The 52,143-nt window shown below is 35.0% G+C and overlaps 2 protein-coding genes and 2 long non-coding RNA genes across 5 annotated transcripts; 2 read left to right on the top strand and 2 right to left on the bottom strand.

Annotated features, from left to right (window-relative positions):
- Positions 1-17,711: 17,711 nt before the first annotated feature.
- On the top strand, positions 17,712-18,961 carry LOC110874981. The gene is made up of 2 exons (XR_002556405.2): positions 17,712-18,062; positions 18,678-18,961. It is a non-coding gene; the product is annotated as an uncharacterized LOC110874981 (long non-coding RNA).
- A 1,344-nt stretch (positions 18,962-20,305) lies between these two features.
- Positions 20,306-21,175, bottom strand: LOC110876802 (protein PHYTOCHROME KINASE SUBSTRATE 3-like). Its single transcript, XM_022124964.1, has one exon. It carries the CDS (start codon positions 21,173-21,175, stop codon positions 20,306-20,308), a length of 870 nt encoding a protein of 289 aa, XP_021980656.1.
- A 13,328-nt stretch (positions 21,176-34,503) lies between these two features.
- On the top strand, positions 34,504-36,227 carry LOC110879693. The gene is made up of 2 exons (XR_002558887.2): positions 34,504-34,776; positions 35,206-36,227. It is a non-coding gene; the product is annotated as an uncharacterized LOC110879693 (long non-coding RNA).
- A 2,353-nt stretch (positions 36,228-38,580) lies between these two features.
- Positions 38,581-42,622, bottom strand: LOC110879692 (probable methyltransferase PMT2). Of its 2 annotated transcripts, none has more exons than XM_022128203.2 (7): positions 42,413-42,584; positions 41,349-42,006; positions 40,496-40,706; positions 40,126-40,414; positions 39,660-40,049; positions 39,137-39,214; positions 38,581-39,059 (listed from the first exon to the last, which is right to left on the bottom strand). In XM_022128203.2, the coding sequence occupies exons 2-7, from the start codon at positions 41,988-41,990 to the stop codon at positions 38,825-38,827; spliced, it is 1,845 nt and encodes a 614-aa protein (XP_021983895.1). In that variant the 5' UTR covers positions 41,991-42,006; positions 42,413-42,584; the 3' UTR covers positions 38,581-38,824. The 2 variants fall into 2 exon arrangements, with proteins under 2 accessions (XP_021983895.1, XP_021983896.1); XM_022128204.2 differs by having other exon boundaries at positions 38,609-39,059; positions 41,349-41,997; positions 42,413-42,622.
- Positions 42,623-52,143: the final 9,521 nt, after the last annotated feature.

The following is a 52,143-nucleotide window of genomic DNA, read 5'->3' as shown; positions in this document are numbered from 1 at the left end:
TTATATATATAATTGAAGGGGGTTATGAGGGTTTATCAACTACACATATATGTTATGGGATGTTATGGGGAGTTATGAGTACGCAAGGGGCTTGGTGGAAATTGAACTTAAGACCTTCTTAGAATAAAACCCTTATGAGAATCAAGGGTGGAGGTTAGTGGAGGCTTGGGGGTTCCCCGACCCCCACCGATTTTTTCGCTCGCAATGTTTTATTGTAGCGAAAAATTTTGGGAAAAAATTGAAGTGTAAAATATTAAAATGTTTAAGAATCCAGCCCCCGTCGATTTGGATTTTGATAGAGTGACCCTTACCAATTTTTCGTTCAAGCTCCACCACTACACCCACTAAAATGTTGATGGCTAATAAGTTGGCTATTCGTTTATACTTTATTGTTACATTTAAGTATCAAAAACTCATTTGTAAAATTTTTAATTTATGATCTACACTTAATATATCCATATACCCAAATGTTATTAACTAGTACTAAGCACTTCCGTATTGCGGCGGAGGCGGACACACCAATGCTACACTACTGTCAGTAACCATCAACACTGAAGTTGGTGGTCAAAAATGAATTATTATAAGATGATTAAAAATGCCACTCAAAGTGAAGTTAAGTACAAAAATATCATAAAGAAGAAAATGTTAAGTATATGAGTGTATGGCATTCTTATAATTAAAAGAAAAAAAAAGGGAATATAGATTACTATAGCTAAGAATGTAATTTAATATATAGTATAATACTATGGAGTGTGGGGTGTGAGTTAGAGCGGTGGATGGGGTTTAACGCTGGCTACACCACCCCGGCTAAGCGTTGGGCATGGTGTCGCTCGCTTGGCGTGGAGATTGTGTCTGGCATGGGGCGAGGGGGGTGACATGGCGGGCTTTGGTTGGCTGGTTCAAAGTAGTCGTTGGGGGTAACCGCTATGCCAAACCAATTTAAAAAAAAATACATTGATACCTATGGCATGAGCTCAAACCGAAGCTGGATCGCTTTAAAGCTTGCTTCGACCGTGTCCCTTCCGGCTACTTGACCCACAACGATCGACTCGAAACCGCGAAGATTGAGTACAAGCACGATTAGAATACGGATTTTAAGTAGGTTGCCCACTTTAATATTTATCATACTCTGTAGATTTTTTTTTTATTTTTAAGGATTTAATAAGTAGTTTTTTTTTATTTTTTAGGATTTAATAAGTAGTTTTTTTATTTTTTAGGATTTAATAAGTAGGTTTTTTTAATTTTTTAGGATTTAATAAGTAGGCTTTTATTTTTATTTTTTAGGGTTGTTCTTTATGTAAAAATATTTAAATTAATATAAATTGAGTTTTTTATATAATTGTCAGCTTAAAAAAATGACACATGGCGCTCAACGCCGGCCTGGGTGGCAATAGATTGGATAAGATTTTTCTTGTTTGGTATTAAGAGATTGTTAATAACAAGTCAGCTATTTGTTTTTTAATAGTTAGTGCTTTGAAGACACTCGATAACTCTTTTAAGGTGAGAACAAGCGTTTAAGCCCTTTTTAAGTTCAAATCATTCCCAATGATACTTACTCCCATTATATATAAATTGCACTTAGACCATGTGTACTCGAGCACTATGAGGGGTGAAAGCAGCCTATAGCGCCCCATAATGCCCAAAACACCGCCCTTTGGGGGTTATGTTGGGGGTTATGAGTTGTGCGTGATGGTGATAGCGGAGTTTTGTTTTGATTTCTCTCTCAAACCAATACATACATTCATATTATACATATAATTGAAGGGGGGTTATGAGGGTTTATCCACTACACATATATGTTATGGGAGGTTATGGGGGGTTATGAGTACGCAAGGGGTTTGGTGGATATTGAACTTAAGACCTTCTTAGAATAAAACCCTTATGGGAATCAAGGGTGGATGTTAGTGGAGGCTCGGGGGTTCCCTGACCCCCACCGATTTTTTTCGCTCGCAATGTTTTATTTTAGCGAAAAAATTTGGGAAAAAATTTGAAGTGTAAAATATTGAAATGTTTAAGAATCCAGCCCCCACCGATTTCGATTTTGATAGTTTGACTCTTAATGAGTTTTCGTTCAAGCTCCACCACTACACCCACTAAAATGTTGATGGCTAATAAGTCGGCTATTTGTTTATACTTTATTGTGACATTTATGTATCAAAAACTCATTTGTAAAATTTTTAATTTATGATCTACACTTATTATATCCATATACCCAAATGTTATTAACTAGTACTAAGCACTCCCGCGTTGCGGCGGAGGCGGACACACCAATGCCACACTACTGTCAGCGACCATCAACACTGAAGTTGCGGCGTATTAATGCGAAGAAACTAAACTGAAAAGTAAAACATATTAAAGAATAACTAAGTTGATTTAGGACCCGCGCGTTACGATGAACCTGTCAAACGGGTAAAAAACAGACGACGTAAAAACGTTTAACCACACACGCACATTGCGTCGTGTTAACTCGTAAAATTTAGAACATAACGTAAAACGAAAATTTAATGAAAAGTATAGAGGATCAAAGTTGAAAGTAAAAAAGTTGTGAGGTTAGATTGCAAAAATTTTGGGGTTAAAAGTAAAAAAATCAAATAGTTTTGGGTTAAACGTAAAGAATCAAATAGTTTTGTGTTAACAATAAAAAAATCAATTTTTTTTTAAAAAACCTCAAAGCAAAAGTTACAACACCTTTATGCCTAAACATGTTGAAAATTATAGTATTAAGTAATAAGTAATAAGTAATGAGTAATGACTAATAATTTGAGTTTTTAGGTTCACGTTTCATATAGCTTTTTCTTATTATTTTTTTACTTTAAGTAAATATGTAAATTATTAAGTTTATTAAAAAAATTATTTATCTTAATAACACTATATACAAAATAACAGTTAGAACCCGGAATCTCTTGGTTTGTAAATGAAAAAGACACTACTCACATATGGCTATTTGTTATGGTTTAACATAATACTCCGTCACGTAACTATTACGTAGACAATGAACTTTAACTAATATACCTTTTAACTATCACTTTGTGGTTTAACTAAAAACTAGTGTTATTACCCGCGTTTTCCGGCGTGGACTCAACTTGGTTGTTTATACCGACCTTCGCAATTACTATATAATTGTGAGATTCTCCGCGTTATGTGAAGGGCATTTGGTATATATCGGTTCAGTCCCTTACGGTAGTGGTACGATACCGACATTTGGTATAACAACCAAAATAGAATATAAAAAAAGGTCATGATATACTCAAATAAATATCGATACGTATTTTATGTCATCGAGAACCATTAAAAAGAATATAGTATTGGTTTCGATAACACCTACCAGCACTTGTTATAGCCTATGATAAAAAACACTCGTCCCGAAGACTTTGTTTTTAATATTATACCAGATTGCCGAGAAGCAAAAATCAAACACAACCCCCTATTATTATTATTTTTAGAACTTAACTCTTAGTCAATTAATTATCAGTCAAACAAAAAACAACCAACAACCGTCGAGACATGTTATATTAAGTTGTTTGCTGCATTTTGACATATGGTTGTGGCATGAACATGTAGACCTAAATCCGGATCTTGAATTATATGAGTTTATCGTTCTAGAAAAAAGTTTAAGAGAAAACCAAAATCACAAATTGAAATAAAACTAGGGTTAAGACCCCCCAGCGTTGCGGCGCGAGTATATCGTAAACATTGAATGGATTAATCCAAACGTTATATGATGCATTAACCGTATGAAAACATACATTTCGACGTATCTAGTTGAACTCAATGTAACCTATATAAGCATTGTGATTGGATGAAACGTAAAGTAAATCAAATTCATATCGAACAATCATAATATATTATATGTGACCCAACTCATACATAGAAAACGTAACGGATATGAAGGAAAATATGCACATATAATCGAAAGGGATTAATTAGAGATTTCTTAACATACGGTGAACTAAACAACAAAGTACAAATAATCTAATCCACAAACCAAAGCTACTAGAATGAAAACACATCATTGTCATACTCACTAGTGTTAATACTTTGTTTATTGTTTCTTAGATAAAAAGCAACAACCTTAATAATAACTCTTAACCCAAATGATGATAAAAGTAAAGAATCAATAACAGATGCTCTTGTATTACATGGTATAGTGAAATAATTAGTTATTGTCGACACTTTCGAAAGAATCATATCTGTCATATAACTAAAACAATTATCTTTTTTTTTTCTTTTCTAACTTTCTGTGTGACACACATATCTATATTTACCTAGTTGATATTAGCTAATACGTAAACAATCTGTTGATGAACCATCAGAGGGGTAGGAGCGCTCCATTAGTGATGAAATTCCATCATTCACAACATCTAATCAAGTTCTACCACGTCATCGTCTCATCGAGCTTCATTCCATCACTAGTGATAGATTTTAGTAGAAATGCTCATCACTTTTTTTATAAACTCCTCTTTCTTCATATCAACGGTCATCCTCCTCGATCTTCAACGGTTATATAAAAACGCGTGTTCATGGCCACGCTTAAACTTTTCCACACGTGATAAACGGCACCGGCGGTGGTGTTTAACGGTATTCTACGCGTGATCTTTTGGTCATAACGTGACGTCCCGGGTGGTCTTATATTAGACATATGGATTTACCTTAAACACTAGCCCTATTGGTGTACCTTTTACGTCTCATAGCTTGATAGATCATAACATTGTTCATCTTTAACACGCAGGACATCATTGACACGTAGGACACTATTAGTGAATTAGTAAATAAATTTCATAACGATTATTTAAAAATTATTATTACTTTTTTTTTTATATTTTGTTAAAGTTGTAACAATAAATGGTGTCTCTTTTTTTCCCTTTTGCTTTGTGCATGTGGGGCAGCACCTATCATGGTTTTGTCACCTGCTTTTGGGAAAACATTGATTGTAATTGTATGATGATTTCTTGATCTATAATGTACAGTAGGACATCAACTAAATGCATTAGAAAATGACTTTATTATGTTCACTCATCTTTTATTATTATTATTATTATTATTATTATTATTATTATTATTATTATTATTATTATTATTATTATTATTATTATTATTATTATTATTATTATTATTATTATCATACATTATATTGAGTAAAGAAGTTTTTTCATGATAATGACAAGTATAAATCTTAATAAACAGAAGACAAATCCTCGAATATGATAATACGATATCACTACAATAACATATATTAGGGATCAATGACTCGGTAGCAAGCCCAAAAGGCCCTACTCGAGCACAGAAACAGCCCAAATCCAAATACATGCATAACAGTTGCATACGTGGGCTTTGCAATAAGCCTGATGAAAAAAGGTCTTACAGAAATCACAAAAGATAGCAATGGGGTGTGGTCCATTTGTAAAAGGGAAAACTTTTAAAGACCTTGAGAGAGTGAGGTCTTGGGTTCAAGTCCCATAAATGACATAAAATAAAATAAATTTGTTCAAAAAAAAAAAAAATCTCAAAAGATTTACAAATAAAAAGAATAAACCCAGAATTGGGAAAACATAAAGATTTGCATGTGACATGTTATAAAAAGGTTCTACAAACAAAATTTTATGGGCGGCCCTATACTTTGGGTACCCAAGATCTCCTAGATTTTTTTACTATATCTTTGTTTTGTGATGTTATTACACTAACGATATAGTCCCGTGTATTACACGGATTAAATAGGAAAGCTATTTGTTTGTATATTAAAGTGAGACAAGTAGGTGTACCTATCAATCATCTCACAAGTTTGTAATCTCTTGCTCATAGTAATCAATATTCAACTTGTTTTTAAAATGCTTAACAGCTCTCATCGCCGCCACCAAGTCTGTAGGAAGTTTCTTAATTATTGTTACTTCATTAGCCAATAGCTAATGAAGTAATGAAAATTTCAACAATACAAAAATTATGCCAATGTAGATATACAATCATTATAATTATATCAATGTTAAAGTCCCTGACATGACATTTGCATTCATCAAATGGAACATAATTCAACTAAAAAAAAAGCAAACAAACAAACATCCAGAGATTTTAACTCTAATTATTTAGATATGTTTTTCATACTTTTTTTTTGTTAACGGTAGATCAACTGGATTTCTAGCTTACTCCAAAGGGCCAGCATGTTTTTCATACTTAAGAGTTAAAATAACAATCACCCAATAACATCAATTTAGCACACATCACTTATATTTGTACAAGATGAGAACTTCTAACAATGAAGGCTACAAAAAAATATAACAACTTGATTTTCGTTTTACTATAATAGTAGTGATTCAAAATACATGTGGATTTCAGTTTATGTAGTTAAGATGATTTAACTGAAGGTTTACCTTGAATGGGAATGCACAAAAATAAAGATATATGAGAGGATTGTATGCAAAAACAATCATGTGCAAGTGATATTTGTATAGAAAAAACATGGTTTGAAATTAAATAATTTTCCGTAATTAAAGGCTTAAAATAAGATTATATTTGAAGTAAGGCTATGGGGTATACTTTCACGCCCCTTAACTACACGTAGACGTCACATCACCTACTTGACCCTCCTTCACTTCACCTCACAACAAGGAAATGGTTTAACCCCACATTAATGCCCCTTAAATTAATTAAAATACATATATATATATATATATATATAGCATGTTGTGTGTGTGTAAAGTTTGCAATGCTTGATTCCCTCACTCTCTCTCCTAGTTAACTTCTTAACATGTGAAACTTTTAATACCTCTTAACATCCTTCAGGAGCGGTATAACAAGTGTTAACGGATGCCAACTAGGATTAACACCTATGGATGTTAGAGTATACCAAGTGGCCTAAGGGCCACTTTTTGGCAATGCAATTGTTTCTGGTAAGGTATAATTTAAATATATCATTAACATTATAATTTGAAACTAAAGATGTATTTGAAGTAAGGGTGAATTATGTTGGAAGGTTTAAAATATATAATCTAACAAAAAATATTGATCAACTTAATGATATGTTTAAAGTAAAGGTGAATATTAAAATACATGATATGAAATAAGCAATGTGTTCATTCTATGGTATTGCTCTGATTTAAAAAAAAATAATAAAAAGTCAATTTTTATAAAAAAAAAAAAGTTTTCTTTGAGAGATAATTTGGTGAAACGTGACATTCTTTGTAATAGCTTTATTAGAAATAGGATGATATATGATTGGATGGTTAATCTTGTACTCGTTGAATCAATTGACTGTCTTTAAAACATTAATGACAACAATTTTCTTTTCTTTTCTTCGTTTTTTTCTCGAGCCTTTTTAGGGCGTAGAGAGTACTCCAAAATAAACCAACCAATGAAGGAATGGCAACTGTAAAGACATTCAAAATGAATGGAAGTTTTTGGATGGCTTGTAGAAACGAGTCAAACTCTTCCTTGTAGTAGATAAGCGGACGGACTTCTAGAGGATTTGAAAAACACGACTTTGTATTTTACATACACTTGATGGAGCATATTCTAAACAACATGCACATATTGTCCCAATGTCTTCAAAGAAAAGAGCAAGATTTGATGAATGTGGTTATATTGGTTTCTTCCACAAAAAAAAAACCAACTTGAAAAGTTTCGGTTGGAAGGTTTTAACGAGTTCTTGGAAAAAAATGTTAACTCTTTTTGTGACAGGCATGAACTTGAGGTTAAAAATTTGGATGAATATATTAACCCAATGTGGTCGAGAAGAAAAATAAACATCACAAATCAGAATTATTACGAGTATGATTGCTTCAATGCGGTTCTAGATTTGCAAATTCAAGAATTTGGGAACCGTTTTAACGAGTTAACATTAGAGTTACTTGTTTGTATGAGTTGTTTGAGTCCGTGTGATAATTTTGGTGCGTTTGACATTCCAAATATACTAAAACTAGCCGACATGTATCCATATGATTTCGATGAAGCGGAAAAAAGAAGGCTTCCGGTTCACCTCGGGAACTACATTGATTTTGTGAAAAAAATATATAGTTCACCAACTTGGATGGTTTATCAAGTTTTGTAAGTTTAATGGTCTCAACAAAGATTCACCTATCATTTACATTGGTGTATTATTTATTGAAGCTTGTTCTCGTGTTATCTGTCGCGATCGCAACCGTTGAAAGATATTTTTTTTGGCAATGAAGAACATGAAGAGCGACTTGTGTAATCGAAGTGGCGATGAAAACTTAAGTGATAGTTGTATATATTATATAGAGAAAGACTTGCTTAGGAAAATATCTTTAGATGATGTTTTGGATAGATATAATATAATGAAAACCCGAGGGCATAATTTTAAATATGTTTGTAATGACGTTTATGATTTTATAAATATTAGGTTGATTTACATGACCGTCCCGAACCGACCTGCTAGGAACCGATTTTTTTAGATACCTAAAGGCCTAAAATTTTTAAAAATTATTCCACACCCCTATAAAAAAATTCCTGGTCCCCTAGTGTGTAGTACCTTGAACTAAAATTGGCCTTCACCTTTAACTGAAATCGACTACCATTAGATTGTACTTTGCTCATTAGGTTGTACCTATAACTTTTTAGCTTGTACTTTTGTTTTATTATCTTAGGGTGTCCAGGGCACCCTCGGTGACCCCCTTAGGTGACTCCATTCACCTATTAGGTGAGCATTGCCAACACTTAGGTGAGTTAGAGAGAGAGTAGAGAGAGAGGGTGAAATAGGTGGGGAGTTGCCGAAGAGAGGGGAGGAGAGAGGGAGGAGAGAGGGAGATCTTGACCAATCAATGCTTTTCTTCTTTTTTTTTTTTTTTTTTTTTTAAAAACCAATTCACCTAAGAGGGGAGTGCCGCCATCAAAAAGGGGTATTAGGGGAGTGTTAGAGAGGAGTTGACGTGGCATTTTATGGTTGGTTATGTGTAAGAGGGGGGACTCACCTAAGAGGTGAGCACCCCTTACACCCTTAGTTTACGGTTCAAGATTAATAAATACTCAATATTTTTAAATTCTTAAATCTTATTTTCACATCCTTTTACACGTACTCTATTTCTCTCTCTATATATATCTACAGTAGAAATTGTATAATTAAAATAATACACTTGGGACCATCAAAATTTATTAATTAAAAGCGTTATTAATTAATCGATAAATTAATAATTATTAATTTATAGTAGAATACTTAGTTTACAATGGATGTCGAAGATGTTCTGATTCACCCAGAAGAAAATGTAGTTGCACAGTTGTTGACTGATGAAGAAATTATTGAAAGCGTTATTGGAATTAATAAAGATGATATCGATGAAGAAGATGATGAAAGTTCTACAATGGAGTCCCCTTCGTGAAATGAAGCTATTAAAGCGGCAATCACATTGAACAATTTCTTGTTGAGCTATGAGAAAACAACACCAGAAGTTCTTACCATGCTAAGGAAAATTAGAGACGAGATTCAAGGGGAAATTGATTTCAACAAAAAACAAAAGACAATTGAGTCATTCTTCAAGAAACCTTCATAAATCATTCATGTAATATACTATATATAAGGAATTATTAATTTATATTTTATATAAAGAAATTATCAAAAATGTATTATCTTATAATTTTAGCGAATTATTAATTTAGCACCCTATCCCCGAGTCGGGACTGGCAAAAAATATTATCTTAGAGAGTTTATTAAATAATCGAGTATTAATTTATCGAGTTTCTACTATATGTATGTAGAAAGATGGATAGAAGGAGTGTGTGAATATTAACTTAGTAATTATTTTCAATATTTAGTTTATGAGTACCGTATGAATATCCGGCTCCTCCTCACATACATGAAGCACCTTGTGCCCACCTCAATCTGGAAAAAAATTCGAGTAGTAGGGACTAGGGGTAGTGTATAGAAAAAGGCAAAAGAAAAATGTGGCATCACGTCCAATCTTCCATCTTTTGGTGGCACAAATTCACGAGATTTATGCAAGATGTTCCCTTCATGGCGACCCTCCTTTGTATTTTTTAAACTTGGATATGTGTTAAAGACTTCAGCATCTCAAGTCACCGCACACACCTGCAATATATTATCTTATTAACAACGTACATTGCAATGATTTGGTTTTGTTTTGTTTTGTTTGGTTTCGTTTTTTAGAATATATAAATTAAACTAACGGGATAGTTTTAGTTCCACTTTGCATAATTTTGGTATTTACTCGTTCTTTAAATTTGTAGTGTTTTTTCTTCTTCCAAAAAAGTTTACTATGTTCTGCAAAATTGCCCTTTTTAAAATAATAGTATAGAACGTCTTATATAATTTAAGACTTAAACCAAACTTTGAATAATATGGATGTTCAAAATAGAATAATACAAAATGAAGGGGAGTCTTGTGAATAACTTAATACATATATTTTTAATTACTTGACTAATTTAATGAAGAAAACCAAGAGTATTTATATATATTTGTATGTATTGACTGAGAAAAAGCCCATCAGAATTTGGGTTTCACCGAAAATGACAAAATTTGGACTTGCATACATTGATGGTTCCTTAGTAATCCTAGCTTGTGAAAATGGCTTTTTTCGACTTTAGGCTATTTGTCTACAACTGATCCATTGATAATTATTGAGGAATTACCAACGCATAATTCATAATTATATGGTCATATACTTTCTATTTTTTGTTTGGTTTTTTTTTGTCCGATCCATCACTAATCGCCATAAACTACCAATGGATATCTCTGATCGGTATGATGCGTTGGTGATGCTTAGCTTTAAGAAAACCTAAAACATTAAAACTACAAAAACTTTAAAGTCTCTCTATTTGTAAAGTTTCTTGCAAAATGCAAACCCTCTTGCCATACACCATCTCATCCATTAAGTGTTCCATCCATCAAGCCCCTTTAAGACGTTGCTCGTTCAATTTCCTCAATCAAAGATCAAATTCTCCTATCGTCTGATGTGTCACTCGACTATGCATCTACAATGCTTGCAAGCCCCACGCTGCAATGATCAAAGGAAGAGCCTGCTCCCTAGAAGGAAATAATAGAAATTCCAGCTTAGTTTTTTTATTTATCCTGCGTAATTATCGACCATAACTCGGAGAAGGGGCCACATATTTGTTGTGATTTTTATATTTTAATCGTGTCTAAACCCTGGGGCACGGTTAATCTTGTCCACAAGAGATCCACTCCCAGCAATCCCCATTTTAGGCACACATGCAATCAAGCAAAAGGACAAACTCCTTTCGATAAAGTCTCAACAAAAAGCAAGAACGAGAACCCTTATCAAACTGAAACATCTAAGATAAGAGACAGCCAGACCTAAGATTCGCAAAGTGCCCTTACTTTTTTAAGCATTTGTAGGCCCTTCCTTTTACTTCAAATTATCAACTATTCCAAACCCAAAAAGCTATAAGCACCAAACACCGGATCGCTTTCATTCGGATATTTTTCTAGACAAGATTGTCCTGCCACGAAAATACCCTACTTTTAAGGAATTGGAAAAAGTTTAATATTAATCTAGGTTTAGTATACTAAAAATTAAACTCCTTTAAATAACACACACATACATATGAATTTAACATTAATTAATACACGTAGCCTATTAACACAATTATCACATATGTAAAGGCTATAAACGATTTTTTTGTTGAGTTGTGACCCGATTCGGTCAATTTGGGCTGGTCAAACCAGTAAGCCCGAGTATACCATATTATCTTAGAATGATCTAATATACCGGAATATTGGGAAGATCCACACAATCTTCCAATTATGGGTCTACCCCATGCAAACGGTGACACCTAAAAAAGAGGAAACCCTAAATGGATTATAGATGAAGACGTCAAGGTAATATTCATTCAGTCATATCGTTCTCTTATCACATTTTATACCTCAACCTATACTTATTCTCACGTCAGATGGTGGTTATAGGAATCCCTCCATTTCTATAACGAGTCCTAACAGTGTTCTCTTTTGTAGATTCGAGTTCAGATCCTAGCCATCAGAAGTATTCATTGAAGAGGTGTTCTTCGGGATCACGTTTCTACAACGTACATGTCATGCGGATTACGTCAACTATATAAGGTTTTGTCCGGTTTAAATTAAAATGAACATCAACTTACATGATTACAAAACTAGTTATATAAATGTTTTACACATGCAACGTCACCGCGTCAGATTTGAAGTGAATTAATCATTTATTTGATTTACAGTTTTGTGTATTTTAATCAAGTTCATAACTTCTTGATAATTTTTAAATAACAATATGTATTAACTTCTTTATTACATTAACTAGGTTATAGACACATGTGTTACATGGGTTTGAGGATAGAGAATAAAAAACTTTAAGATAATCATGGAGTTGATTGAGTTCTTTGAAAAAAAATATGTTTTCAATTTATATAAACTTGAATGAGCTTTTTTTTTAAATAAATATGTTATTGTTGAGGTTGGTTACTATTGAAGAACATAACGATTATAAATTTTGAATTATTTTTTATATTTCATATTATTTTTTGCATCAGAGATAAAAAATATAAATTTGATATAAATACATATAGAGAAAGTATAATGTACTTCACGGCTTAACGTACGTTAACGTACGCGACCAAAACACAACATGCGTGATTAACATAGATAACATGCGTGATTACATTTTGATCAACTTAACGTGCGTGATTATTGCTCCCATGCGTGATTATTTGCTCCGATGCGTGATTATCACAAAACAAACCGATCCATGCGTTATTAACTGTTCCATGCGTGATTATAGCCCTGATCTGATGGTTACGATTGTCGCGTACGTGAAGTATGATAAGGGCTTTTGTATGTTAACCGCTCTCAACATATAATCCTAATATGAACTATACATACAAAATTAAAAGAAAAATATAACATTACTCATTTTAAATGATATGTTTATGAAGTAAGAATTTTGTTTTTGAATACAAAAGAATTAGTATATTTTATTTCAAACTAATATATTCTTATTTTAAAAAAGCGTTATCAAAGTAGAAGATGTAATGAAATTAGTTCATGATCTAAGATTATATATATTAAACACTCACACACACACACAGATAATATATAGGAGTAAATTGTCATTTTAGTCCCTGAGTTTTTGTCCAAATTGTCATTTTAGCCCAAATAGTTTTTTTTCTCCTCTGGATCCCTGACTTTTTTTTTTCTTGTCATTTTGATCACATTGCCTAACTTAGTCTAAAAACCAGGTTATAATCAGGGGTATTTTTGGCATTAAATTATTACGAGGTTTATAAATTATGTTGTAAATTAACTACCCCTGATTATCACTATACAACAGTTATGCCAAAAATACCCCTAGTTATAACCAGATTTTTAGACTGAGTTAGGCAATGTGATCAAAATGACAACAAAATGGAAAACTTAGGGACCCAGAGAAGAAAAAAAAAACTATTTTGACTAAAATGGCAATTTAGACCAAACCTCAGGGACTAAAATGGCAATTTACTCTATATATATGATTAGGTTCATTTGTGAACAACATCTTCATAGTGAACTGTTTGAACTAATCAGGACCATTGATTTTCTTTTTAGTTGTTAAGGGTAGGATTGTAATTATACAATAAATTAGTTTTAAATCTTTATTTTAATCATTGAATTTCAATTACACTTTTAATTTTGGTAGTTTTCTTAAATTTAATAATTATCTTCTCCATCTCTCTTAATTCAAAATAATGGATTTTTTTAATTGCATATTCATGCAAGAATGGATTATTTACAGCACGTTTGATTACATTTTTTTTTAATTTTTGGATTAAATATTCATTTTTTGTACAATTGCATATCCATGATTATTCTTTGTGTACTCATCATGAATCTTGTGTGATAATGTAAACTTATTCTGAATATAGGGGTAATAATGTACATATATGTACATACGTGTTAAGAATATGACTTGTTAATGTACGTATATGTATATACGTGATGAGACTGTTACGTAAACATATGTACAATGCCGGACAATCATCTCAGATACTTGTTATACACATATGTACCATGTTGAACAACCATATCATTAACTTCTTTTTTAGAAGTATATTATGAATATACGTATGTGTACATTACAAATCGGACATGTACACTTAAAGAAGATGATCATATAGAACAATATTTGTTAATGTACATATATGTACATACGTTTTTAAATTGTGAATATGTATAATACATATATGTACATTCACTTCTACAATGTTTTTAATCATGTTCTAGATGGAATAATATATTATATAATGGTTATATTTTTTAGAATTAAAAAATTAGTTAATTGTTGATAGAAAAAAAAGGAAAATTGTTTTTTAATAAACCAACCTTTGTCCCGTTGATAAATAATAATCTTACCTACGTAATTGGTATACAATAATCCTACCTATCAACATGTTGGTACTCAATGAACTTTCGTTAATTTTTTTTTAACTGAAGTTAGTTTTTAAGTTTTATTTATTACACAAACAGTCCCTGTAGTTGTAATTTACTAGTTTTAACTATTTTATAAAACAAAAAAAAAACCTCAAGAACAATTACTAGTTTTAAGTTGTCAACACTTTGATTCTCTCTCCCTCCTCAGTTTGGATGGCACAAATCAATGAAAACCCAAGAACTTCTTCTTCTACCCTTATTTATCGCCACACTTTCTCCCTTTTCTAAGACAAATTCCACCAAAGTCACAACAAACAAGAAATTCCATCTCTTTATTTTGTGGTTCACGGAGCTATTGCCAGAGGAAGGAGGCGCGACGTAGATGACATGGAATGGTGGTGGTTAAGAGGTGGTTGATGTTGTTGTTGCAAGTTGGAGGTTTAGCTATTCATGGTGATGATCTTCCCCATATGAACCCTAGATTGGAACCCGCCCCCAAATCGGTCGAAAGAATCAAGAGTGATAGAAATTTGTTTGGGGCTTTTAATCACTGACCAAAACCGAGTAGCTTGATACCTGAAATTCCAATTTTGGTGGTCGTTTACTTGATCCGTCGGAGCCATGGCTGTGGCAGTGGCGGTGGCGATGGTAGTTGTTTACATCGGAAATCAAAATCGAGGAAAAGGAGGATTTTCGAGTGGTGTTTGTGATAAATCTGGAACTAGTACACATATGTATATATACAATTTAATTACATGGCCCTTGATGTTTTTTTGTTTTACAAAATAGTTAAAACTAGTAAATTATAACTACAGGGTTGTTTGTGTAATAAATAAAACTTAAAAACTAACTTCAAAAACAATTAACGGAAGTTTATTAAGAACCAACATGTTGTTGGTAGGATTATTGTATACCAATTACTTAGGTAAAATTATTATTTACCAACGGGACAAAGGTTGGTTTATTAAAAACCTATTATCCAAAAAAAAATGAGAGAGAATGTAATTAATTATTTAATTGGAGAGAGAAGTAGTTAACAATTTACCTTTATACCCTTTTCATTTATTTTTTACATATAAATAATTACAAAACTGTCATTATTAAAATTTTCAAGATCTAAACAATTAATGGCTCAGATTAGTTCACACGATTCACTCTCAACTTAATGTTCACTCTAGAACCCTACCATATATATATATAGGGTTCTAGAGTGAACACTAATGTATTTGCGAACTGAGTGAACAAATCCTGACCATTGATCTACACACGTGTATATAGCCAAGATCTCATCATCAAATCGTAAAATACACTAGTGTATTTCAACATCAAATCCTGGCCATTGATCTACACACGTGTATGGCCAGGATTAGTTCACTCAGTTCGCAAGCTACACTAGTGTTCACTCTTGAACCTAATCCTATATATATATACATATATATATATTTAACAATTGTGAAAACGATAATAACAAATTTTAAACATGATGAGGTTTTAATTTTTTTTTACATCAAATAGTGATAGATAAATAAATTTTTTGTTATCCCATCTTCTTTTGATTAAGGTTGTCCATAAAGCTCGCGGCTCGAAGCTCACTCAGATTTAGCTCAGAAAAAACTCGCTCGTCTTGGCTCGGTTTGAAAGTGGGCCGAGCCGGCTCGAGTCGGTTAGAAAGTGAGTCTAGCTCGGCTCAGCTCGTAACGAGCCAAATTGGCTCGGTTTGGCTCGCATATCAGCTCGACTCGGTTTAGCTAGGATTATTTTACTTTTAATATATTTTATTATTATTATATATATTATAATATATCATAAAAACTTATTATTATTTACATGTGATTAGGAGTGTAATTTGATATCTATACCACATTTAGAGGTTGATTACCATGCTATTGAACTTATATTGTATTTCATTGAACTTAAGAACGTATTTTGTGTTGTTAAACTTGATTTTGGCTTGTAATGTATTAGATTGAGCTTATTTTGAATATGTTCTTTTGAATTATTGAATAATATTTTAGATTACTTAATTCTGATAGCCATGTATTAATTTTTCTTTTCAAAATCGAGCCAAACCAAGCCGAACCTGAGCTTAGATTTCCAGCTCGGTTTCAAATCCGAGCCGAGCCAAGCTAGCTCGGTTTATAATCGAGCCGAGTCCGAGTTTTACCCTAGCTCGGCTCGTGAACAGCCCTACTTTTGATAAGTATGTTTTTATTTATTAAAGTTGACATATTATATTAAAGTATAGGTAAATAGATAACTAATATTAATTATTAAGAATTAAGAATATTGAAGAGATGTAATCATCAATATAAGATTATTTTAACATATATATATATATATATATGTATAGAAAAAGTGTAACGTACAATAGGGCTTATCGTATGCTTGTACGATATTGTGAAATCACATGGTATAAAAAAGCATGTTGGAAATCGCATGTTGGTATTTTTGATGAAATCGCATATTGGTTTTTTTGTAGCAATTTCGCATACTGGTAAATATGATGAAATCGCATATTGGTATATAAAAAGCATGTTGGAAATCGCATGTTGGTATTTTTGATGAAATCGCATATTGGTTTTTTGTAGCAATTTCGCATACTGGTAAATATGATGAAATCGCATATTGGTATATAAAGCAATTTCGCATGTTGGTTTTTCAGCACAAATCGCATGTTCAAGAGTGAATTCGCACCAAATCGTACGGCTGGGATGATCGCGTACATTTTGTACGATAAGAGCCGTATATATATGTATATATATATATATAGGGAGCCGCTAGAATGAGAACCACCTCGAGTTGTAAGAACCGCGGGAACTACACCCCACGGAGCGCCATTCGCCATGATTTTTTTTTACAAGTAGATGTGTATATTATAAACACAGCCGTAAAAAATCATGGCGAACGGCGCTCCGTGGGGTGTAGTTTTTTACACCACAAGTTTGGTGAAAAAAAAAAGAAAAAAGAAAAAAAATTAAAAAACACCAAACTTGTGGTGTAAAAAACTACACCCCACGGAGCGCCGTTCGCCATGATTTTTTACGGCTGTGTTTATAATACACACATCTACTTGTAAAAAAAAAATCATGGCGAACGGCGCTCCGTGGGGTGTAGTTCTCGCGGTTCTTACAACTCGGGGTGGTTCTCATTCTAGCAGCCCCCTATATATATATATATATATATATATATATATATATATATAGGCTAATTATAAGGAGAAAACCCACTCCAGTTGACTAACCCCAAGAAACCCAATTGTGTGGACAGGAAGTAGCCACGTGTTTTTTGTAAGAGATTGGCTTGAGGGCATATTGGGAAATTTGCACTAGACAAGACAATAAATGCACCACTTGACATTTGATAGAAACATTGACACACACTTCTCTCTCTCTTTCGACACACACTTCTATCTCTCTTTCTCTCTCTCTGGATAACCATTTCTAGATCTAAGATCTTCATAATCAACCACCAATATTCTTCTTCTTATCAAAATCATTCATAATCAACCACCAAAACTATAGATCTACAAGTGTAACAACCTGGTGATGGTCGATGATCGATGTTGAAGATGATGTGATGGTGGTTCCAGATCCAGTTGAAGATGATCGATTTTGAAGATGATGTGATGGCGGTTCGATGTTGAAGATGACCCAAAAGATGATCGATGTTTAAACATGATGTTCCAGATCTAGAAGATCCTCCAGGTCCATAAGTATGTTTGTTTTTGGTTTTTTTTTTCAGATTTGCAATTTTTTTGCGTTTTGTAGTTCTTCATTTTTTTTGTATTTTGTAGATCTGCAACTTTTTCCTGGATATGTTGTTGTTTTTTTTTGTTTTTCTTGATCTGAATCCAAAAGATGATCCAGTTCAAAAGATCATCATCCAGATGCTCCAACTTTTTCTGGATATGTTTTTTTTTGTTCAAGAAGATGAATGTTTTTAATTTCTTGATCTATCAATTTTTTGTGTAAATTTTGTTCAAGAAAAAATGCATGTTATATTTTTCCGTGTCACATAAATAATGTACGTTTACATAAAATAAAGTGAATTGTTACACTTTTTCAGATTATTGTAAAAATAAAGTGTGTTGTTACATGCAACTTTTTTCTGGATATTTTTTTTTTGTTCAAGAAGATGAATGTTTTTAATTTCTTGATTGATCAATTTTTTGTGTTAAATTTGTTCAAGAAAAAATGCATGTTACATTTTTCCGTGTCACATAAATAATGTACGTTTACATAAAATAAAGTGCATTGTTACACTTTTTTAGATTATTGTAAAAATAAGTGTGTTGTTACATTTTTTTATGTTACAAAATGATAATCAGTTTCAGAGTTAACTAGGATCATACCAGGTCTTTTGAGGAACATCAACAACCTGCAAGTTGAACTGTTTACCCGTGAGCAAGAAATTCGGAAGAAGAAGAAGAAGGTTATATGGTTACTGATATTAGCGTTAGTGATTGGCAGCTTACTTGTTAGCATTGTTTGTTGTGATTAAGAAATAGATGGTACTTAGTTGGATTATCCTTGTTAGTATGTTAATGACATTTTCGGTAGTATGTACTTGTTGATGTTTGGTTGAATATGAGAATTTTCTATATTATGGATTTTTTGGTTTTGTTTTTAACATGTTACATTTTTTTCCCTGAGATTTATGTAGACTTTTGCTGTGTTGAATCTGAGAATTTTATATGTTATGAATTTTTTGGTTTTGTTTTTACCATGTTACATTTTATTTTTGTCTCAGATTTTTGTACATTTTTGCTGTATCCGTGTTACATTTTTTTTTTCACTGAGATTTTTGTACATTTTTGCTCTGTGTGTTTGATCATGTGCTTTTGTTGATGGTTGCTTGAATATCTTTTTTTTATGACAATGTTGTATATTAATTAAGAAAATTAGTATATAGAAAAATAATTCACCATTTTGACGAGCATTTTCGGAAATTTTCTTTATACCAACAAATTAATAACAATAAATGACTGTTATTAATGACAATAAATGTGGTGATTGTAGTTAGCAAGATTGAGTTAATAAAAAATAATCACAACATAAAAAGAATTTTGAGAGATGAAGGATGATGGGATGAAGAGAGAGAGAGAGAGAGAGAGAGAGAGAGAAATTGTTAAAAAAATGGATGTAATAATGGTCATGCAGACAACTAACAAAAGTTCCATTCTTCCAAGAAGAAAATTGTCACACATTATTCTCATTTTACCCCTTATGTGTACTATTACTGATTAGAATATTAAAAAGTAATATATATTACACTAAGGCCATCCGTAGTCATAAAGCCCCTTGTGGGGCGTTATGCGACACGTGTCGTGCCACGTCACACGGGGGGCTTTATGGGGCGTTATATCACTAGAGCCCGTAGTCATAAAGCCCCTACCCATTATTACCTATTTAATAATTTTCAATTTTATTAATTAATATAAAAAAGCTTGCTTGTTTCTGATTGGTCAAAGGTTTGTAAACCATCCCCATACCGCCGTGATTATTATCGCGCCTTTGAAAAATTTTTGGACATGGCGCCCTTCGTGGCGGTGTGCAGCGGCGCCATACGGCGCTATGGGGCTGCATACCGCCCCACTACGTATGCTCTAAAAGACATCACAACCATCCATCTTTTTTAATCAATGGTAGATCTTGGGTTTTCAGGGTTTAGTTAACTGGAGTGGGTTTTTGATTTATCCTTCCCCTATATATTAAATTCAATTATTTAATAATCTTAATATCAATTTACTTATTATTTATTATAGTTGAGTTAACATGAAATTGACACTTGAAATTTTGATGAAATCTTTTATTATAAGAGAATGCAATGTGATATTTAGAGGATTCTTTTATTAGTATTAGAAAATCCATTAAAAACACAACTTTATTAGATTACACAGATATTACAATTAAAATTTTTGATAGTAAGTACATACAAACGATCAATCAACTGTACCTAATATTTCGATTTAACTGACTCAACTACTTTGACAGATTTGAAATTCTTGCATCCCAACAAACCATTATCCAGTTTTCTCTGTGTTTTTTTGGGTCTCTCGATCTTATTCTTTCCACTAGTGTTATAAACCGAGTTTTTTTCATCATAACCGGAATAAACAGACGAATAATCCGCTGCACTTGCTGTGACAACACTCCATTCGATGCTAGCTTCACTCGGAGCATACTGAGTCGAGGGACTCATACAACTCGACTCAGACGGTTGCCACCCGGACCTCGATATGTTCTCTATCTCAAACAAATCAGAACTCGCCTCACTCGCCATATCATCACATATCACACTCTCTTTGCTCTTTGGAATGGCGTCCCACGTCAAAATCGACATTTTTCGCACTAGGTTTTTCGCTATATCGCCATTGTTTATTGTTCCAGACCCGAAAACCTCAATGGACATCCTCGGAAGCTCTTCGACGTTTTCTTTTTTATTTGACAAGATGTCCATGGTAGGGTTTATAACCGGGAATGCAAACTGGTCACCTTTTTTGATGCTTTGTTGGACATAAACTGATTTTCTAGTGTAACAAGGCCCTGTACACCCGTAGAACCACCGCTTACCGCCAGATGATGGCGGCTTTCTTTGTAGCAACGCCCCCTGGCTGTTATTCCAACTGCTTGCCTCCGAAGCGATACTTGGAGTTCTTGCTGTGAAAATGCTTGGTTTTACCCTGTGTAGATCCATGACCGACATGTCTTTGAAGTTCTCATGACTAGGATGATGATCAAACATGTTAGCGACACCTTCGATGGGTTTAAGGTAACACGAAAACGAAGCGACACGAAGATCAGTAAGGTTGTTTTCGGTTCCCATTATAAGAGGGTGGAAGGAAGTTATGAACAAAGTTATACAAGTAGAGAAAGAGAAACTGAAACGACTTACATCGTAGATTGATTGAGTATGTTTCTTTTAAAGGCAAAAAAGAAGCATTACATTAAAGCTAGAGTAATTATGGGTCCGGTTTATTAGTGATGGTATGATCATGTTTGTGGCTCAAGTTTTATTGTGTGGATATGTTATAAATGGTGGGGGGGTCTGAAATTAAATATATTCTCATAGAAGAATGGAATGAAAGGTGTTCGAGCGCAAGTGGATCCATCGAGGATTTATGGCTCGAGGCGTCGCATTGGACAGGACCACGAAGAGTAAGTGCAGTAGAGAATGTAGGTTTATTGATTAGTGGTGATCAAACATTCACGCGTAGTTGCATGTTGGTTGATTGATTGAAACGGATGAGTATGCTATGCACCACAACTAGTAGAGCGACAATTAATGATTGGCCAATAAGAACTTTTTATAATATCTTTTTTTGATTTAGGGTTTTAATTCTTGGATATATGATAAAGGTGGTTGTACATGAATATCTGTATATGGTATTCAAAAATTTTTACAAGCTACTATAAAATATTGATAGTTAATTCCTTAATCCATATGGGTCAAAGGTAGCGGGTAGTTTATGTAATTAGTTTAAAGTAGTATAGATAGGTAGTTATAAAGTTGAGGGGCTGAAGGTGACAAGACAGAAGTTTGTAACCGCCATACTAAAGGAAAAGATGTGTCCCTTAGACACACCTCTTGTTCGAATTCAGCCACAAGAAAAGGAGGGGACGCGACTCTTGGACAAGGAGACACACCTCTTCACAATCACTCTCATCCACAAGATCTAGAGACACACCTATTCACGAAGAGACATGTCTATTGGATCCAGGGGCGGACCCACATTGGTGTCACCGGGGTCCCCGGACACCAACCTTTTTAAAAAAAATAGTAGATTCGGTATATTAAACTGTATATGGACCCCATAAATACAATTAGGTGGACACCATAGAAATAAAAAGAAAGCTGGTGTAGTGGTAAATCTCCCTCTTTTGCACCAAGAGGTCATGGGTTCAATCTTTGATAAGCCCATTTTTCTTATTTTTTTAAAAAATCTAGTTCAAACCTCACTTTAACTCGACCCGAACGAGGACCGACCCGAAAATGGACCCCATTGAAATAAAATCCTGGGTCCGCAACTGATTGGATCGCACCTTTTAGATTATTATAAATAGGGTTAGATATTTCAATCGTACATACATACTCGTACATATTCACAATCATTATTCTTTCAATCAAGGTTAGTTTATGTTTATTCGTTCATTGTGATATTCATTGTTCTTTAAGATTCTGGGCAACAGTGGTATCAGAGCCAAAGGCTCGAATCGCAGACACGTTCTCAATTAGCGGAAATTAATATTCTAATCGAAGGCACGTTCTCAATTAGCGGAAATTGATATTCTAATCGAAGGTACATTCTCAATTAGCGAAAACTGAAATTCGAATCAGTGTTCTCAATTAGCAGAAATTGAAATCCAAATCCAGTCAGTTCCGAAGTTCGAAATCAGAAACGAAATTTTAAAGGAAAATTGTTGAGCAAGAAATTATGGCGGATTCAGGAGGAGGCTCTCCGTCAAATGCGGTAGTAATTAATGAGAGTGGTTCGTTCTCCCAGTTTCAGTGTCCTATCTTAAAATCTACAAACTATACGGTATGGGCAATCTGTATCAAAACCATACTTAGGGCAAACGGATTATGGGAAATGATAGAACCAAAGGAAAATACGCAAGCGGATGAAAAGAAGGATATGACGGCAACCGCTTACTTATATCAAGCACTACCGGAAGATATGATAATACAAGTTGCAAGTTGCAAGAGTGCAAAAGAAATTTGGGATGCATTAAAGGCAAGACACGTCGGTGCAGATCGAGTGCAGAAGGCACGTCTTCAAACACTCAAAACAGAGTTTGAGATGTAAAAAATGAAGGAGGAAGACACTATCGATTCATTCACTGCAAGACTAAATAGTATTGTCACGAGGGCAAGTAGTCTTGGATCAACTTTTGATCAACCGACTTTAGTACGGAAACTTCTAAGTTCTGTACCAAGAAGGTTCGTTCAAATTGTTGCAACCATTGAACAATTCGCTGATCTAGAAACAACGACGCTAGATGAAACAATCGGAAGATTGAAAGCCTACGAAGAAAGGACCAATCTGGTGGATGAAAACCTGGTAGACAATCAAGAGAAACTTATGTTTACACGACGCAACAAGAACTATGGTCATGGAAGGCGTTTTGGAAACCATGAACAAGGAAGGTTCAATTCATCACAAGGCAAGTGGCGTGATGAAAAGTTTAGACAAGAAGAAAGAGGCGGAAGTATCTCACGTGATGATTCCAAGAACAAGGACGAAGGTTATGATAGGAGGAATAGAAACCCTAGAGATCAAAATCGCTTCAAGAAAGATATGAGAGAAGTGGAGTGTTACAATTGCCATGAGTTTGGACATTATGCCTCTCAGTGCCCGAAAGCAAAACAAGCACAGGAGGAATCACACTTATTAGAAGAGGACGAGGAACCAACACTCTTGATGGCAATTACAGAAGATGAAAGTTCAGAAACAGAAAGTGATATGAAAAGAGAATTAGAATCTTGGAAGTTTGATATGCTCCAGGATTTTGAAATAAAGAAACAAGAGTTCGAGACTGAGATGAAAAACAGAGAAATACAGTTTAAAAGCCAAATACATGAAAGGGAAACATCATTTGCAGAAAAGATGAGCAAAGAAATTGAAAAGTTGAAGTCAGAAAGCATACAGTTAGAGACAAACAAGAGATGCAAGGGATGCGAAGAGATATCATCCAAGAACGGATTATCACCAGAAAACAACATTATCAAAGATGACAAATCAAATTGCAAGAACAGGAAACATGAAGCAGTTCGTGATATACCATCTAAAGACGAACCTGACATAGACATAGAAGATGACACGCATGTTAAAGATGGTGATATTCAAACGTGTGTAAACATCAAAGAATTTGCTCATGTTCAAAACAAAGTTCGTGTTGCAATTGTTGGAGAATCAGATCAAGAAGTCAAGCAAGTGACCGGTAGAAAACCGAAGTTTAAAGAAAAGGATCTTCTACAACAAGTTCGTGATAAAGATGGATAAGCACATGATGGCAATCCAGACATGGAGAAAAACCAAGGTGCAAGGAAAGAAATTCAAGTGGAAGATGAAGACTTCATTCTCTTCAAGAATGAAGATGCTAAAGCATGAAGATGTTGAAGGCATGGATTAAGAAATTAGGGGGGAATATTGATAGTTAATTCCTTAATCCATGTGGGTCAAAAGTAGCGGGTAGTTTATGTAATTAGTATAAAGTAGTATAGATAGGTAGTTATAAAGTTGAGGGGCTAAAGGTGACAAGACAGAAGTTTGTAACCGCCATACTAAAGGAAAAGATGTGTCCCTTGGACACACCTCTTGTTCGAATTCAGCCACAAGAAAAGGAGGGGACGCGACTCTTGGATAAGGAGACACACCTCTTCACAATCACTCTCATCCACAAGATCTAGAGACACACCTATTCACGAAGAGACATGTCTATTGGATCGCACCTTTTAGATTAGTATAAATAGGGTTAGATATTTCAATTGTACATACATACTCGTACATATTCACAATCATTATTCTTTCAATCAAGGTTAGTTTATGTTTATTCGTTCATTGTGATATTCATTGTTCTTTAAGATTCTGGGCAACATAAAATTGGGTATCCGCGATCCAACTTTATGATCGCAAATAACCTCGTCGCTAATTTGTTTTGCGACAGTTCCTTATAACGAAATTATTTCCGGTTCCGGTTGCAAGTGTTCGGAGTATTTAAAACATAAAATACATTTTAAATTTGACATAATCTAATGGTAGCAAGTGGTCGGAGTATTTAAAACGTAAACATACATTTTAAATTTAACGTAATCTAATGGTGAAAACCAAATTCAAAAAATATATATAAATCCCTATTCGACACAATGTTTGGTCATGATGTAAATGATTATAGTCTACCATAGTTCATGTAAATTCCTAGATATTATGAATACTTTTATGCAAACCCTCATAGTCTTACAATCAATCACAATCACAAACATTCTCTTTTGTTCCTTTCTAATTTTGTAGCATAGCCAAGAAAGACTCTTATTTACCTTTTTCCGGCCACAATCGTCGGATTCCAGTCACAATCATGAATCACCGGCACAACATTCAAATCTCGGTTACAAACTTGGAGATAACATTGGAGCACACAAAGCTCCTTTGCTCGATCACACATCACTCATTGGATCACTCTTTTTTGATTCATTGTTGATATCAGTTCACTCAATCATCGCCACCAAGGGTTTTCGTTTCTGAACCTTTTGCAATTGTATTTTTCACAATACTATTTGCAAACTTAGTATTCGTTAACCTAGTATTTGTTACCCTAGTTTTCACAAACACCCTAGTTTTCACAAACCTAGTTTTCGCAACCGAGTTTTCATAAAGCCTAGTAACAATGCTATGACAAATCTTACTGTTTTTACCCCACTATGAAGGCGCCTCACAACTCTTACAAGTTTGCCTTCATTCTTTCCTCAACAAACTAAGATTAAGGGAACACGATGATTGAGTCATTTCTCATTACAAACATTTTTTTGGTTACATTGATAACTTAATTCTATGTCCCCAGTCAGCACTTAGCAACTGGGTCTGACGCTGCTGCTGATTAATGTTGAAAGGTCGGTCAAAAACAAGTTTAAAATCAATTGCTAAGTACCTTTACTAGCAAGGGTAAGTAAGATGTCGAACCACGAGGAATTAGTGGGAAGTGTTAACGTTCATGTGTGTTTTCTTGATTAACTAAATTATAACTGATGTCTTTTGTTTTGATTGCAAGAATGATTTAAAAACAAGTTTGATTAATTGATTGTAAACAATTACAAGAAAAGGTAATCTACTCCTAGTTTCAAGTTTGAAAAAATACAATTGATCTAGTTCACTTAGTGTAAAGTCATTAAGGTTGACTATGTGTATGCTTAAACAAGTGATGGATATGGAACCGAACTTGACGGGTTCTATTCACACAAACATCAATTCGATAATTGTGAACATAAACCGATAAACGAATTAGCATAAAAAAGCTCATCTATTTAATCTCCAACAAAACAAAATGGTTTAAATGTAAAAGCAGAATTGAATTTTATCAAAACTTAAGAGCTTAACAAATTCAATCCCAAAAACCTAAGTTAAAACTATAATCAAAAGTATCTAACACAAACACTACACTCGAAGGAGATCACAGATGATTTTGCTGCTCGTCGGCATGCTTGAATCTTCACTGGTTGTTATTGGAAATCTTGAATTCATGAACTGTTGTGCTTGGAACGGGTTGGAATGCCTAAAATTGCCTCTAGGATGCTTAAAAGCTGCTAGGAGATGAATGATTATAAGAGGCTTGCGGTTTAAATAGGTTGCAAAACCCTAGTATTACAAGTTAAACCGTCATAGGGGCGTAAATAGCACCCTAGAGTGCATAATTTATGTCCCCACTTGACAAAATTCCAATATGTTCTCTAGTATACGCTCTTGAGTACGCCCTATTTCAGCCCGGGGTGTAAATTATGCCCGTGGGGGCGTAATTTACACCCACTTGGGTTTACTTCTCCTTTATTCATGTTTAGCTCACCGAAACAATCAAGATTCATATATTGTGGCTCTCGTAACTCATTTTCTAGCTTAAGAGATGCCCATTTGAAGTTTTGATTCTCTTCTGTCGATCATTTTTGCTCAGTTTTTTGCTTCCGGCTTCGGGTTTTCATCCAAACTCTTCACGAACACTCTCTACCTATGTTCACTTGAATATATTCCATCCTCTTTCCTTCCATATCTTTCTTACTCTCGTAATCGTAAAACTCCAGAAAAGCATCCTTTAAGCTCCATGTACCTTCAATTCATATCATTCTAAAAGTAAATTGATTTAATATGAATAAACACTTAGGAATACAAAATTACACATGTTAAAAACAAGTTAAACACTCACATTAGCTGCTTCCACCACTATAAATCTCAATTTTTCTCACATGGATCGCCAATGATGCCCATGTACATATGATTGGAATCTCGATAGTTTTAGTAGCCTGATGTTCTCATGTTCCGAGCACCACAACTCGTGAACTTTGGTTATCTCTTGAATGGGCCTATGCTTTGTACACCACTTCTCGGGAATACACGCTTAAAATACAACCTCTTAAGTTTCAAATGAAAAGAGATGAAACAACTCTTTCCTACTTAAGTCATGCACAAGGATATGCTAATTGTAAGACCCTTACATTTATTGAATATTTGATATAATATATAGTGCATTTTAAGCGTTATTTTTCAAAAACATTGATGAAACAACGTTTACATAAAGTTCAAATCCTTCAAACGATATTTACAAAGGTTTAAAAAATTCAAAAGATGATTATACAAGTTTTGTGACAAAAACGACTAATATAATAGCGGAAGCTTCGTTGATTTGTGTGTTCGGTTCTTTCATCGCATGATCGTCATCCGCATATTGGCGTTAATTACCTATAATCAAAACACTCAAACTTGCTAGTTATGAGAATTAAAACATGTTTATATGAATTCCCAAGGATCAAACAACAAACAACAACACAAATGCAGCCATTTTAAGCTGTCGCAGGGCGCGACAGGGCAAGACTAACTCGGTCGCGGGCCGCGAGCGTCGTCGCGTAGCACGACGGGTTTCTTCCTTGTTGTCGCGTGACGCGAGGATCCGGTTTCGACAGAAGGTTTCTAATGAAAACCTGCATTTATTCAGCTCAACTAGTTGTTATGAAAACTACCATAACTTACTCGTTATTGATCCGAATTGAGTCACGTTTCTTCCTACGTGATCGTAATTCAATCCTCTATAATATAAAAACAAAATCCAACATCTGAATGAACAAATTTCTTAAATTTAAGCACTCGGATTATAATAATTTCGACTTATTTTGACCCGTTTATGTTTTTAAACATCACTATTTTCAAAATAACTTTCATTTTTACACTAACATTACAACAATGAATATTTCCTATCCATAAGGCGTTAATCATAACTTTATGCGTCCGTTAGGGAATAAGTACGATACTTATTTGACCCATTCGACTACAACTAGTCGAACCTTCATTTTTACAATTTCCTTTCTATGGAATATTTGAAATTTTAGTCATACTCAACCTGAATTTTTGACTTTAGACCTGCATTTCCTATTATCGGATAAGAGTAGGAGTTGGGTAGAAAGTGGGTTTTTCCTAGAAAGTCTAGGAAGCAATCAGAATGAGACATGTGGCATTGAAGATTTTTAACTAGAAGGGCAATTGTGTACTTTCACATTCTATTTTTATTTTTGGAATTTATCTTCATTAACTAACTATCCATGTCCATATTTTGTAACCATTTTTCTCCATGATTTTCTGAAAAATTTGTTTTCGAAATCTAAACTAATCGCATATTCCATTATTCAGAAGATTACTGGAAATTATCAGCATGTTCTTGGTGCTGTGTTTTAACAGTTTACAGGGATAAAGTCAATTTTTTTATAGATCCCATAATATAAAGGTGGTTTTGTAATTGACAGATTACTGTTTTGTAATCTGCTTGCTGTTAAAACACAGCGTCAAGAAATCCTCCAGCATTACCAGCATGGATGGTAAAACACAGCGTATGAATCTGCTTGCTGTTAAAACACAACTGTATGAATCTGAATGCTAAAACATAACTGTATGAGTCTGCTTACTTCTAAAACACAACTGTATTAATTTGCTTGCTGTTAAAACACATCGTCAAGAAAACGGAGATGATACGAACATTATTTGAATGGTGATGATGAACTCGGAGATGGTGGAGATGGAGAAGTGTTTTAATTTGATCCGGTGCTCTCCATCCTTTCTAAAGTTATCTTCTTCCATGATTGTAGTTATTTTTTGTAGGGATTGGGGTTTTGAAGATGGGTTTAGAGAGAGAGGGGGAAAATCGCTTGAAATTAGGGACTTGGTTTGACTGACGGTTATCTAATCGATTTAAAACACGATATATTGACAAAATTGCCCCTAGTCATTTAAAACAATGAATTAAATAAACTAAAAAGTTACAAGATTGCCATTGACTTCATCTTAACCATTAAACACACCCATTGGATGACCCAGATCGCTTTCTAGACTTTCTAGGGAAAACACACTTTCCGCAGTATCCCTACTCATCGGATAATGCATATTATGACTTTTTACCCATAGCCGGGTATGGTTTTAGAGTCATTTAGTATGAAACCTTTCCGGTTTGCATCAAGACTCACAATTGACCCATTCGGTCTTTTTAGCGATGTCCATCGCTTTTATACAACCAAAATATCATAACTTTAGTTGTTTTGACCCGTTTGGTTTTACTAGCGAAGTCCATCGCTTTTGTGCTACCAAACATTTGTTATTCGAGTCATTTTGACCCGATTGTCCAATATAGTGAAATCCATCACTTTATATATACATCCTAAATTATCGTTAGACTTTAATTAATCCGTTTGGTTTATTCATACGGAATCCACTGTTTTTAATGTTAACCAAACTTCATAACATTTCACTTATCATTTATCGTAAATAAACATAAGAACATTAATGACAATCTACGAAGCATATAGCCGCGTACCTTTCAAAGCTTTCCATTTAGACGATTATCCGCCCCGCCTTGATTACTTGAGGATCCACCCAAATTGCCTATAGAATTCAATTCGTACATATCGCTTAGAACTCATATTTAAATATTCGACACACAATGCTTCTAGCTAATCAACTAAGTGATTCTTTCATATTTCTCACTTAATTCAAGTTCATTTAAGCATTTTGTCGAACATCTTGTGGGCGAAATTAGTATACTAATATAACAAGTTCATGATAAGTATTTTTAAGCATGTTAATTCATCATATTCTAAATTAGATGTCTCATATACATAAAGAACATCTAGAATTGTGTACTAACCATCAAATAACATCAATTTATCACTATCATCCAAGTGTTCATCCTTTTACTCAAAAACCCATATAATACACATATGATAATTCATTAATTCAATAAATTATGACACAAAATCACTAAATTCTTATCTAGTTCCTAGACTTGTAGTCACATCAATTATGCATAACATCAAACTTTCATTCAAGAATTTAAATTATGAGAATTCATAACCATTCAAAACATCATCAAATATCAGAATTAGGCATACGTTGTGATTCCCTATGTATAGTAATCACTTAATTGACTTGGATTTGATCTTTAATCAACTTCCTTCTTTGATTTTTGAGAGAAATTAATGATTAGGGTTTTAGATAATGGGTTCTCTGCTTCCCTGTGGTTTTAGTCGAATACAGAACACACACAAGTGTGTGTTTTGTATTTATCCTTTGTTTTAAAACAATTAGTTTCAAGTATGTCAAAATTAGTCCTTCTAGTTTTAAGATATATAAAATGGTTAAAATCCCTTGATTCCCCATCTTTCGATAACATAATTTTAACTAGGTTAGTTATTCCTAGTTTTATTTTTCACTATTTTATTATTAATATTATTATTATTATACATGTATACACACATATATAATTTTAATATTTTCGGGGTGTTACACTAATGACTTAACCAACATTGGCAAGCCAGTTCAGGATAAGGATCTTGTTCTTTATGCGATCTTTAATCTTCACAAGGAGAACTCTAGTCTCAAAACTAGTTTACTTGTTCGCTCATATCCTCCGGCATTCAATGAGCTTTATTGTCTTCTAAGTGATCATGACTACATGGTAAGAAAGCCTCCACAATAAGCTACAATTAATGCCTTTCTTGCTATTACATCTTCTTAGTCGCCACAACCACTTTCGACTCTTCAAAAAATGGCTTCTCAGCAAACTCACAACAGATATTTAAAATTCTCCACATTCTCCTTGGGCTTTTTACAGTGCTCGCCCTCCCAACTATCGGGGTGGCTTTACAAGAGGATGAGGATCCTATCGTGGTGCTTACAACAACAACAACAACAACATAGTTCATGGTCACAATAATATCCGCAATCAATTCTCTTAGGCATCCGCACAAAATACAGTGTATGGAACTTGCAACAGATGTGGAAAGGGTCAACTATCTGCGACCATCCACATGCCAACTATGTAGATCTACCATCTCAACCATGTTCCTTAACATGCTCCACATGGTACCCAAATATAGGAGCCAATTGCCATGTCACATCGGATTTGGAAAGTCTTGACAATTCAACATCATATCATGGTAATGATTTTCTTAATGTTGATAATGGTAAAGTTCTTCTTATTCTTCATATTGGTCCTTCCCAAATTCATTACTCACGCAAATTCTTTAACGTATATGATGTTCTACATGTTCCAGAATTTAAAAAGAATCTTTTATTTGTCCAAAATTTTTGCTTAGATAACAATTTATTTGAATTTCACTATTTTTTGTTGTTTTGAAGAATGAGTCTACACGCATTATCCTCCTCATTGGTCCCAATGAGCATGGTCTTTACACACTTCGCCTTTCTCATCTTCACACCAGCTTTAAGATTGCATTCTATACTACACGAGTGTATTCTACCATTTGGCACAGGAGGGTTGGTCATCCACATAGCACTATCCATTTCATGTACTATTTGTTACTTGAGGAAATATGCCAAGTTACATTTATCTAATTCCAATTTTTGTAGTTTAGGTTACTTTGATTTAATATACTGTGACATTTGGGATCATACGCATGTGTTGACCTCTGGTGGTCACCGATAATTCATGCTTTGTGTTGATCATTTTTCCTATTACATGTCGAGTTTTTACTTTAACTCAAAATTCAGATGTTTAGAACACATTTACAAACTTTTTTCACATGGTTGAACGACAATTTAGGACCAGAGTAAAACGAGTTCAAACGGATTGGGTGGTGAATTTTGGCCTTAGGCCAACTTTTGTACATCTCTTGGAATCGTTCATCGGTTATCATGCCCTCACATGAGTGAGAAAAAACGGCTTTGTCAAATGCCATCAGCGCCATGTTGTTGAAATTAGCCTTACCCTTTTCCCAATCCTTAGTTTTGGTGCTTTGCGTTTTATGCTATTGTCTCTCTTATTAATCACATGCCTTCTCACATATCATCCAACAAATCTCTCTTTGAACATCTCTTCCACTGATATCCCGCCTACTCTTTCCTTTGTGTGTTTGCTTGCCAATGTTTTCCATATCTACGACCATACAATCCTCACAAAATATATTTTTGTTCCACCTCTTGTGTCTTTCTTTGATACAGTCCCAAGCATCATGGCTATAGATGTCTTATTCATACAATAGATCGCCTATATATTGCTAGACATGTTATATTTCTAGAAGAAAACTTCCATTTTCTAACTTTATGACGAAACACTCATGCCGTTAGTCTTTCTTCCAACACGTACACATTATATTCTGACTTCACAACTCTACCCGAATACATTCCTTATCAGCCCTCTCCTCCTTTTTATCCTTATACACAACCCAACACTTTTCCTACATAACAAAACACTCCTCCATCTCCTATTGTTTGTCCTCCTTCCATTTCTTCATTTCTTCATCCAACTGACAATCTCCTCTACCTAATCCTCCTTCTCCTCACCAATGTCCTCCAAACCTTCAACAAATCCCAAAGCCTAGTGTCACATATAGTCTAACTTATCATGTCTCCATATCTTCACGAATCCATGTCAAACCCACTTCTTTTACCATCACAACCCAACATCCGGAGTGGCGTCAAGCCATGCCGAGGAATTCAAAGCACATGTAAAAAATGGTAGTTGGACTCTCGTTCTTCATGTTGCTAAAACTAACGTTATTGATTGCGAGTGGGTTTACATGATAAAGACATATCAACATGGCATTGTTACACGCTACAGACGCCTTGTAGCTAAAGGGTTTAGGCAGCAACATGGTATTGACTTTGTTGAAACCTCCAGCCTTGTTGTCAAGTCCACTATCATTCGAGTGGTTCACTCTCTTGTTGTTATAAAGCAATGACCACTTCGTAAACTCGATGTTAAAAATGTCTTTATACATGGTGATCTTACTGAGACAGTCTACCTTAAATAACCACAAGGATTCGGATCACGTTTGTCTGTTACACAAGTCATTCTACGACCTAAAAAAACTCCACATGCTTGGTTTCATTGTCTTTCATAAGCTCTTCAATCTTTGGGGTTTCATGGTTACAAATTGATCCTTCCCTCTACACTTAGAAAAATAGGAAAACTCTTCTATACGGTACCATCACTTATGTTTTTAAAGATCTTGGTACACTTGATTACTTTCGAGGGATTGAACGTGTTCCCAAAGGCAAATATATTCTTCTTTCACAAAATAAGTACATATCTGAGCTCCTTCGATGAGCTGGCTTTGCAGACTATAAACCAGAGGCATCCCCTATGAACATCTCGTAGTTCCTGTCTCTTTGGAGATAGTCCTCATATCACGAATACATTCAAATACCGTCATCTCTGACTGGGCCTCTACAATATGCCACCTTATCTAGATCGGACATCACATTTGTTGCAATCAAAATGTGTTAATACATGCATGCTTCCTTCGGTTCCAAACGCATACTCCGATATCTAAAGGCCATAAGCGATCATGGGTTACTTATTACTCACAACTCGGGCTCTCATCTTCAATCTATGCAAGCGGGGGGTGGGGGTGGGGGTGGGGGTGGGGGTGGGGGGCTATATGCATGGGGTTCTAACCTCATCTCCTAGATCACAAAAACAGAAAACAATATCTCGGTCATCTACATAGACCGAAAACAAAGCTAAATTTGATATTGTAGCCAAATTAACTTGATTACAGGCTTTATTGAAGGAACTTGGGCCATACACAACATTTGCTCCAACTTTCTTGTGTTATAATTTGGGTGCAACCTATCTCGCTTTTGATCTAGTCTTTTACGCACAAATAAAGCATGTTGAAGTTGATTTTTATTTTGTTCGTGAAAAGGTTGTTCAAGGAAAACTATGTGTGCAATTCATATCTACTAGAGATGAAATCATACACGTCTTCACCAAATCATTGTCAACAGGGGCGGACCCACGTTAATCCGAACGGGGTCCCCGGACCCCAATCTTTTTTAAAAAAATAGTAGAAGCGGTATAGAAAATTTTCTATGGACCCCATAAAATAATTTAGTTGGACCCCATAACAATAAGTTTGAGTTTGGTGCATTGGTAAAACCCTTTCTTTACACACAAAAGATCCCAGTTCGATTCATGCTACTCTCGTTTTTTTGTGTTTTTTTTTTTTAAATCTGATTTTAATATTAGGCATTCTAATCCTTTCAAAGCAACTAAAAGATAATCAGATCATAAAGAGACCAAAAGACGCTCTGTATTACCATCCCTATTCAAGAAACCCCTCCACCTTCCTCCGGCCTCCCTCCTCCGCCTCCGGCCTCCCACCGCCGGCTCCTCCTTTTTCCCCCCTCTCCGCCGCCCTATCCCTATCCGCCTCCACTGGTAAGAATTTTTTTTATTCTCTAACTTGAATTTTGGTTTATATCTAGTTGTTTAAGGCCTTTTTTTGCTATGAATCTTTGTTTATATCTGAATTATAGGCCAAATTGTTTAAGGAATTTTGGTATATATCTAGTTCTTTAGGGTTTGCTATGAATATTTTATACTTCTCTGTTCAGAAGTACTGGTAAGAATTTTTTTTTAATCTCTAACTTGAATTTTGGTTTATATCTAGTTGTTTAAGGCTTTTTTTTGCTATGAATCTTTGTTTATATCTGAATTATAGGCCAAATTGTTTAAGGAACTTTGGTACATATCTAGTTGTTTAGGGTTTGATATGAATTTTTTTACTTCTCTGTTACAAAGTTCATGTCTCATAATTGAATTTTGTTATTTATATAGTTGCTTATCATCTTAACACTTGAATTATAGGCCAAATTATGCAAGAATCATTAAAAAGAAAGTTTCATGTCTCATCTTCTTCGAGTAATAATCGTATGAGAATTGATTTGGAAGACCTTCCATGGGATCCCGCCGAACGAAAACCAATATTGTCTTATGACGTTAACCAAAGAGATGAAATTAGACGGGCGTATTTGAATAAAGGTCCATGTCAACCGCAAGGTCATGTTTTTCCAAAACGAGATATTGGTGGTAGAATGAGACAATTTAATCCCGATTGGTTTAAGGAATTTGGATGTTGGTTAGAATATAGTGTAAAATTGGATGCCGTATTTTGCTTGGTTTGCTACTTGTTCAAAGAAAAGAAAGTGGTCAAAAAGATGCATTTGTGACCGACGGATACAATGGTTGGAATAAAAAAGATAGATTGGGTATTCATGTAGGTGGTAAGCCGAATAGTTTTCACAACAAAGCACTTCAAAAATGTGACGATTTGCGTAAACCAAAACAATCTATTAGTAGTGCCTTTCAACCTAGCCAAAAACACAGAATCGAGTATAGAATCCGATTAAGCACATCAGTTATTCTTGCTAAAGCTTTATTGAACGGTGCATTACCGTTTCGCGGTCATGATGAGTCTGAGAGTTCAAGTTATAAAGGACATTTCTTGGAATTTTTAAAACTATTGGGAGAGTTGAACGAGTCCATTGGTAAGGTTATATTAGGAAATGCTCCGGGGAATAACCAAATGACGTCTCCAAAAATTCAGAAAGATATTTGTAATTGCTTTGCACAAGAAGTGTTAAAACAGATTTTTGAAGAACTAGCCGATGATGTGTTTTCTATATTAGTTGATGAGTCTCGTGATATATCGAACGAGACCTTCTTGCCAATGTTTCGGCCGACGATGTAATGGATCGTTTTCAAAAGATGAAAACTCGTCGGGAACAACTCTAAAAGTTTGTAAGCTTTTTTTTTTGTTTCCAAAGACATAGTATGTTTATTATGTGTTTTCTAATGAGTAATGGTTATATAATTTTGTTATGGTATTATATTTTATTATGTTCCTCATTCTGACCCAACCCGACCCGACCCAAACGACGACGACCCGAAAATTTTAACTCTTGTTTGTCGAAAATTTGAACACCGAAAAAAAGTGGACCCCATTGAAAAAAAATCCTGGGTCCGCCACTGATTGTCAACACAAAGATTTTTGTACTTACATTCCAAGTTGTAGGTCGCTTCCCGCCCTAAGCTTGAGAAGGAATATCAAACTCTATATTTGGTCAATGGTCACAATGTAAATGCTTTTGGTCTACGGTAGTTTATGTACATTTCTAAATAGTACAGATGCTATTGTACAAACCCTAATCATCATACAATCAATCAAAATCACAAACAATCTCCTTGTTTTCTTTCTAATTATCTGAAGCCTAAAGCCACCGTAAAGCTTCTGTTTAGGTGTCTTTCAAAAAGCTCGTACTAATATGTAAATGTATAAAGTTTGTTCTAGAACATATCTTTAACACGACTTGCAACTCATCTCTTATTTGTATGAACAAATTCTAACAATAAATTGTTTTTACAAGTATTTTTACCTGTTCTTATTATTTAATTGAGTTTCACTTCTCACATTAAGGTTGAGATATATTTTTAAAAGTTAATTAAGGTCATTAGAGTACCTTTAGATTTTGTTTGAATATATGAGTCTATTGACATGTATGATGTTTTCTCTAGAAACGTGGTAGACTCGTAGTCATATTAATATCAATCTCTTCTCGCACCATCCATCATCAACTATTTATTATATTCTCTGGAACTAAGCTTAAGGGTGAAAGGGGCTTAAGTAAGGGTAAGGGTGAAAGGGGTGATCATCTTATAGGAAGGGGTAAACTTTACACCCACTCAATCATCTATTGTCATGTCAACTATCCTCTTTAACACTGTGTTCCTGAGTTTCATTAAATGAGAGAAAAGAAATGATTTGGAAGGAAATAATTTTTAGTTGTGTTCGAGAGTTTCATTAAAGGAGAGAAGAGAAGAGAAAATGAGAGGTTTTTTGCCTAAATTTAATCTTTCCAATTTGGAAAGAAACGGAGAGAAGAGAAAAGAAAATGAGAGAATCATTTCTTTTCTCCCCTTAACTTAAACTCGGGAACAGAGCGTAAGTCTCATCTTATCCAAAAACATAAGGGGTGGTCACCACTCTTGGTAGAGGTAAACCATCTTTTTTTCCTTTTTTATAAACTATTAATTAATAAATAAAACATATTTTTAACAAAATAAAAGTACAATAAATTTAAAAAAAAACATTACATTAAATTAAAAATAATTAAAATTACATTTAATAATCCGCCATAAGGGTTTCGTGGCCACTCTCACGATCACGACGAACAAAATGTTTCTTGCTAGATGTGCCCATGTCTTGTAGTTCAGCTTGCTCGATGAGATTTTGGAAAAAAAAAAAATTATGCTACTATCGGTTGAAGCTAACTCGTCGTCACTGCTATCGGGTGGAAAAAACAATGGTATTTCTTCCGCCATTTTATAAAATAGGGTAGAGATTAGTTTTGGAGAAATGAGAAAATGGGTTGATGAGAATTTGGTTTAAATTGGGTTGGGTTTATATAGTGTAAAAATATGAAATTAATTTTTTTTATATAAAAACGGCTACAAAGCCGTTGCCCACCTACCAATTCCAAGGCTATAATTCTCTAAACGGTCAAGTGAAGGTGCGGTGAGTAGTCACCGATACAATCATCACCGCGCGGTGACTTGCCCGTGGCAACGGTGTTCCCTTGCGGTAAAACCGTTTGCCGCTTGCTTCACCGCTCCCACCCCTTTCACCCTAAAACACTACAATAGCGCTTTGATATTAGTTAAGACTTGTGTCACAACTCACAAGGTCAACCATGCCATACAAACAATGATTAGTTTTTATTCATGTCAAGAAGCTATAAATGTTTGTTTGTATGTAACATGTGTCAATCCAGTTAGGATATTTATTTTAAATAATGATTTATCGAAGTGATTTATTGTTAGTTTTATAATTTTTATTATTATGTTGGGGTGATGATTTTATAAATTTGTAGGCCAAATAATATGCCAAATGAGGACTAAAATAAAGATAATGCCTAAAATTAATACACTGGTTGAGAAATAGAAAGATTAAAACTCTACAAGAGTCCTTCGGCTAACTGATATTGGTGAATTCCTCTCAACCAAGCGGTGAGGGTCAAACCTCATTAATGGTATTTCCGTTGATTTTAGGTGGTGTAGACTTAGAGAGTATGTGTGTCATCGTTCTAAAGAAGAAAGATGAAAACTCAAGTGGTTAAGTGGTCAAGCTAATCTCCTGCACTAAACAACTTTGGGGGGTGTTTCGAACTGAGGAAAGAGAAGGAATAACTGCAACCATGTCTAACATTTATAATGAGTAAAATCAAAACTGTTGAAGAGTTTATATAACTTATAAGAGAGTAAAATACACAGGACAACTATGGTCTTCAAAAACTCTTGGATCAACTTTATACTAAACTCACCAGTCACCACTAAAGCTCAAACTAAATCAAGTATTTCGGCACAACTAATTAAGATTAAAACAACACTATCTTACACATGTTGCACCCTTCATTGTTATCTTCCACGATCATCTAGAAGACGTTGAGTTGTTTTCACCCGCAACCCAATACTGTTTAACGGCAAACAGTATCTTCTCAGGAACAAGTGGACCATCTTCATGATCCACCATCTTCGTGCTCCATCGCATTCCAGAAACAATGCTTTTCACCTTCATAATTTCTTTCTCACTGTCACGTATTATTACGGTACCCTCAGGCCGTAAAATTCTATCCATTTCTATAAGAATGTCTTCATAACTACACCTACATGCATGTCTTCATTTAGATACGAAAAAGTTGATTTTTACGACATAAGAAACTTTGATGTATAAATAACTTACTTGTCTTTGTACAAGCTGAAAAGACCGTTCGCGTGTATTAGATCATACGTCCTCGGGTACGTCGAGAAGGCTTCACACCTAAAGCAAGATAAAGGGTATTAAGGGGAAAACTTTAAGTTTAACAACTATAAGGCCTTGTGTAGTGGGGCGCCATCTCACCTCATAAAGCCCCATAAGGCCCTTGAACACCATTACGGGGGGCTTTATGAGGGCGCTATAAATGAAAATGGGGGGAGGGCGCGAGTTTTTTCACGGCGTTTTGATTGTTTCCATTTTCCACTTTGGTCCCTGCATTTTACACTTTGGTCCCTGCATTAAAACACTTTGGTCCCTGCATTTTACACTTTGGTCCCTGCATTTTACACTTTGGTTATGATGAGGTAGGGGCTTTATGACTACGGGCTCTAGTGACATAACGCCCCATAAAGCCCCTGTGTGACGTGGCACGACACGTGTCGCATAACGCCCACAAAAGGGCTTTATGACTACACATGGCCTAAGTAAAAAGATTTCAAGATATTACCAGTCATGGTAAATGCCGATTAAACCGCGCTCAAAAATCACACCAAGAGTGTCCTTTTTAGCTATCGTTGGCATCACGTTCATAACCCATGATTTTGAAGACTCGATTGCAGCAGCAAAACTGCCAAGACCCGCATTCATATCCATGATATTACGATAACGCCCTGAGTCAATGATCTTATTCACCCTTTTGTAAGCATTCAGATGTTTCTGCCATAACTTATTGTCTTCTTGGAATAACTCAACCGTGGTTCCAGGAACCGACCCACTACTAACCCTAGGTGGAACATCATTTAATCTTTCGGGAAACGGTTTTAATTCACCGCCAGAAACATCGTCTGCATTGTCTGTCTCGGGATACGGTGTCACACAAGCTTCCATCTCCTTGTACCTACGGGCACATGGGCATTTGAACGTTACTCATTTATTTAAGGTCGAAAACATGAACTTAGTATCAGATTACATACCAGACATCATCGGGATTTGTGGATTTACACATGGTTACACGAGAATCGCGTTCTTGACAATAGGATTTATTTACTCGTTTCCTCCAAATTGCGGTTTCGCCTTTTTCATATTTTTTCTCCCAACATAGAAGTTTAGCGGTTTCTTCAATATTCCTCTGTTCTTCTTCAAGTTCGTCTTTCGGGCGCTGCCATGATTTATAATTAGCCCGCCAATTAATCGGTGGACCGGAAAGAACCCAATAGCCCCCGGGTCGCAAGACTCTATCAACTTCCATCATGTACTTTCCACCTAACAAAAAGAATCATATTTTAGTTATTTATAGTTTATAGTACAAGTCTTTAATACCATTATCTAAGATAAAGACGTTACTATTTCCGCCCCATGGTATCAAGCAGCGTGAACAATGAGCCATGTCGAAAGATCTAGAAGGGTACGGAAGCTTTATAGTTCCGAGAACGCCAATGATTGCGGGAACACCTCTTTCGAGAGCAAATTGGACTTGTGCTTCATGGGAGTCTCTTGGTGCAAATGACATGGCAATCACGTTTCTTTTAAACAAATACGCACCCCAACTTGCAACCTATATGAATGTAAATTTAACACACTAAAAAACAATAACAAACATTAGGCCTGTAAAGGAACCGAACGAACACGAACACGGGTCTGTTCGTGTTTGTTCATTTAATTTTAACCGAACACGAACATATAATCGAACACAATTTTTTGTTCATGTCCGTTTATTAAGAAAATGAGCATGTTCATGTCCGTTTATGTTCGTTCATTTAAAACCTAAACGAACATAAACAAATAAACTTATACGAACATAATTTAATGAACATAACTGACCAAACATAAACGAACATAAAGTAGTTTCCTTTATATAAATTAGTGATTAGTTACGATAGGTTCAATTCGAAAGCCCAATTACTAATAGCTATTTTTATATAAGTAGTTAGAAATCCCGTTTAACGTTTATATTCATATAACTGTAACTACTTATGTATTTATTAAAATTTAAACGAACATTCATGAACATAAATGAACGAAAAAAACGTGTGTTCATGTTTGTTCGTTTAATTAAATGAACAAAAAAATTGTTCATGTTCGTGCGTTTATTAAAATAAACAAACATAAACGAACTTCCCACCGAATAGTTCATGAACGTCCGGTTCGTTTACAAGCCTAACAAACAGATAGATAAACGAAAAGAAAGTCAACTTACACCACATCCAGTGTCCAATGCCGTTCTAACCATTCCATTCTTAATTGGGATAACAGAAGCCAGTTGATCGATATATGCATCTGCCCCATGAGGAAACTGTGTACCACCACCGGGAAACCTAAAAACATCGCCTTCATATTGGATCCAGTTTTGAATCGCCTTTTCAACTGTCAAGCTTTTATACGGTGCATTTGCAAAGGGGACATAATCACGGCTTTTGGGCCATGGAAACGGCGTCACATACCCTTTCGGTGCGGGAATAAGACAGTGTAATTTCTCGTTTTCGGGAGGACAATGTCTTTCCCTGTAATTCATGTTTTCTCTAGGGAAAGTCATTGCACGCATTTGATCATGACAGGGCGTATAATCAACAAAACGGTCATCACAAGGTTGGAAAACCTTATTTTCAGGTGAATCGTTGGTTTTCTTCATTCCGTTACCATGGTGAGTCTCGACATTAAGATTCGAAAGAACGCTACAATCAGCGCTTTTTGTTACTTCTTGAGCTATGCTGTCGCCCTTACCGAAACCGCTTTTTTGCCATGCACCAAGTAGATAAAAGAAGCAACATAAACCAACCACTATAAATATCGAAAACGATCTCCTGGTTCTATTGTCTCCAGGATTACCTTTAGATGCCATGATTAAACTGCAATATCTATTACAAAAATCAAAATGGTGTCACCTAAAGCTATGATCTTTGATATATACATGACAAATCAAACAAAAATGAAGTCCTTTAGATTATAAGCAATGGACATAAACTCATAAAGTAAGATGATAAGCAATCTAACACTAAGCATTTCATCAAACACCTTATAGGCAGCAAAAAAGTTGGTCAAGATCTAAACTTTTAGAACATTCTACTACTACTTCAACACAAACAACTAAAGAGAAATCATGATCATAGATTAACATCTTTAAGATCTTGTACAAATTAACAGCATAATTAGCCAAGCTCCGAACAGGGTATAGTTCTAAATCAGATAAAAGATATTAATTGGGTTGATTCGATTAAGTTGTCGATGACAAGAAAAGCAGATCGAAGTGAATAAGAATCTTACAGATCTTGAAGAGGGTAATAAAGAATTGAAGATCTTGATGATTTGGTTCGATAAAAAGATGGTGTCTAGAGCATGGAGTGGAAGACAACTTGGTGTTTCATGTGATTACGGGGATGGTGGTGGGGTATAAAAGGATATGGTTGCTCAATGTTGAATAAATGAGAATAATTTGTGTATGTGATAATGATACGACTTTGATTTGTTTCATTCAATTCAAAGGATTTTTATTTGGGAATTTATATGAGAACAATTTAACAAATATTTTGATACGACTTAGCGGGTGTTTGATGTTGTATTTTCAAAATAGATTTTGCGTTGCGTTTTGGAAAAGCATATAGGTACATGCTTCTCCAAAACTGCGTTTTGGAGGCATATAATCACTTTTTCATCCAAACACTTTTTTAGATTATTTATGTTTTACAAACGCAATAATCAAATAATCACTTCAAAACGTAATCCCAAACACCCTCTAAGTATCGTTGCTGTTGGTTATAATGTAACATTGTAACTTCAACAAGGTTATAAAACAGAAAAAGGGAAATCATGGCTTAGTATTGTTGGTGTCGGTTATGTTGTAGCTTGGGCGGTACCTACGAAATCATTGGCTATTTGCGTTGGAGAATTGTTACGTACTAATTGTTGTAATTCAATAAATGAGGGACTAAAATGTCAAAGTAGTAAAAACTATAGTATGGGTCAGTTCCGTAAATGTGTGAAAGTTAGAGGGTCAATAGGTAGATCAGTTAGTTAGCAGTTGTGGTTGTTATATGTTAGTTGTAATCAGTTGTTGGAGTAGCAATAATGAATTGACTGTTTCCCTCTTCTACGATTCTTCTCAATTTCTTATCGTAACATTGGTATCAGAGCTAACGATCCTCATCGGAAGCTCAGATTCCGTTCACAATTACTCGTTCCGATCAAAAATTCCGTTCAAAAATCATTCCCACTTGTTCAAATTCGCTTAAAATTGTTCAATCAGACATCCAATCCGTTCAATTCGATTCAGTAATTGGTCCTTGTTCGATCAATACCTTCAATTTGATTATGTCGATTCGATTCTTGGAACTGTTCTTTCCGGTTTCAATTTTGACCTAATTGTGTATATGCTTACTCGTCAGCAAGAAATGGACAAATTAGAAAAATTAGCTCAAACCAATGCAACAGTGATTGAGAATCAGCAGGCAATTTTAGACCAAAATTCAGAAGCCATTAGGTTATTGCAAATCAGTGTAACCTCGTTAGTCAATCAAATGGCTGAAATCAATAACAAATTGGGCAATGAAAGAATCATTAACCATCAAGAACAGAGATTGGTTCGCACTGCTAGGTTGGATTTTCTAAAATTCAATGGGGATGAAGTTGAAGGTTGGATTATAAGGTGCAACCACTTCTTCACAATTGATAAAACCCCTGAAAATGCAAAGGTTCATTATGTTGTCATCAATTTAGAGGGTGCAGCTTTGGAGTGGCATCAAGGATTTGTAGATAGCCAAGATAGAGATGTGGAGGATATTCCATGGGAGGAGTATTCCAGGTCAGCTATTACAAGATTTTCTGAAAGGTTGTCTGAGGATGCTATGGAAGAACTCAAAAATCTTAATCAAATAGGTTCTCTATCTGAATATACTAAAGAGTTTGATTCTTTGCTTAATAGAGTCAAATTGAATGATGAATACGCTGCTAGTTTGTATCTTGGGGGGTTAAAACCTGAAATTAGATGTTTAGTCAAGATTTTTAAACCAAGAACCATGAGAGATGCTATTCCTATGGCCAAACAACAAACTGTAGTTTACACAACCCTGTTTGGAGAAAAAGATATGAAGAAATCCATTTTGAATCAATCTGTGAATCCTACAAGTAGTAAAGGAAGTGTTAATACTAACACCAAGAATTTTGCCACCACTAATAATAATTTGGCCTTATTACCTACACCTCCAAACAATAAGATGCTCAAAAATGTTAAGAAGGTTCCTGCTAAGATAGCTGAAGAAAAGAGAGCAAAGGGAGAGTGTTTTTGGTGTAATGAGAAGTACTCACCCACTCATAACTGCAAATTTAAACATTTGTACATATTGGAAATACATGGTGATGATGAAATGGGGGGTAATATTGAAGAGGAAGTGGTGGAAGACCTGGAAAATGCAGCACAACTGTCTGTTTATGCCATGACTGGTGTGAGCTCATATTCAACTATGAGAGTGGTTGGTACTGTAGGTACTAGACAGATCCAGATTTTGATTGATTCTGGTTCTACTCATAATTTTGTCAAATTCCAAATTGGCATTAAGAATGAACTGTTTTACTAAAGAAGTACATGTGATGAAAGTACTAGTAGCCAATGGGAAGGAACTGGATTGTAATCAATTATGCCAAGATTTCCAGTGGCTCATGCAAGGAGTGTGGTTCAAGACAGATGTCTTACTTCTGCCCCTGGAAAATTATGACATGGTGTTAGGAATACAATGGTTGCAGTCACTTAATGACATTGTTTGGAATTTCAAAAACCTCACTATGCAGTTCAAGGTTGGTAATAAGGTAGTGGAATTGAAGGGAGTTAGTAAGAATAATATTTCTCTGTCACACCCCGATTTCCACGTATCTCACCGTTGGGCCCGGTGGGGGATTACCGTGACGTAGTTGGCAACAATATAGTCAAACCACACAATATATGAATGCACAGCGGAAGCATAAAGATAATTATATTTCAACCATTGTTTGCAATATCAAAGTATTACGAATAGTCGAAAATGTATCCACAGGGGATCAAATAAAAATATAAGTTTTGTTCAACAGACAAAGGCATCTTAAGCTTGCGAGACTCTTTATGATGCTAAGGAGAATATCCAGCCAATTACGCATAGTACCTGCATTTAGTCTTTTTGGGAATATACGTCAGTTTACACTGGTAAATACATTCAACCGACACTTTTGAAAAATGTTTATTAAAACTGATTTGAATGCACAAGGCACAAACTCTTTTATAACTCGGGAGAATTATTTAAATATATAATCTTGTGAACGAATTACATGTTCCTTATGCGTTCAGTAGCCCGGATCAAGTCCAGGTTAAAGATCAATAGACACACCACAGCGACTATTTATGCACTGACGAGTGTACACCTACACTCCGCGCTTAGGTCGTGGCCATTTCATAAAATGATGCCAAGGATATCCGGGACATGGTCATTAACCCCCCAAAGGCTTTTAAGTAACAAGACTGTTTAAACGAGCCGATCAAATTTATTCAATTACCCACTCAAGCGGTGGAGAACTTGATGCCCGATCAAGCGGTATACTATATACCGTAACCCAAGCCCGTATAACAGAAAATAAGTTAAAAGTATTTACCTTTGCAAGTATAAATCCTTAATCGAAATAAATTGCAGATAGCTTTTACTGGTCTCCTATTCTGGAACAGAGGTTTAAAAATAACCTATTAGAATCCTAACGGGTCTTTAACTTAGCCGTAGCTTAGACCGGTCAGTTTCACAGGATAGTTACGGTTTAGTCGCGTGAAAGGCGAAAACCGTGAATGGAATGTGGTTTGGACCCAACAAGTTTGAATACATGTTTTGTATGGGTTTAATAACCACACTCTGGATTTTGGGGTCAAAACAATATGGTTTGACCCGTTTCGGCTAGTTTATGTAAACTAGTTACATAAGCCGAACCGTGCGCGCAAAAGGCGCAACGGGTAACTGTAAGAGTCCTACACTGGTTTCTTAAGTCAATATACTTTAAAGAGGTTGGGGTATCAGTAGGATACCTTCCGTAATGCCCGTAACGAGTTTAAGTTCATATTATGCCCCGTAGGGGTATTTCGGTCTTTTTAAAGATTATAAAAGAGGTTTCTGAGTTCTACAGGAAATCTGAGTTTCCCGAACAATTTATAAAGTCTAAAACACTTTATTTATTATTTAAAATCAGTAGCAACTGGAATCGGGTCAAAAGACCTTGTAGAACTCAAGTTATGGCCGAAAACGGTATATATTCGGTATTTACCGAACCGTTGCCATAACCGCAGGTTATGAGCAGGTTAAAAATGATTTAAAAGTCTTTAAAAATCCCAAAATATTATTTTACATCAGTGTGTAAAAGGTTTGGTGTCGAAATCTGGGTTTAGATAGGCGTTATGCTAATTGCGCTATTTAATTACAAAGTTTCCGTAATTTGCGCTATTTAGCATAACCCCTATTCTGGACCTCGGATTGACGTGAAATTTTAGAGACATGCTTAGAAATCAGTAACCAAGGTTATGGTTCTTTCACATGTCCGAAATTCTCGTTTTAAATTAAAAAGGGCGTTACGGTCAACTTTTAAGCATTTGACGGAAATGTGTAAAAGACTCGGACAAACAACGAACCGGTCACAGAGGGTTATACCATCATGTAACCTGGTCCTAAGAGAGTCCTAAGGCATATCTAAATCATACTTTAACGGGTCAGAACTGAAGTCAATGCAAAAGTCAAAGCTTTGCGACTTTCGGCTCCGAACCGGGTCAAAACAGTAAATGGTCGGGTCAAACAAGCTCAGACTAGTTAATATACTTATTATCATGTTTTATGAGTGTTTAAACAGGTTACACATCATCTACATTACTGATTATGCATTAAATCGTAAAATGGCATTTCTGTTGACTTTTTCTAAGCACGTTTGACTCGACATTCGGACTAGTTAGAATGGGAATCAGAGGGTGCCCTTTTAGGGGTTTAAAGCCCACATGATTACCAACATATAACTACCTTTGATTCAACAAACCACTGGACCATTTGTGAAATGGGAATCAGAGGGTGCCCTTTTCGACCCGAGATTTACTGAAATAAATAAGGGTATTTTTCTTTCATCGTGGCTTCAACCTCCCACGTGAATTCGGGACCTCTACGGGCATCCCGTTTGACCTTAACAATAGGTACATGCTTCCTTCGAAGCTTCTTTACCTGTCGATCTTCAATCGACAAAGGTTTTTCCACAAATTTTAAGCTCTCATCTATATGCACATCTGTATGTGGTATCACCAATGATTCATCAGTGAAGCACTTCTTTAGATTGCAGATGTGGAACACATTGTGAATTCCGTTGAGCTCCTCCGGTAAGTTTAACTTATAGGCAACTGACCCGACACGTTCGATAACCTCGAAAGGTCCTATGTATCTCGGGCTTAGTTTGCCTTTCTTACCGAAACGCATCACTGTAACACCTCGAAAATTCATGTCCAATAATGTATCGACACGTGTCATGGACTTAAAACGTGCAAATGATTGATTTAGAAGGACTAAAGTTGACAAACAAGAAATCTATGTGCGTAAAAGGATTCAAAATGTTAACAATGAGTAAATATATCTTTCAATAACTCTACATGATGTTTATGCCCTTAAACGAATAAATCATGGATCATACGAAGCTAATTGTGAAAGAAAGTGAGGAATTACAAACTACAGGGGCTAAATGTGTCAACATGTTTAAAGTATACCTCTGAGTGATCTTTTAGCAAACCCAAAGCTTTGTAATGGTTAATTATACTCACATGAATGTGTGATAAAAATTTCACAAGGTTTCGATGAAGTATGAGAAAGTTATGACAATATTCGTATGCGAGGGGTTAAAAGCGTCAAACTGCAAAAGTATGTCAATTCGTAAGGTATCGGACCTTCCGGAATATGATCATGAGTTTATAATACTCAATTTAACCTTAATATAGCTTAGATATAGGCTTAGAGGTGTTTGGTGCGCAAAAATAAACTTTTATGTCATGCAGGGACTAAAAGTGTCAAAAAGTGCACAAGTTTGCATTTTCACGCATATCTTGCATTCTGAATATCCACGGACACCCAAAAATTTATGTAAGCACTAAAATAATTTATTTTAGTGTTTGGATTGATAAAATTCCATTCGTCGCGTAATTTGGATCGTTTTTAGCGTTCGTCCGTGTTTCGTCGTAATTAGCCAAACAACGGGACCGTACGACCAAACGAACCGACATCCGGCATATTTTTGAGCATGTTTCATGTTCCCTATTCTTAGGCATCATTGTAGAGCCTTAAAAATGGTTTAACGGGCCACAAATGTGTTGAAAATGACATTTGGGAGTGCATGGGCCAAAACTGTCTTTTGTTGAAAGTTCCCATGTGCAGCCAAGGCCCTTACGGACCGTATGAAGGACCTTACGGTCCGTATAGAGGTGCCAGCAACCAGATTTTTGAAATCAGCTTTGGTTTTGCTCTCACACTCTCATATTCGAATCTAGGGGCTGCCCATCGTTTTGTAAACCATGGGTATGAAGTGTAGGGCTGAGATTGAAGCACGATTATCGATGAACGATCCTAACGGCTCTCGAAAACCTATATATACCCCTTAGATTTTGGGTTTCACTTGCACTTCTTCTCATTTCTGAATTGCTCTCTGATTTCTCTGCATTCTTTGAGGGTCTTGAGCTTCTTGAGAACCACTTTCAAGTCCTTTGGACTTTTGTAAGTGATTCCTTTCATGCTTAGTTATTTGTTTAGCGTTTAAACCAAAAAGTCAAGCGTTATCGATAAACACTTTGACTTTTAATCGGTTGAGCCATTGTTCGCGTCAAACATGGCTACGTGATCGTAATTAGGTAGGTATTTAACCCTCTAAAGGGCACCTCCTAATTACCACGTTTACTTAGTTTAATTGTCGGGTCAAATTAAAGTCAAATGGGTTAGTTTAAATAAAATTCATAACTAATGATATAAAAGTTATAAAAATCAGTTTTGTCATTTAATGACTTGGTAAATATTAGTTGAACATGTCTAAGCATGATTCAACCCGACAATTCTAAGTATAGGCTCGGTTCGCAACCGAAAGTCGCAAAGTTTGACCTTTGCCTTGACTTTCAGTTCTGACCCGAATTAGCTTGAGTTTATTTATGCCTTAGGGTCCTTTGTGATCATGTTATATGAGAGTATAACCTCCCAAAGTTATACTACTTGGTTCTTTAGAATTAAAGACCATCGCATGTTTCCATAATGCCTAAATGTGACCATAATGCCCTTTAATGTTAAAACAAGATTTTTGAAGATGTGAAAGGACTAAAACCTTTATTACTGATCTATAAGCATGTCCATAAAATTTCACATCAGTTTGAGGTCTAGATTAGGAGATATGCTCATTAGCGTAATTAAGAAGCTTTTCGGTAAATTTACCGTATGGTTAACATATAGCCTATCTAAACCCAATTTTTAATACCAAACTTATTACCCACTGATGTAATATAATATTTTGGGATTTTTAAGGATTTTTATTTATTTTTAGGCTGATCATAACCCAGAGTTCTAAGCTTAATTCGGTAGTTGTCGGTTTTACCCTTTAAGCCATAAAATGAGTTTTACTCAACCTTTTGATACCAAATCTTTTTCTATTAGTATAATATGATAAATAAAGTATTTTGAGCCTTCTGGAATAATAAAAATATCAGCTTCCCTTTAAGAACCCGGAAATAGCTCAAGTCGCCATTTTAAGCGTTTTTACGCGTTTCAAGCGCGTAGTATGTATTAAAACCATTTTAGGTGTATAAGACTTGATACCTACTGATGTTTTAAGTAAACTTTCGTACTTTAGCAGTAAGAAAAAGTCTTGAACTCAGAATTCTAGTTTTGACCTTTCAAGCCTATGTGAAATTACCAAAATGCCCCTTCGGAGCATAGTATGGTTAGAAATGATAAATTTCACCTATAGATTATACCCTACTGATAAAACTTAATAAATTAAGTATTTTTACTGATTTAATCAGACCTATAACTCAGACTGCTATTTAACCTCTTTTATAACCTTTAAAATGACCAAAATACCCCTACGGGGCATAAATTGGTTTTAAACTCGTTTTGGGCATAATGGAAGATATCCTACTGATATCACAACATATCAAAGGCATATTAACTTATGGAACATGTTCATGACTCTTATGGTAACCCGTTACGCATGTTTCGCGTTCGGATCGGCCTATGTGACTAGTTTGCATATATAAGCCGAAACGGGTCAAACCAAATCGTTTTTGTCTCAATATTCAGAATGTGATTAAGTTACCCATATTAAACAAGTATTCAAGCTTGTTGGGTCAAAACCACATTCGAAACCGGTCTTCGCTTCATCATGCGTTTGAACCGTGTATTCCTTTTGAAAACTAACCGGTCTAAGTCTAAGCTTAATTAAAGACCCGTTAGGATTCTAATAGGTTATTAAAAACCTTCGCTCCAGATTAGGAGCCCAGTAAAAGCTATCTGTACTTTCTGATTTGATATACGGCTGGGATTGAATTTATATTCAGCTCAGGTAAATACCCTTAACTTATTTTCCCTATACGGGCTTGGGATACGGTACCATAAAAGTACCGCTTGGTCGGGTGTATGTAGTCATTTAAATCGTATTGTGATTGATGTATTTACATAACCTGTTTGATATGTATTATTTGGTGTATGGCCCTTGGGGGTTAAATGACCATGTCCCGGATATCCTTGGCATCATTCATGAAATGGCCACGACCTAAGCACGGGGTGTAGGCGTACACCTGACAGTTGCATTATGTAAAAACTGGTATCCCACTATAAGGAATCGACCTTGTGGGCATTATACCTGTGGCGTGTCAGTTAACTTAAGTCCGGCCCCTACAAACCGGCCCTAATGGACGACAAATGAGTAAAACTGTATACAAGATTATTTTGAATAATTGTCCCAAGTTATAAAATATTTTGGCCGAAGTGCATTTAAATCAATTTTCAAACTCTTTTCAAAATGAGTCAGTTAAGTTGTATTTACCAGTGCAAACTGACGTATTTTCCAAAAAGGCTAAGTGCAGGTACTAGACGTAATAGGCTGGCTACTCCAGGCATCAGTACTCAAGTCTCGCAAGCTTTAGATGTCAAAGTCTGTTGAACAATTTTCCTTTTTATTTGATCCGCCTGTGGATCTGTTTCGACTGTTTTGTGATATTTAAACGTTACAATTTATTCAGTTGAAATGAATCTATATCTTTTGCTTCCGTTGTGCATTTATATGTTGTGTTGTTTGACTATGATGATATCAATGACGTCACGATACTCCCCACCGGGCCCACCGGTGACACGTGGAAAATAGGGGTGTGACAGGTTGGTATCAGAGCCAACACTGAGTGAATTAAACACTAGCCCTTTGTGTTTAATCTCAGTTACACAATTGCACATTCTTGAGTCTAGACAAGAACATAGGACTAATCCTAATTCGTTATATTTTGTTTCCTTTGTTATTTTCTGATTAGCCCTTGCATGGGCAAGTCGTATCGGTTAGAAGTCCCATTTAGGGCAACCATTTCTATTATAATATCATTCCTTTTTATAAGATCTACCATTATGATAAAATGGCAAAATCTAAAAGGACAAGACCTAGCCATGTGTCACCTTAAGACAGGGCCAAGATGGTAGTTCCTCAATTAGATTCAGATCCTTGCTAACATCTCAAATTAGGATTGCTCTGCGCTTAATGTTAAAAGAATCTTAAAGGTAAAGCCTAGCCTAATTGTCATTTCAGACATGGCCAAGATGGTATGACCTGTTCAAAAGATTCAAAGCCTTGTTAACATCAGAAAGCATGTTAATATGCTTGATGAAGTGTGATTCGATAAAATCACATAAGTCATTATTAAAAAGGGTTTGTTCTAAATTCCCTTATTTATATAATCATCCCTTAAGGATGAAGTGCCCACGGGCTATAATTAACGTCCTCTGGGACTAAAG

This window comes from Helianthus annuus, chromosome 9 (genome assembly GCF_002127325.2).
Source record: "Helianthus annuus cultivar XRQ/B chromosome 9, HanXRQr2.0-SUNRISE, whole genome shotgun sequence".
Classification (NCBI taxonomy): Eukaryota; Viridiplantae; Streptophyta; class Magnoliopsida; order Asterales; family Asteraceae; genus Helianthus; species Helianthus annuus.
The sequence above is the reverse complement of the archived record's forward strand: the minus strand, read 5'-3'. Positions and strand labels throughout refer to the sequence as shown.

Coding starts and splice junctions, on each gene's coding strand:
- LOC110879692 (XM_022128204.2), bottom strand. CDS start 41,990: ATGGCATCTAAAGGTAATCCTGGAGACAATAGAACCAGGAGATCGTTT. Junction 39,215..39,659: donor ATCGGCATTTACCATGACTG/GTAATATCTTGA, acceptor ATCTTGCTTTAG/GTGTGAAGCCTTCTCGACGT. Junction 39,060..39,136: donor TTCAGCTTGTACAAAGACAA/GTAAGTTATTTA, acceptor ACATGCATGTAG/GTGTAGTTATGAAGACATTC.
- LOC110876802 (XM_022124964.1), bottom strand. CDS start 21,175: ATGGGAACCGAAAACAACCTTACTGATCTTCGTGTCGCTTCGTTTTCG.